The sequence below is a fragment of the Poeciliopsis prolifica genome, unplaced genomic scaffold (genome assembly GCF_027474105.1).
Source record: "Poeciliopsis prolifica strain line A6 unplaced genomic scaffold, Auburn_PproV2 SCAFFOLD082, whole genome shotgun sequence".
NCBI lineage: Eukaryota > Metazoa > Chordata > Actinopteri > Cyprinodontiformes > Poeciliidae > Poeciliopsis > Poeciliopsis prolifica.
Window position 1 is genome coordinate 1 of NW_026562457.1, and position 72,089 is coordinate 72,089.

Consider the following 72,089-nt stretch of genomic DNA (forward strand, 5'->3'; position numbering starts at 1 on the left):
CTGGACTTACTGGGAAAATCACCTCATCGCTCCGTAACAAGCACTCGTCTGCAGCCTCATGACATCACTTTCTGACTGCTGTCATTTTACTACACTTTCCTTACGGATCAACAAACCACCGACCAGAACCAGAATCTGCAGGTTCAGCACATTTTTTATGCCAAAACAAAAATGAGATCCTGTCATTTATTTAGCTTTTAATGTCTGAACAAAAAATTTAATAAATTATAATTTTTTACGGCGTCTATTTCTGGTTTAAAGTGAAGGAAGGAAGATGAATGCATGAATGGATGAGTCCAGATTCCTTCCCTCTCTCACCTTCTTCCTGAGGATGACCCGTTGGGTTTTTGGGTCCACGTCCAGAACCAACTCTGCGCCGCTGCCCAGCCGCTGCTTCCCAGCCGGTCTCCGCTCCGGGTTCCTGCTCCAACAGAACGACTCGGTTAGCTCAGCAGAAACAGTCGGCTGGACCTGTTCGCGCAGCGGGTCGGCCGGCGGGTCGGCCGGCGGGTCGTACGGGTCGTACGGGGAGGTGTGCGTGGCGACGATGTAGATGAAGTTCTCGTAGTACAGCTTGTTGTATTCCCTGAAGAAGTTCATGTTGGCCGTGACCTCGGACGACCCCGCCCCCTTCACGTTGAGGGGATGCACGCGGCAGCGTTGGCTCGTCGCAGGCGTAGTCCATCACCGACGCCGCCTTCACCTCGGACTGCAGGCGCAGGTCGGCCACGCCCTGCTGCCAGAACTGGATCGGAACCTGAAGGTCAAACATCCGGCCGTTAACAGCTCCATCTGACGGCTGCTACGAAAACACGTTCACTTCATAAACGCTGAGGATGAATCTCTCAAATCAGAAACTTTTAGCCAAACTACAACGGGATGTTTCCTTCTTATGTCGTTTAGCAGGAAACGACATTTTTTGATCATAGTGCCATTGATCCATGGCCTCCATTTTGTATTTGTTTATTTACGTTTGTCATGTATTTTATGTTTTTGAGACATGGAACTGATCCAAATACAAGGAAGAAAGAATTAGTTCAAAATAGAGCAGCTTGTCTTTCTGAGAATCGTTCCAGGTAAAAATATTACCAGGATGCAAAGCATCATGTCGGCCTTTGGTTAAAATGAGGTTATTTCAGAAATTAATGTTTTATAATCAAACTGTCATGCAGCCAAACTGTGCAGCATTTAAAACAAGGCGGTTTTCCTATTGAATAATGCAACAGGAATGCTGCACAGACGTTGCTAATTTAGAGGAATAAAAAACTACAACAAATTACAGAGTTTTTAAAAAGCCTATTTACTAAAGTGAATATTTATGCCTCGTCACAAATGTTTTAATGAAGTTTTTTGTCATAAAAGTTTTTTTCTGAGGATGTGGATCCCAGGAACAGTAGTCATTGTCACGGCAACAGCTCAAAACACAAAACAAACTGCAGAAGTTTAAAGAAATACTAACAGTTCACTTTATTCACAGGTATCATCAGTGGTGGGCACAGACTTTTAGCACACTTAGCTTCCCATAAATAAGTTTCAAAGTGGTAATTAAGCTGGGTGTTTGGTAAGCGAGACGGCGGCGGCGGCGTACCTCCGACATGTTGTCGATGCGTAGAGGTGGAGGCAGCTGATCCGTGTCCGTGAAGGAAATCAGGTAGGTGACTCCCTTCAGGCTGATCTCAGTCCGCAGGAAGAAGCACTTCCCCAGCGTGTCTCTGTTCACAGCAACACATCCTCAGTCAGGAGGAAGGAAGGACACCAGCACCACCAGCACCACAGCACCACCAGCAGCACCAGCAGCAGATCATCAGCAGCAGCAGCAGCATCAGCAGCAACAGCATCAGCAGCAGCAGCAGCAACACCAGCAGCACCACCAGCAGCAGCACCAGTTTATTTAAAAGCTTTGGTAGTTCTCTCCAGAATAAAACGACTGTTTCGGCAGGTCAATAAGCCATTTCTTATTCATCATTCAGCAACGGCTTTGCAAGTGATGTGAGCAAACGAGTGAACAGAATCTGCAGAAACCAAACTGCCGGTTTTACCTCATGTTGATGTGGAAGGACTTTGGCTTGTTGACCTCGAAGCCCCCGGACCAGGTGCATTGTGGGACGTCCATGAGCCGCACACACAGCAGCTGGTCGTAGTCGTTCCGGGGCCAGTGGAAAACCACGCTAGAGCCCGGCAGGGTGGAAATGTACCCCTCAGGGTTGGAGGCGCCCTGAAAAGCACCATTAGTTGTTGATGTGTAATTCATGAGAAAGCTCATTTTCACCACTTTTTAGGGCATGTTTGAGTTTTCTACGGCGGCTGACGGGTTCAAAACGTGCAGCAAATGCATGAATGATGCAAACAAAAAACAATGCAGCAGAAAAACTTTGTAAATGAAAAGCAACAGCAGAAAATAGAAGCAAGAGGGAAAATCGCTCCACAAAGTCCTCCAGACCACTAGAGGGAGTCTGGAGTCTGTAATATTGAAACTATAATGCATATTTTCTTCTGGCCATCTTGCTAAATTATGACATCCATTCTTTACTGAGCGTTTGCTCCCATATGATCGACTCCCTCTACTGGTCTGGAGGACTTCAGTTTGGAGCATTTTCTACTTGCTGTTGTTTTTATCACAGTTTTCCAGTTTGCTTCTATTTTCTGTGATTGCAGCATTTTTCTGTTGCATTTGTTTGTACCTGTTGGAAATAATAAACGTCATGCATCACTGACATCCTTCTTCACATTGGACAGAAGGACTCAGAGCTTGTTAGGAAAAGGAGAGATTTCAGGAAAATGTATCAAATCGAATGATTTACCCAGCATACCATCATTAAGCAACTTTAAGGATAAAAATCCCCATTTTCCATCACATTTTCCAGTTAAACTCCTCAACAATGAGAACTAATAATCTGTTCTCACCTTTCCTCTTGCAAACTCTCTCTGAGCGAAGGCCAGCTTGTGTGTGGAGTGGTTATCCAGCAGGTAGCGGGGGGCAAAGGTCACTATGTGGTGTCTCTGTAGTTTCCTTCCCTTTACGCACGTCTATTCCTGCAGGAACGATTGAGGAAACGGTCACTGCTGGGTTTAAGTAACACTTCTACAGTTCACTCACCAGTTGCAGCAGAATTCAGAGACCCAACATGCATAAAGAGTTGGAACGATTATTCGTGATGAATCCATTTTTTAAGTAATTGTTAACTAATTTAGCTTATTTAGTGGCGTATAAAACTCAACAAGGTCGTTTACTGACAGAACAGCACAGTAATAAAACCAAAACTGAACAAATGTATTTACTTATTTAGAAAGTGATTTAATTATTTTTATATTTTCCCAAATAATTTAAGAGAGTAAATCTAAAATCTGCTAAATGTGACAGTATTTCTGGTTAATCTTAAGACAAATGAATAGAATAATCAATTACTAAAATAATTATTTGTTGCTCCCTACATGCATGCTGCTGATTCGGAGTAACTGAATCATTAAATCCATTGATTATGTATCAGTCTGATTACATTACAGAAGGTGACCAGGTCCTGCTGCTTCATAGAGGACAAATCCTGAAACTGGTGACTTAAAGAGTCAACAGCCCCAAACAACATGGCGGTTTGTTTTCAGCACAAATGTCTGTTTAGCTCTGAGATGTGGCTTCATTGGTCTCTGATCTTAAATCTGACGCAGAGCATCTTGCCTATGTTGTAGATGAGTCCCGGTTTGTTCCCCGGCAGGGTGACGTTCAGCGCTCGGACTCCGCTGCCTCCGTCCAGGGAGAAGCGTTGGCACCAGCCGGGAACGCCGTCTGGGTGGATCCCTTTCCCGATCCGCATTGTGCACCTGGAGTAAAGACGGGCAGGAATGAAGCAGGAATGAGAGAAACCCCGGTTCCTCTGGCAGCAAAGAGCAGCGTTGGTTTGCTTACATGGACGGCTGCTCCTTGTCTGTGTAGCAGAACAGCAAAGGCTGAGGCTGCGGGCCAACTCATGCTTGAACTGCCCCGCCGCGTCGGTTTTGGTGTTGTCCTGACGGAAAATCAACGGCAGACCTGAGGAACCAAACAGGGAAATGATTAGTTCAGCAAAATCTTTCACATGCAAGATACAAGAACCGAACGTGGCACAGATGCTCACAGGGACTTTTTGAAAAAGAAGAAATTTTGATACTGAAAAATACAAGATGGCCACCATGGTTGTCAAGGAAAATTCGTTTCTCCACTAGATTTGCCAATATTTATGAAAGACAAATACTCTTTGTGTAAGATCAATTCTTGGACCCATAGAAATCACAATTTTTCATTATTTTGGATTTTTCAAGATGGCCGACTTGGTTGTCATGGAAAATGATTTTTTTACAAAAAATTACTATTTTAGTTCCAATTTGTTTTCTGGGTTGCAATAATATGAGTCTCTGCATCTATTGCTGGTAGTGAACACGGCTAACTACGTAGCTAGCAGCTAATCCACTAAACAAGAATCTTAGCTCTGCTAACGCTAAACCACAAACCACACAAAAAAATTACTGGAAGCAATTCTAAATCACTAAAAGCATAAAAATTACTTTAGCTAGTGCTAAATTGCTAATTATAAGAAATAACTACAGCTAATGCTAAACTACTCAACACATTTTAAAAAAACTAGCAGAAGTTAAAGCAGTGCTTCTCAATTATTTTCCGTTACGCCCCCCTAGCAAGAAAACTATTCGCGCCCCCCACTCCCCACCGTGACTATCCATCTCTGCATAACATTTTTTCATTAACATTAAAGAAAAAAAGAAAGACATGTGGTCAAACTTACAAAGAATAACTTTATTAAATTGTGTTTTAAGTCTGCAACAGAAAAGATTTTAAGTGCATCAATGCCTGAAATTAAAAATAAATAAATCCATGTCTACTGCTGCAGCAATATCAGCTCCTCTGCTATGGTGTGGGTTTTTTGCACTGCGCAATTTGTACGCCACCTTATATGATGCTAGCAGCGCTCGATGGTTTACTGAAGTAGCCTTCACAAAGCGGGATGACTGTTGGCAATATTCAGCACGTTTTCGCTGAAAAAACTCTAGCGGCTTATCGGCGTGATTGGGATGTAACGTATTTAAGTGACGCGCTAATTTATTTGGCTTCATGCTGTCCGCTGCGAGCATTTTTAGACACAGCAACACAGCGGTCTTTCCTCTTCTCCAACTGTAGTCACAGTGAAGCCAAGCGCTAAATACGCTTCGTCGTATTTCCTCTTCTTAGCTTTCGGTTGACTTTCTGTTGTCTCATTATCTTTGTCTCTCTCCGCTTTTCTTTTCATCCCTGTGAAAAACTTTTTCATGTTGGGGTTGTTGAATAACGGAGGCCATAGACAGAACGCAGTCGGAGCTTTTTGTTGACTTAACACTGCTAACCAAGGCAAACCTGTTGTCTTGTAAGTCGTAAAATGTTGCACTGTCGCAAACGTGACAGAAGTAACAATGAGAGCGCCACTGCCGCCTACTGTGCGCAATTACACTTTATACTAGTACGGCCAAAAAAAAAAGCCTGTTCCCCAGGATCACGCGCCCCCCCAGGTATCGCACCGCGCCCCCCAAAGGGGGCCCGCCCCACTATTTGAGAAGCACTGAGTTAAAGCATTAAACTTGAAGACAAAATGTTTTAGCAGACGGTACCGCTATACCTGCAGAAAAATTACTGGATGCTAATGCTAAACTGTTAGCCACATGACAAAAATTAGCAGAAGATAATGCTAAAGACAAAAATTATTTATCAAAGCTACTGCAAAACATGTAAAAAATTATCTGAAGCTAAAGCTGCATCTCTAAAAGCAAAAATGATTGGAACTAATGCTAACAATTGAGAGGATCATCACTCCGTCTCAGATATTTGGCTTTTTCCAGTCGATGTTGAAAACGTGATGTTGCAAAAAGTTCATGAAAGTAATGGAAATGGAAACATTTTATGAAAGTAAATGGAACGGCGGCCATGTTGCACATACTGGGAAACAAAAATTTTTTATGCTTATATCCACATTTGAAAGCTTTTTCCAGTGACGTTGTGCATTATTTAGGTCATCAGCAAACTAAAGCCTAAATCTGAGGTTTACCGACCGGTCTTGTTGATGAGCCAGTAGGGAGCAGAGACCAGGATCTTCAGCGCTCCTTTTGCTCTCAGGACGATGCGGATGGTGAGAGACTCAGCTGCTGCCTGTTGGTGTCGTACAGCCTCATGCCCACCATGTAGTTCTGAGTGCCAGGAGAATCACCAGCTCTTTGCAGTCGGGAAATTCTCCAGATGGACTCCTGCAAACACATCGGCCCAGCATGAAACCGGGCCGGTTGCTGGGGGCTAAAGACCAATCAGAGAGCGAGTTTCCCCACCCAGCTCTATGTTCTGGGACGTGTCCGCAGAGTGAAGCACCGCCTCATCTCTGGGCTTCAGAGAGCCTCTGATGTCGGTTCCTTTGATGTAGAAGTGGAGGTCACAGGGCAGCAGGTTGTTCAGCACCACGGTGGGCAGCAGGTAGATGGTATGACCCGGCTGCCGGTAGATCTGCTGAGCGCCGCCCGGAAACCTGCGGCTTCGCCGGCTGCTGCGCTGGAAAGTTCTCCTTCTTGATGACCACACAGAATCTGCAAAAAATCAGAATATTTTCATTAAAGCTAATAAATACCAGGAATGGTTCTGGGGTGGCGAGAAGAAAACAATGCATTTCAGGGTCTTTGCAGGTTCCACCAACTCAAATGTAAGGCTTTTAGAGACCAGTATGAATTAAATTCAAGAACTAAATCACTACAGAAATGTAGAAAAGAATCAAGTTTTTTTTCACAGAACACGATGTTGCATCGTTTAGGTTGCAACTGACCCTGGTGACATATTTAAACTTAAAGATGCAAAAACGCTCGCTAGCTAACTAGCAGGGGTGTTTTAGCAGCTAGTTAGCTATTAGCCGCTAATTTATTTTACTTTTTTTTTCCAGAGAAAACTGAAGAGAATGCAACGTTGAGTCTAAACAGAGGAGCAGCAGTTTATTTCAGGAAGCGAAACGTCATTCATTCTGTGGTTTTAACAAATGGAGCTGGAAGACGTTCTGCGCGGCAACATGGCCGCCGTGCTGCCGCCAGCTGAATGGTTGCCATGGAAAATGAAGGCTTTCTTAAACATGCACGAAAGAATCACAGCAGCACTCCAGGGAATAACATTATAAAATAACGTGAAGCTCCAAGAAGTTGATTCCACGTCACGCTGCCCCTTTAAGACATTTGAAGGACTTGATGATTTTACTTGTTAAGGCTGCGTGAACAACCAGCATTTACCTGAAGCTGCGTTCGACTGACTCATCAAAATCAGCTGACTGGCAGTCCCTCTTGCTGCTTTTGACCTCTCCGGGTTGCTCCACGCTGGTCCAGTGGATCGGAACCTTGCAGAAGAACAGACCCATGCCTTGAGGCCGGGCCTGCAGCCGCCAGGTGGTCAGGTGGAGGGGGATGGCTAACGACTGGCCGGGCAGGATGGGAGGCAGCACCACCGGCTCTGTACAAAAACACAGAACATTTAAAACCGTTCTGCATCCGATTCTCCCAGCAGGGTGTGAGGAAGGAGTCTCACTGTCGGGTGCAGAGGGACTATCCAGCCTGATCTCCATCTGAACATCCAGGCATTCTTCACCATCAGGGCCGAGCGCACGGTGATGACCTTTCGGGCGCTGCCCTCCATGGTGATGGCGAACACCACCCTGACGGGGCAGCTCTGAGAACTGTGGGAAACGACCACAGAGTGAAATCTGTAGAAAAATTTGCTATGCTTGAGTCAGGAAAACTAAAATAGGGATGTGATGTTCGATAAACTCTGAGGGTATCGCATTTCAGAGGTCAGTTATGCTAGCTTGACTATGAGAACCTAACATGTGGATGTGCTGCAGAACCCTTTACTTTTTTCAGGATGTTTTTGGTTAACGAACGTACATAAACATGAGGGTGGATGATGTTGGTCCTGCTGATCGGGCTGCCGACCTGCCGGCAGAGAGATGGAAAACAACATGGCAGAGCGGCTCTGTAACCGTCACAGACATTCTGCTACTTTGGGTTTGTTCTCACAGTGTTTGAGGAGTTTTTCTGTCGGAGCAGCGTATCGGAAGAAACCCCCACTTTCTCCACCGACACCGGCTCACTTGCTCCCAGCCACAGACTCTGACCAGCAGCTGGTGGAGCTTCAGCTCATGAGTGTGTCTGCAGGAGAGGGAGAGAGGAGGACGAGAGAAGAGGAAGAGGAGGACGAGGAAGGCAGAGAGGTCAGAGATCCAGGTAGAGTGTTGATTGGTGCCATTAAAAGGATGTGAGCTCAGAGTGGACTACTGCTCCGAGTCAGAGACAGATGGAGAGACGGACAGATGGAGATGGACGGACGAATGGACGGACGGACGTACCGGTGACGTAGCTTCTCTCGGGCCTCGAACTCGAAGGGAATCTCCTCGCCGGGCAGAACCTCCCTCCACTGACTGAGGTTGTGAGCGTCTTCAGTTCGTGAACTCTGGAGGTCAGAGATGGAGTCAGCGCTGCTGCTGTGGGACAGCGCCACCCTGTGGAGACAGAGGGAAGAGTGCATTCATTACTGGAAGGAGGGTGAGAGGATGGATGGACAGGTGATCGGTGCTACGATTGGTCCTGTGCTGTGATTGGTGCTGTGATTGGTCCTGCGCTGTGATTGGTGCTGTGATTGGTCCTGTGCTGTGATTGGTGCTGTGCTGTGATTGGTGCAGTGATTGGTGCAGTGATTGGTGCTGTGATTGGTGCTGTGATTGGTGCAGTGATTGGTGCTGTGATTGGTGCTGTGATTGGTGCAGTGATTGGTGCTGTGATTGGTGCTGTGATTGGTCCTGCGCTGTGATTGGTGCTGTGATTGGTGCTGTGATTGGTGCAGTGATTGGTGCTGTGATTGGTGCTGTGATTGGTTGCAGTGATTGGTGCTGTGATTGGTGCTGTGATTGGTGCAGTGATTGGTCCTGCGCTATGATTGGACGTACCTCGTGGGGGTTGTGGTCGACGTGGCGAACCACATGGTGCAGCCTGTGTGGTTTCGGAGGGCAAATGGGACAACGGCTGCCGCCTCTTTGATATCTTCACATCTTTGGAGAAAACAAAGAATCTGAGAGCTACATTTGCAGACCTATAACGAAATATAATTTATAAATTGTAAAGTGTCAAAGCAAAATAAGCCACAAATTCTGGATAATCCAGAAATAAGTTGTAATTAACGATTATTTTAGTAATTGATGATTATTCCAGTGATTCATCAGATTCAAAAATTTCACTTGCTGCAGATTTTTCATCCACTTCAGCTTATTTTATTAAACATTACAAATGATCATGTGAAAAGCTGACATATTTCTGCTGATCTCTTGATTATTTATTTTATTAATAATTAGATAGCAACAGCTGCTTAATTTGAGTTTTGCGTTACAGATTTTTGACCCTAAAGCTAAAACTCTGCTACTTATTTACAGACAGAGAAGGTTTTTCATCATAAATGGAAAACGTTTATATTTTGCACATTTTGGCTTAATTCCTGATTTGACTGTGTTGTTGTTTCAGCATATGGTCTTTATTAGGCTCTGTGTTCTCCAGCTGATGATTAATTGATTACTAAATGAGTTGGTTTCAATAACAGATTAATTAATTGGACTAACTGTCTCAGCCCTATAGTCATTAATCATTTATATTTTATCGGACCGTGAAAAGTGCTTCAGACATGAAGAGCGAAGATGCAGAGCAAAGTATAGAGGGGAAAAGGTGAACTGGGAGCGTTGACAGAGGAAAACATGGCCGCACACTCAGAATGTCCCGCAGATTCTTAAAACAACCTATTTTTTCTGCCAAGGAAACATCCGACCAGGAGGATCCGGTGATGTTTTCAATGAATTATCACATGAACAAACTTATTCACATGTGATTTTAATCACATTTCTATTTAATGAAAACACAAAATCTTACCTGGAAGTTTTGGTCGGGTTTATAGTGCAAACATCTTAGAACATTTGATACAAGACAAAACTAATTTGAAAATAACTTTTAGCAACATATAAGGGTCAATAATTCCTTATATTGATAAAAACAGATATAAGTGAAATAATCTGCCATTGGAACCAGTATTTTTTAATTAATATGAGGAATTATTGATTTGACAGCAGCTCCTATTTTTGCTGAAAGTTACTTGTAAGTTAGTTTTCTAAGATATCTGCACCAGAAACTCACAAAAACACTTCGTGAGATTTTGTGCAGACGAAGTAATATTTATCCAACGCTGTCCTAACTTTTCCTGATGCAGAAGAAGTGTTTCCTTTCTGCTGAATCCTTCAGGTGGTTAATGATTGCTAAGGGTGAAAGTGCTGAATCTGACTGGTACCTCTGGAGGAGAGTCTGCTGCTGGAGGCTCGTCAGGCTGGCTGTGCTCCTAGTTCTAAGGTGAGTCAGAGGCGCACCTGACCGCAGAGAGACACGGTTACAGGAAACAGAGAGACAGGAACAGGAAATAAAGACACAGAGGAACAGGAAATAGAGACAGATGGACACAGAGAAACAGAAACAGAGACACAGAGGACACAGGAAACAGAGACACAGAGGAAACAGGAAACAGAGACACAGAGGAAACAGGAAACGGAGAGAAAAATGGAGGAAACAGAGTCAGGAAACTGACAAAAGGGTTCACGCTCCATTAGCCCTGTCCTGCTTTCTGTGCTGCATGTTATTCATCCACATCAAGATGTTTGACACTGAAACTCAAACTTATATTGTATTATGTTGTTTTTCTGCCACATCATCTGGGGCCACTGATAGTCCTGAAAGTACTGCAATAAAATAGGAAAACGTTTCTCGTTCCAAGCTTGTTTTTGCTCAGCGGTTCCAGTGAGGAACTGCGTCTTTTAATTGATAAGCTCTGTTGTGTGTTTGACGGGAGCTCACTCTGTCCAAAGCCAGGCGGGTCGACCGAGGACTCCAAGCACTGGGGGGCGGAGACGGAGGAGCCGGCTCTTCTGCCTTACAGTAATCAGCCATCCAGGAAGTCTTGGTGGTTTGTACTGATCTGGACGGGTCACAGGAAGAGGAAGACGAGTTTAGTGCTGAAACGATTCATCAGATTAATTGTGTGGAATTGATCATTTCAATAATCGTCAATACAGACTCAAAAAAGGTAATTTGCTGAAAGGAAGCTCACTGAGCAGCAATTTAGTCAAAATTGAGAGTTATGTGTGCATACATCTTGAATTTAAGATAAAAGCTAAACATATTAGTCTGAAAGTATGTAAAACCCAAAACTCCTCAAATGAGTTTTATAGGTTCACCTGGTTTGAATTCTGTAAAAATGTCAGATTTCTATCCAATTATTAATTAGCTAATCCAATAAATGATCACCAGATCAGCCCCGACTCTGTGTTGATGTTCAACCCAGCAGAAAAGCCACATGTTGATGCAAGAAGGATTTTCAAGCTGCAAATTATCTTATTTAAAAAGAAAATGTCATATTTGCTTATTTTTCATCATTTATTTCTAAAATTGCTTAAAAAAAAAGCTTAAACAAAAACTGTTCCATTTTCTTTATACGATTAATCACCAGAACAATTGATTAATTGTCAGAGTGATCGATTAATCGATTCCTAAATGAATTGTCGGTCATCTCAGACTCACCCAGCAGAACCGAGGTGATGTTGACGTCCAGCCTCTGCTTCGCTCGGACGCCGATCTTGAGGCGTGGAGGGTGGAGTCGGCCAGCAGCCTGGTGCTGCCAGGACAGGACGCAGGGCCAGGGCTCGATGAACGGCTCCCAGCCTGCAACACACACACACACACACACACACACACACACACAACACACACACACACACACCACACACACACACACACCACACACACACACACACACACACAAACGCTGAACCTGAATCCCGTTCACTTCTGGTCCAAACACCGGGACAAAGGTCGGTGCTGGCTGGACTCGCTCTGCGCGGTTCCGGCCCGTCGGGTCACACAGCGTTCAGGAAGTTCCTCAGTCGCTTTTCACAGTTGGATCAGAGCTGCGGCAACAACCCTGCTTCTGCTTGAGCAGGAGATCGAAGCTGCAGCCTCATCGGAAATCAAACCCGACGCTTAGTGACCAATCGAAGCAAATTGTTCCTCCATTGTTTAATTGTAAATTTTCAATTCCACGGAAAATTTGGAGCGACATTATTATCCTAGCAAAGCTCCCGAAATGAAAAGAAAAAACATGAACTGATCGCATAATTGGCCATGTTTCCAGCCAACTTTTAAATGTCGCACAAAGAAAAACAGTGAATCAGTTTCCATCTCCTGGTTTGAAGCAGATCAACCACAGGCCTCATCGTTTCGTTGACTCATGGCTGTAATAAACAGGAAGGAGAGATTTCAAACGAACGTGGAGAAAGATGGAAAGACTTTTCTGGAGGTCTGAACTTTGACATCTTTTAAAGATGGGAACGTTTGCTACATTTCGGCTATAGAAGGAGATGGAAACGTGTCAGAAAAGATCAAATCCGCCTCAAGAGACGTAGGAATACAAGAGGCTCTAGAACCTCCAAAGGGAGGAAACTCCATGTTGGTGTCTGACCGTTACTTCCTGTTTCTCACAGTCATGTGTCGCGTCAACGTGTGATGACATCACGCTTTGTGTCGCTGCAGACCAGGAGGTGGAAAACTGCCTCATCCGCAAACGTTTAAAATGTTTGTTCAAAATCCGAATGACAATTTGATGGAAAGAAAGCTGAGTTAAAGAATACCACGATGTCCAGTTACAGAACGTTTTAAAGTAAAAAATGTAAATAAATAATAAAAAATCTCAACTTGAGGATCTAGAAAAATCATCAAACCTTGTGACATGTTTCTAAAGTTTTTAATTGTATTTTTCAATGTAAAACACCAGCTTCTAAAACTTTAGGAATCTGATAAATGTTCACTTAAATGCTTGACCGGGACAACGCTGAAGCCTGGTGCATCTTTCCATGTGAATATGGTGAATCTGCAGCGGGTTTACCTGACAGCTCTCTGTTGTAATAGTCTCCGGACAGCGTGAAGCTGGCGTTTCCTTCCTGGGTGGAGCCAATGCGCTGCAGCACATTTAGTCCTGCAGTAAACACAGCAGGTGGCATTTTCACCGTCACTGTTTCCACATGAAACCGTCAAGCTGAATGAAGCTTCACATGTATGAACAAAACCAAAGCTAATTGAACATATGAGAATCTAATAATTCATCAAAAACTAATCTGGCATGATATTTAACCTGTTAATGTTGAGTTTCAGGATTATTAAAGGTCGTTTTTAAACAAATGTGTGTTTGGTTTAATGTAGTTAACACATAAAAATCTCTGGTTTTGTAGTCAAACCTCACTGCAGGAATTATTTCACACTTATAGATTTATTCTGTTTCTGTCACACTAAAATGTCTCTGGTCAAACTAATGTCAATATTATACCAAGATAACTTCAGAAAACAAACATTTTTCAAATGATTTTTATGAAGGTTATTTTCTTCTTTTTAAATCGTCAATTTGGGTCACAAAAGAACCTAGAAGAACATGTGAAGCTCTGCAGGTCTCATTCGGCTCAGCTGGGGTCAGAGTTCATGATTAACCGGTGAGAGAGAGAGAGAGAGAGAGAGCAAAAGAGAGAGAGAGAGAGAGACAGAGAGAGAGAGAGCATGAGAGAGAGAGAGGAGAGGGGCTTACTGGAGAAGGTGAGCTCAGCCAGCGGGATGTCACAGTCCAGGCAGTCATCGATCAAGCAGATGCAGACGCTCTCAGCCTTCACCTCCACGCCGGACAGAGGCCAGGCGTGGCTGCTGGAGCCGGAGTCGGCCCGGCCTCTGGGAAGCCCCCCATGTTCTCCGAGTTCTCCCACAGCCAGGTGGCGGCCTGGTCCAGCTGGCCTGAGCCAAAGAACAAAAACTGAATTTGAAGTATTAAAGAGAGATTTCTGAGAAAAGACAATTCTTGTTTCTGCCATTTCTTTTTAAAAGGGAGTAATGGGGGAAGACGTGGCAAAAACTCAAACTCACCTTTGCAGCTGCTCAGGGCTTTTTTGCAGTCCTCTCTTCTGAAGCCAAGGTTTTGTAAGTGGCTCAGCTTGGTTTCTACAAACAGAAAATGTATTAGATACACAAATCAATATATTTATTTGAGCTAATTTGGATATTGCGATTTTGTCATGCTTACGCCGTCATGACATGATATAACGCCGTCATGAACAGGAAGTAAGTCTTCTTGAATATTTATGACTGTTGTCATAAAGTGCCATTTGGAAAACCGTGAGACTTATAATACAAAGTTGATGTTATTCAAAATGTCTTTATGACTTGAGATTAACCAAGAAAACATGATCTGACATAACTTTGTTATAAACGTATTAAAGTTTAAAGATTATGTAGCTTTTTGTTATTGAAGCTCAGGTTTAAGCAGCAGAGCAGCTCTACCTGCACATGACATAAAAAATAATAATATAATTAACTACAAAGTGGAAATAAGCTCTAAAACTTTCGGGTTCAGAGGGAACCGGCCTCTCATACCCATGAGGCTTTCCGTCTTTTCCTGAACGCCATCTTTGCGTGGCGGCGCTCCATTGGCTGAATCAGCCTGAGGAGGCGGAGCCTGGGCGGCAGAGATGGACTTGGCGATGGACAGGAAGAGCTGGATGTCGTTGTAGGAGAGACGGATGTCCAGTGCAGGAAACTGAATCTGCAGGTCAATCAGGTCAAAGGTCAGCCAAACATCTCAGAATCCGCCTTCAGCGTTAAAACGAAGTCCGACCGAACAGGAAGCAGCGGCGGCCCGACCTCCAGCAGCGGCGGGATGTCCTCCACGTTGAAAGCGTCCAGGAGCCCGGACTGCTGGGGTAGGTGGGGCTGCCGCACAGCTCCAGCTGCACGTTGACGGGGTCGATGATGGACAGCGCCGTCTCCTGCTCGCTGCCCAGCCGGCACGAGAACACTGCAGGGAAACGCCGCAGCTGAGACATCGCCTGCCATCATGCAGCAGCCCAGAGTAACACGTAGCAACCCATAACAACCCATAGCAATGGAGGAGAGGCAGCACCTCTATTCCGGCCAGGCTGCCAGAGAACGGTCGGTCCAGCAGGCGGGCTTGTACGTGAGGACGGTGGTTCCCTTCAGGATGATGGCGTTGGTGTCGAGGCAGGAAACGTCCTCCACCACCACAAACTCTGTGCCTGGACAGCAGAGAAACGTTTTAAAAGATGGGCTGAGATATTATTGCCGAACGGAACCACTGAGGGTCAGTGAGCCTCTTCACTCACCTGTGACGTTGATCTTCACCTCCAGGCAGCGGTCCTGACTGACCATCACCGTGGACCTCTTCGTCACCACGCCGCTCTTCACCGTCTTTGGCATGACGGACGCCGCGATGCCGCGGATGCTGCGGCGCAGCCGGCTGCGGCGCTGGCGGCTGCAGCGGCGCTGTAGCAATGCTGCTGGATCTCCATGGTGCTTTCAGGCTGCAGCTGCAGGAAGTGATGCACCAGCTGCAGCCAGTCGAAGATCAGGAAGACCCGCAGGTTGTTGAGGACAACCGTGAAGCTGGACGAGTCCCGCGTGGATCTGCACAGAACCAGAGCAACCGGGTAGTTACCAGTTACTCAGGCAAATGTAACTTTTTAGAAAAAATTACTTTTAGGAGTATTTTTAATACTTTTACTGGAGTAATTTTATCATAAAGTGGCTCAAGTAACACTTCTGGATTTTCTACCCACTGAATGAAAAACAAATACGTTTTAACCAAAACCAGACACACACCTGCAGCTTCTGCTTAAGTTTCTGAAGCTTTTTAGAGAACAAAACTGATCTGGAAATATTTTTCCAAAATGTCTGATTTTGTTATTTTTTGTTAATTATATGAATTATTGTCATTTTGGTCCTTAAAATAAAAAAATTGCACCTAACTTTATATTTAGGTCCGTCTAATTTTGTCATTCTTTAATATTAAATGATTGATTATTTGATCAGTTACTCAGTTCTTGAGTAAACTTTTTCCAAACACTGTCTCTCATTTTTAAATTTTAAAAACATTTCGAAGTAGAGCTACTCTTACTGGAGGTGTATAACTTTTGGATGAACGTGTTCAGATGAAATATTCTGTTTGCTGTGAGTCACCTGTAGTGCAGCTCCAGCTGCAGAGTCGCCCGGTTGGTTCCCGTTTTCGAAGGCTGCAGGATGCAGTCGAACACGTTGCACCTGCTGTTTTCGCTGCTTTTCGTGGTTTCGGTGTATCTGGTGTCGTTTGCCAGCAGAGAGTGAGACACCAGGTTCACTGACTTGGAGCCGTCGGACAAACTCTCAAACAGGACTTTGGATTTCACAAAGTCGAACCTGTGCAAGACAAACACACCAAAACCATTAAAACTACATATTTAATGTGTTTAAGCTTCTACAAGGGCTCATGCAGGCGTTTGTGTTCAAGATTTAGGTTAATTTGGGGAATTTCTGTATTTTTATCAATACCAAATATAGTTTGATCCTAATTTGGAGTTTTTTCAGCTGTAATAAAAATAAAATCCCAGAAATTCTTCAGGATGTTGACATGTGATGCATAGACAGTTGAACTGGTCCAACAATCACTGACAGGATTTCAAACCAATTCTTTTGAAATCCAGCATTTTCAGGCTCCCAGTTTCTTTGACTTTTCTGACCAGTTTTTAGTAAAATACGGGCGATGGGACTCCATTAAAATCTTTTACTGACTTCATTGCAGTCTATATTTAATTAATTGCATTTTAGATAAAGATATGTAAAATTGACAAAATAAGCAATATTTACATTACAAAAACCCTTTTTGCTGCTAACTAACTGAATAAGTGGACATACGAGCTCAATAGTAAAGATATTTATTATTTTTTTATCTATTATTTTGGTTCTTCAACCACTAGATGGGAGCAAAGAGTCATTTTAGTCATTCATCTTCCCAGAGTTTCAGGAAGATGATCATTCATGGAGCTTCTTTGGAAATATTGGACTGTGGATGCTGACATTAGTGTTAGCTGCTTTATGTTTAGCATTGAGATGCTATTTTAGGCTAGCATGGCTTCACTGACAGGCTAACTCCTTTTAGCACAACAACAGGCTTTTCCAGCCTCCAATCAGATTAATTAACCCGCAGAGAGAAGCAGCTTCGTCATCCATCACTGTTGTTGGCGGAAGTCGCTTGTGCGTAAACACAATATAAATGCACTACACAAAATATTTAGGACTTTAGCCTCAGATGGTGGATCACATTGAAATGGGTCGGTACTGAAAGAATTTTCAGGAAGCCACTGTTTTGTGCATCAATTAACTTATTATTTTTTAAATTCTTCTAAAATTCAACCTTAAATCCTGAGAAAACCAGATTTTTGACAGGGAGGAGGATATGCACCTAAGTGAGAACCGAGAACCACATGTGGATCAGAGCATGTGGTTCCTTGAGGTTCTGTAAGGAGGAAGTTCACCTGGCTAACGAGTTCCTGCTGTCAGCAGAGGTGGGACTGTCCAGTAGCTCCAGGCTGACGTCCGTCATGTCCACCAGGAAGGACAGGTTGGTGAAGACGGCTCCACTCAGCACCGTCTGAACAGCAGCATCAGAGACGATCAATGTCTGCATGCTAAAGGAAAGCAGAGATGTGTGCATGCATGCAGGGCTCCTCACGTAGCTGCTGGGGTGCTGCAGGTTGTACGGCCGCAGGAACTCCTCCACCGGTTCCCCCAGGTTGTTCTCCAGGATGCCCCGGATCAGCTGGTAGTGCTTCCTGTCCAGGGAGCAGTGAACCGACGACAAGCTGCCGTGTATGGACGTGTCGGGCACCGTGTGGTTCAGCTCCCTGGAGACACAAGGCTGAAATCACTCGACGCAGCACAAACCGAACAGAGCTCGAAAACAGACGCCGTCTCTTAAAAACCTCCACAAAGCGCCGTGTGGGAGAAATGTGTAACAATTCAAAGAGAGGAAAGTCCACATTGATTTAACCAAAGCCTGAAAAGTTGATGACTGACGACAATATGTAACATGCGGGGAACCTTATTATGTGTTTAGCAGGTAAAAGCCAAAGGATAACCAGGTTTTGTCATTGTAATTAAAAGACAGCTGCTAAAACGTCGCGGCCCCTGAGCAGCTCTAACGGGCCATGTTGGGCTCCGATGCGCAGCGTTCGGTCGTACTTGTCCAGGTTGCGCTCCACCTTCAGCGTGAGGCGGCAGCAGTCTTTCAGCAGGTTGTCTCCGGTCCGACGGACCGAGTAGGAAGGGAAGATCAGGTCTGAGGGTTCGGGCTTCCCGGTGCTGTCCCAGGGCAGGCGCTCCGCGGCAAAGATGTCCATCTCCTGCAGGTCCAGGGCCATGCAGTCCAGCAGACACACATGGTCTTCTGCAGCAGGAAGGGAGAGCAGGTTACAGCACACAAAGAGAAACCGTGACCGACTTTAACCACTGAGCCACGCTGACCGGAGCCGGTCGGGTCCTCGTCCTCAGGGATGGTTCTGCTGTTCGCCGCTTTGGGTCTGCTGAGGCCAAACCTTGACGATGAGGCGGCGCCGGAAGGAAAACTTCTCGGCTTGTCCTGAGCGTTACTCGTTCCTTCTGCTGCGCTCTTGACGCGCTCCTTTGTGACGGAGAAAGCAACAGATCACTGCATGCAGGACAAAAACACTGCACTGCTACAAAGTTTTATAGAAATAAAACTCGATTGTAATCAGCATTTTTATCCAAAGGTTTGAAAATCAGGGTCTGTCTGACAAACCCTCCAACTTACATCTGAACATGTGCAGTTAACAAAAACACAAACCAGCCCAGACTAAACGTTTTCTCAGTACAGTTATAGCCTGGCTGAACACCGGGTCGGTATCACCAATTTATGAGGATATATTCTGCTTGGCGATGCATCAGAAAATGCAACACGTGACAAAGCCAGTCTGTGATGCAGAGGTTTCTGATGATGGTCTCAGACGGGTGGAAACAGGAGGACAGGCTCACAGCAATCAGACAAAATTCACCTCACACACAGCAGAAGGAGGCAGCTGTACCTGGTAGCGGGACAGCTCCGTGTATGAACCTCCATGCAGTATGATATTCTTAAAAACACACACAAGGTGCATATGAACGGCTAAGACGAGCTAAGAAAACATTTAGCTATACAGTTAGCTAATTAGCTTGTTTCTCTCCTAACCAGAGAAGTGATGTGTCTCATTGATTCATTCAAATCGTTACAAAGGGAAAAACTTCAGAACCAAACATTTTGTTTTGGACCTTTAGACTTTAAGGTACAGAACTAAAAGGATTCTGGCACAAGTTAGCCAGCTTTCGGAAAAACCCCAAAAGGAAACCGTGAATCCTGAGTTCTGTCAGTTTTAACCTTAGACAGGAAGTGGACCAACAGATGCTTTTATTGTGAAGTTCTCCAATATTCTCTGAAAATCTCTGTAAGACTAAATGAAGAATTTCTTAGCAAACTATCTCAACTCCAACATCAGACAAAGCTGAGTCTGAGTTAGTGTTTTTAAAAAATGGATGAAAATAAAAAATGCAGTAATTAGTTGGTTACAAAAGTGAAGCCGAATTCATTCAGCATTTCACCAACTTTCCAGAAAATAAAGTTTTCATGAGTGAACCTGAGGAATGTCAGGAAACGGCTGAATGAATTCGGGTTCGTTAGCGGAACCGGCGGCGATGGAGCGGCGGTGGAGCGGCGGTGGAGCGGCTGACTCACCAGAGAGGGGAAAAGGCGTGCGCCATGGTGAGTTTCTCTACCTTGTCTCGGAGGGAAACGGTTCCGTGCGACCCGGCCGGCAGGAAGACGTTCTGCACCTTCAGCTGGCCCAGGTTGGCCACGATCACCCGGGGCGACTGCGAGCTTTCGGGGATGATGAGAACCGGAGCGCCGGCGTCGATGTCCAGCAGAACCCTGGACGCCCTCTGAGGCTGATCACGCACCTTCGGGGAGAGGACAGGGCCATTACCTCAGTTAGCATGGAAACGCGGTTGGACCTGTTCCCCGCTCTGGACACATCCAATGTCCAGAACAGAAGCTCACATTTCAATTATAACGTGAAACGACTGACAGTTTTTAATTTTCCTTTAATCTATACGAAGTTTTAGCTTTTCATACTTTGACCTTTTTGAATTCTGCACCTAAAAATCAACCACAGTATCGTTGTTTTTATTGATTAGGTAATAATACTCAGCAGCGGTGGTAGATTAGCTAATTTAAACACCTGCTGGGGATCTGTCAGAGTTGGTTTTAGTTTTAACTGAACTGAATTCCTCAGCACATCTAAATGTCAAAGTTTTCATAGTCAAGATAGCATAACTGAAAACTTCCTTAACTAGCAACTTCCCTTCCCTCTCTCTGGCTGTTTTTTCTTAATTGAAATTTTTTCCTGACTTTGTCATCGAAATCTCGTTGTGCTGACAGTTAGCATCCTTTTTCTTTTATGAGTCTCAGATACATTTAGTTTGGAACAAACTTCCAGAAAACTGTAAAACAGCGGAAACACTGACTTCCTTCAAATCTCAAGTAAAACGCACCTGTTTAGAGTTGCATTTGAAATGTAATATGTATGGATTTGATTTTGTGGATATGTATGTAATTTATTTTATTTTTTTTTTTCCTGTTGTGGGCAACGGGGCCCGGCGAATACCCGTGGTTAAACGGACGGCAGAGTCCGGCGGTAACAGGCGCTTAAATTCCGTGTCAAAGGGAAGAGGGAAGGAAGGGAAAAGGGAGGGAAGGGAGAGGGAAGGGGAAAAGGAAAAAAGGGGAAAAAAAAAAAAAAAAAAGGGAAGGGAAGAAGGAAAAGGAGAGAAAAAAAAAAAAACTTGGTATTTTATTCTATGTTGCATGCCTTTGTGTTTTGTGTTTATGATGTAAAGCACTTTGAAATGACTTGTAGCTGAATGTGCTATACAAATAAAATTTGATTGATTGATTGATTGATTTAGGATTTAGCGCGTAATGTTGACGACCTGAAATCAATGCTAGCCATCGTCAGCGACTGTCCAGCATGGAGACAGGGCTGGATTCTCGCTGGACGTCAAGCTGCTGCAGGTCTTAATGAATCTTGGCCCCAACTTTCATTAAGAAGTTGGGGCCAACTGTGGTTTTGGACTCACCGCCTTCATTCACTCTGTGTGACACAGCGCCCCCCAAAGGTGAGCTATTGTACTACACTGCCTCACCCTGGACTTTTTCCATACATTCGAACTGGCAATGAGGAAATTCAGCGCGATTTTGACTATAATTATGTTGATAAACTAATTTCTATTCATGATTCCTCATCTTTAGCATCTGTTTTACTCATCAGGATTACAGGTGAGCCTCCCCTGACCGCATGTCCCAGGTGCGCCTGGTGGTTTGGACTCACCGCCTGGCCCTCCATGGCCGCCCTCTGTCTGCCCAGGACGTCCTGCAGCTGGGTGAAATGCTGGATGAAAGCTACCACCTCGGCCTGGAAGCGCTGCGTGTGAACGTACTGAACAGACGCCATCTGCAGCGACACCACCTTGACGTCATACTCGCGCTGCAGGTCAGGATCCGGCTCGCCGAACCTGCAGAACGAAGGAGAAATTAGGTGGGAAACGGTTCCAGCAGAGGAAGTCGTAATGAGACCGTCTGTACCTGAGGATGTTGAAAACCAGCGCCTCCCCTCCCTGTGTGGTGAAGCGCTCTCTGTAGAGGTCGCCGTGCGGGGTCAGGTCACTCAGGGACAGACGTCCCAAGCTGCCGTGTATCCGCAAGTCCGTCTGCAGTCAGACATTAAAGCTGTCAGCGAATGTTTGGCAGCAGGAAGCGGATGTGAATGGTTCCTAAACGTACCGCGCGTATCCAGATGAGCGGATAATTTTGACACGCTCGCTCTGAGTTTGCTTCTTGTTCTTGAGGATGAGAGTCAAAGAATGAACCTGGAAAAAAGACAGACGGGTCAACAATGGCACCACTTCGCTTCAGTTCACGTAGGAGATGCTGCAAACAGATCAGTACATTTTCAATGTTCAATGATCTGTTTGAACATTTTATCAGAGCCGGAGACAACAGCGGCTGTGGTTGAGGCAGAGAAGATCGGCTTCACATGCGAGTATCGGCTGATCGCCCAAAATTAAGACAATTGTGCCGATAAATCAGTGCTTCCAAGTCATCTCCTGTTGGTGTTACCAGGTGCCAAAATGTGACCAACCTTGAGGTCCAGCTTGGTGTTGACCGCCGGCGCCACCGTGTCCTCTTGCACCTCTTCCTCCTCGACGCCGTCCGGCTCGTACAGCGGCTGCCCGGCCACCGGCTGGGTGGCGGCAGCCGCCGGCTTCACCGCGTGGTTGCTGGCCGTGGAGCCGATGCTGAAGAAGTCCAGGATGACGACCCAGGTCTGGAGCGTGATCAGGATGTCCAGGCAGTTGAAGTCCACGTCCACACTGCGGCCGACGCCGCCGTAGCGCGTCCTGAACTCCGGGTGGCCGGCCTCCACCAGCAGCACGTTGATGTGAACCAACGTGTCGTCGAAGTTGGAGTCGGGCTGCGGGGAGCCGGCGCGCGGCGTCGGAGAGGGAGGCGGGGTGCTGGGGAACTCCGGGTCCTTCTTGGACTTGCGCACGGCGGACGGCGTGGCGGGTGCCTCTGGTAGGGCTGGAAGACGTTCTGCGTCTCCTTGATGTAGGCGGGCAGCGAGCGCGGCATGTCCGGGGACAGAGCGTTGGAGCGTGACGGGCAGCTGCGGGACAGGTGGTCCTTGGAGATGAAGGTGGACGGCTTGGGGGCGCCGTGGGACTTCATCAGGTGCTTGTACTTGGAGTCGGTGTTGGGGTCCAGCAGGTCCTCCATCAGCAGCGCGCGCAGAGCCAGCTGCACCTCCAGCAGCTGCGGGTGGTCCTTGGTGAAGCGGCCCTCCAGGTCCTGGAAGCGCACGCTGACCAGACCCTGGGAGCCCTGCGTGAGGTCTGCGCTCAGCTGCACCTGCAGCTCCGCCACCAGCACGTGACCTTCAGCTGGGTGAAGGTCGGCGGCTGAAGGACGGGCCGGTGAGACGGCAGGGACAGCGGAGAGGACAGGGAGGAGTGAGAGAAGCTGATGGAGGGCGGGTCCCTGGCGAACAGACCCCCTGGGGGTCGGGGAAGGCGTGGGGCCTGGAGGAGGACGGGGTTGGCGGGGGCGGCGTCGGCGGCTGGCTGGGGGTCAGAGGTTGCTCCTCAATCAGGGACAGATTGTCCAGAGTCTGGAGAACTTGCTCATACACGGGTTTACACAGACACACCTACAATAAACACAACAACAGGGTGAGACTGTGACTGGGCAAGGACAGAAACCATCTGCCAAGCACAACCTGACGACTGTCGGCAACACATTCAGAAAGCAGAACCTGAACTCTCACACTGCAAAACACCAAGTAACTTTGGTCTACTGCAAATATCTGAGCACACTTGACATCAAACAAAACTAACTTGCAGGTAAGTTTTCAGTGAGATACAGGAGGTAGTTTTGAGTCAATAACTCTGCAGAATGTGACTTTAATATATGCATTTTTTACATATTTGTTAAAACTGTCTTCATGTTGAGACAGTTTGTAATGAGACACATAATCTGTGAAACATCCAGCTCCTCTGCTACTACTGCGGTCTGAAGAAACACTCCAAAAACAACCAGTCAGAGCCAGGAGGAGGGCTTAGCGCCGTCAATCATCTCATGTGCACAACTTACCTGAACAGGGTTGACAAATTTCCCCTGGACTCTCATCTGGCCGGTGCTCCTGAACGGCTCGTCTGTCGTCAGCAGGATGAACTCAGAATCCCCATCCGGCGTTTTCTCAAAGTGAAGTGAATAGTTGTGTCTTTCAGTATGTGGAAGGCTGTAGGACAGAAAGTTAAATGTCACATAAATGATGAAGGAAACAGATAAAGGTCTGTCCCCATTCATGAGAATATAATCCAAAGAATTATTAATCCAAGCAGGTAGTCATACACAGATGTAATCTATGTACGTTTTTAACCTGGATAAGTGGGGAGATTAGCAACAGTCATTGTTGAAGACATTCACTCTTTACAGAGGGCAGAACCTAAGCATAATCATGGAAAGTTGAGTGGAAGGAAGAAGTTTGGTAGAAAAAGATGTAGTGGTGATTATTTTACCAATCTGATGGTCTATATAAATATATTTGTTGACGACATCATATGGTTATTTCCTCAATATTTTAGCAAGAATTAGAATTGCTTATTTGTCTCGTTATGTCTTTCAATTAAAATGCCATTAATTAATTACAAAACCTGCAATTAAACATTTTAATAGAATCTCACCTCTAGATATGATGTAAACAATTTATCCTCTGATAATACTTTGTATAGAACAGGAAAGAGAAACGATACAAACAGAGTCTGGAGTGGGATGTAAAATGAAATTTATGCTTGTTTGTTTTTAAATATTAATCGTTAGCGGCTCTGAAAGGTTAATAAACTTTAACTTCTATCATTAATCGGTAACTTTCATCGATACTTATAATCTTCTCACCTTCTCCCCGGCTGAGCGACTCGAAGAAGTCGTGGCGTGTGAACTGGGATTCATCCTTGCTGACCAGAGAGTGGGATGGTGAAGACGAGTCGGCTTTCTCCTCTCTGGCGGTCTCTTCAGCACTAAGTGACTGGTGTTGACTGAGTACAGTCCGATGTCCTTCACCAACACCTCCAGCCTCGCTCCCTGAGAGTCTTCACCACTGACAAAGTTCTGGATGTAATGCTTCCCAGATGGCCGACCAACAGCTCGGGGTGTCCGGGTTTCCGAGGAATGGATACGACCGGCGACTCGATGCTGATGTTCAGGGTCAGCTTCACGAAGAAGGTGTCCAGGGCGGATTCAGGCTCCCCCATGGAGACGTCCTCCTCGTGGTCAACGAACACCCCCAGCTCTGGCCGATAGTTCGGGATCTCCGTGACGGCGTCTCGAACAGCGAAACCCTGCCGCTGTACTCCGCCGTCTTGGAGGCGAGAACCGTCGACACGGTCGTGGCGGCGTTTTTCAACACGGAGCGGAAACTGTCCTCCAGTTCGTTGGCTGACAGTTTGAGGTGACGCAGGAACCTGGCCGAGTGGTTGTAGTGCAGAGACGCCATGTGTAGCTTCAAAGAACACTCTCCCTCAGATTTCTCCTTCAACTGAAAGTTCAGAGCGTCTATTGGAGACTCTTGGCTGTCGGGCAGAAACGCTAAACCTTCGGGACTCGAGGAGCGGTCTTCTACACTCCCAATGCTGACCACAAACTGGTTTCGGCCTGCCTCTTGGGTTAAATCCACCAGCTGCAAGGACCCCAGGGAACCGCTGACGTCCAGACGGCTTCCCAGGGAAACGTTGACCTTGGTACCAGAGATGCTGGCGGTGGCGATCTTCAGGCCTTTCTTCTCGACTGCCAGGGCGGTGCTAGAGGAGACAGTCCGCAGGAGCAGCAGGTTGAGGCGGTGGATCTCCACGGTTAGCTCCTTGTTCTGGTCGTACGTTGCCTGATAGGCCCGGTCTTCTTCCTCACTGGACAGCGGGGTTGGACTCTCCTGGGTGGATGATGCAGTCTCCTCTTTGGGAAAGACTTTTGGAGGAACTTGAGCAGCTCCCCATGGTCTCAGGGTTGAGAATGATGTCCAGGTTGTTGACCTGAATGCTGGTGACCTGGAGGGAGTTGTTGAGGTTCATGGGGGACAGTCTGAGCTTACAAACTGATACTCGATCCTAATGAGGGCGTCCTGGTCTTTCAGGAAGGAACTAAATGGGGAGAGATCAGAGAATGACCCAGGATGGACTCCAGGATGCTCAGAGGTCTGCTCGTCACACAAAGTGGGAAGACGGCTGGCTTTCTCTGAGGCTACCGGTGGAACATCGAAGCTTAGATGCTTGTGAGACGCAACGAGCAGGTCGAAGTCGGAGCCGTACGTCTGCAGCGTGTCGACCAGGAGAAATCCGTGAACCGTCAGAGCGACTTCTACGTCGTAAGGTCGCTTGACAAAATGAGCGTTCGTGCCAAACACTTTGAAAACAGAAATATAGCGGCCGTTGCTCTCCACACCGAGCTGCATGTAGTTGATGTTGAACTCAGCCAGCAGCAGGCGGGATTCCACCAGGACTTCCGGGTGTGCTGCTCTAAGGTCATCACGCTCTGCGTCAGGTTCTTGGCAGAATCCTGCAGTTTCCACGAACTGTCCACTCTGTGGAAGATCTTGTCCCGGCGCAGCGTGGGAGCGTCAGGGGACGCTGCGCTCTGGTCTTTCCCCGAGTCGCTGTCGTCTTCAGCTGGCCTGTTGAGCCGCGCCAGACAAGTCCTGATGGCGGTCATCTTCTCGAGGTTGATGTGCACCTTTAGATCCGGCAGCGTTCCTGACAGCACCGCGCCGGGCAGCTGAGGGTCCGAAGTGTAGCGCAGCCGCTGCTCAAGCTGCAGCAGGACGTTAAACTTTTCCACTACGTGGGTTGGTCCCACTTCGCTGTCCTGAAGGTGCTTCCAGCTGTCCTTGTAGCGCCCGACCATAATCTGCAGGTCCTTGAATGAAAGGCAGTACTTCTCATAGAGCTTTTTGCTGTAGGCCTTCGAAGTCTCCGGAGAACTGAGGCTGGAAGTTCTGTGTTTTTAAACAGCAGTTTGAAAGGCATTTCAGTTGCAAGCGGAGACAAGGGCGGGGTGGCCAGAGGAGTTTGGTACTCATCGTCACTCTGGACTTCTTGCTCCGGTTGAGCGACGCTGACGACGCTGTCATCTTCAGAGAGGGGAACAAATATCAGCAGTTACAGGGTGCATTAAATCCCATCAGATGAAAAGAGGAGGTAACTGTTGGCTGCTTCACCTTGAGAGTTGGTCAGAAGGATCCTGCCTAAGTCCACCACCACGAGCATCGGGTCTTCTGACTGGAAGTCATCGGGGAAAACCACCTGAGGCGCGCAAATGTCCAGCTTCATTGTCCAGCGCTTGCTGTTTTCCTGCAAAAGCAAAACAATGACAGTAGATTTGAAGTTTATATCCGTTTCATGTGACTTTCCAGCAACTTCTTCTTACAATAAACTCTCCAACGAGCAGCTGATCCAGGGTTTGTCGGATCTCCGCCTTGGTTTGCTTCTTCAGCTTGTCGTACTGCCTCCTGGCGGCTTCGGCTACCCGGAGCTCCAGCTCAGACTGGTAGCCAAAGCCTGGAGCAAAAGATTTCATAAATATCAGTCCTGTCTGATCTTAACTTCATCCCAATGACTTGCATCTAATTTCAAACAAATAAAAACGGTTTTTATGCAGGCGTTGCTAATGAATCCTTCTCTAAACATTGAAACTTTTCACAAAAGTGGGCGGAGCCAAGAGACACTGAGGGGCGTGGCCCAGTGTGGGGATGACCTGCGTGGGAAAGGGAGGCTGTCGCCACAAGGAGCCTTGTTGCCAACTTTAGATTTTGTTGCTGTATTTAGCAACTTTTCAGGCTAAAGGAACTTTTTTTTTAAAAGTGACTTTCTGTGTTTTTGGAGATAAGTATGACACAGATTTATCTTGTCTTCATGTGTAAAACCATGAAACTTAAAGAAGGTGTATTTTCTTTTTCAGCTGACTCTGGGAATGTTTTGACACTCCATACTGACCTGAAGTGTGAACTCTTCCTTTATAGAAGAATTCAGTGACTTTTTTCATGGCCTGTGGACTGTAGATGATGTTTAATGGACTGGTGTTCACTTCCAGCCTCCTCTCAAATTTGGACCTCACAGGGTTGCGCTCGTATATCATCTCGAACACCGGAGAAGTCCACTCAGCATCGTTCTCTGATAACACAACATGTGTACAGATTGCTGTGAAAGCAAGTCCTTAACTTACTGACAGAGACGTCCAGAATATTATTGACACTGAATAAAATCAATCCTTACCAGCAGCAGCGCTGTGCTGACTCATGGACTGACTAAGGGCAACAACAACTTTGTCCTGCAACAAGTGGACATCGTTAGACCCACGGAGATAATGAAGCCAGCATCATTAAGGTGCATGTTGATGAAGAGATGCATGTGGATTACCATTTTGGGCGACACCAGGAAGGGGAACATGGTGCCCTGAGTGGTCAGGTCTCTGAGGAACAGACTGCCCAGTTTAACGGCCAGTAAGGACGACTCCGAGCGAGGAAGAGACTCCACGATCACCTTCACTCCTGAGTAAAGCACCACAAATACAGGGTAATTACACTGACATCTAACTACAATGTAACTACACTGTAATACAGCTATATTACTGTAATACAGGGTAATTACCCTTATTTCCATTATGGTAAAAGTTGATCAACTGGAGCAAGAAAGGAAAGTATTACAATCAGATCTGGCAATAGAGTATTTTTAAACTAATTTCATAATAAATGAGACTCATTGTCAGTGTTGGGGACTGCTAACATAAAAGTTAATTCTGCTAACGCTAAGCGCTATAGCATCTTGGTATTTAGCAGAAGCTAATGCTAAACCTTGTTGATAGCCACCAGTTTGTTACCACAGCTGCTGAGTTTTGTAAACGCCACAAAATACAAACTTTGCTTCTAAAGAGAAATCTCATATTTCTGAAGCACAAATAAAATTAGAACCATGTTTTAATGAATAAATGTTTATCTCAAAATAAATGTGCTTAGTTTCCTCCAGTCACATCAAAACCAGGTAAAGTTATTGGTGGAGTTCACCAGGTGGTTAATACTTTTGATTATTTGTTAACTTCCACTAGATTTAAAAAATAAATAAAACAGTTGCCAACTTTCAAGTTGTTCAGTGTAATGAGTAAATTATGTTAAAAAGTAACCAAATAATGATGATAGTTATTTTATTCTGAAGGAAAACAAACTCAAGCTCGTACCTGAGAACTCCAGCTGCAGGACGCCACTCTCGTGCATCGAGTTCGCTCTCCTTTCCTCGTGAAAAAGAGTGACTCCGCCCTTCGCCAAAAAGATCTCCAGTCGAGCAAACATGTAATCTCGTCTAGTGAAGGTGTTCAGAGTGTGGGAGTCCTCCAGTGGGTCGAACAAATCCCCTGTCTCTGCTGGAGAAGAATCAGAAGAATTAAACATTACAGCGTAGCATAAAACAGATCGCTGAACGCCGAGCCTCTTTCAGTCCGCAGCCTGATGCTAACCTAGAATATCCCAGGATGATGGACTTGGCAGGAGTTCTTCAGGTGTGTCCAGAACCTGCGTGTTTCCAGACCAGCCGCCCCAACCAGGGAACCAAGACTGCAGGTACTGAATCATTCTGTAGCTTCCACTTTTAGGAACGGATGTGGCAGGTGGAGCAGCTTGGGGGCTGCCGCTAGGCTCCCGAACGTTCTGCAAAAAACACCGAGTGGAAAAAATGAAATCTGTTCAAACAAAGTCTGGGAAGCTACATACAGATTAGAAAATGTTAGCTTCAGAGGGATGAACAGAAGTTGCATCATCTTTTTCTACCGCACTTTTTCTTCCACTCAACTTTCAATCAGCATAGTTGGATACAAAACTGAAAGTGCAGCTCCTTTAACTTTAATGACCTCATAAATACGTCACTGTGTGACTAAGAATCTATAAATGGAAATAATGTTATTGGAATTACTGAATTAACTTTTGGATAATATTCAAATTTACTGAAATGCACTTTGATGTTTGCAAACCCTCTGCGATCATCTAAACGTACATCTGCCATCTCTTCCTGCAACCGAACCCTGTCATGGACAACTTCTCTGAGAATCTGCAGCTCCTCCAGCGTCTGCTCCTCTTCAACGCGTTCAAGTTCAGCCTGAAGCACAAAACAGAAGAAAATAGTTTATAAATAACAAAACATTCAAAAACACAAACATTCACTGTGCTTTGGAATCCCAAAATAATTTTGGTAACTTTATTTGACAGAGTGAACATGAAGGAGTCTTGTTATAAATAACACTTTCAATGCAAAGTTGCATTAAAAGTGCCAACTTCGCATTAAAGTGTCTCTGGGGAACATGGAGTTCCCCAGGGATCCGTTCTCGAGACGCTTTTACATCCTCCAGGTAATAAAGTATCAATAAGTTTATTTTTGTTGCACATTTCAGTAAAAGGCAGTTCAAAGAGCTTTACATCATAAACAGACAAAAATAAAACGTTATAAAAACAACATAGAGTCACGATTTCAGAAACCAGAGAAGATGTTACATTTTGTCGAATGTCTTTAGAAAATACTGAAAGGAGAAAAATGTTCACTTAATGACTATAAATAACATTTTTTTAATTCACCAAACTTCACACATGTTTAACTAAAACCAGTAAGACGTTTTTAGCCATTTTACTAATTAGTGCGACATCAAAATTCACTGATTTTATTGATGAAATTTACCAACTGGTCACATTTAAGGAATCATTTAATACCAAATATGCTTTAAATATGATCCGCGATAAAAATGTAAATACAAATTCTTTAACTTCTGTTGGTAAAATTAAGCAAATATCTTTTAATGCCAACATAATATTATGTTTCTGTTTATTGCAGACTGTGTGTCATGTTCGCTGCATTATGTGTGGCTCTACCTCGTCCTCTGGGCTCAGGGAGGCTTTCAGCCTTCGGAAGTAGAGGCCGGTGTAGGTCTGCGCGTCCCGGGCGCGCTGCAGCGCAAACGCCCAGCTGCCTCGCCGCCGCTGCTCCCTGATGTCACTCAGGTTGGCCTGAATGGCAAACAGCCACCAAACCCGTCCGCTGGGGAGAAACGAGGAAATCCAGTCAGAAACCAGTAAAATGACAAAGGAAATTAGAACCAGAAAAAATAAAAACTGATTGATGCAACAGTGTCAAGAAAAAGAAGGAAAAAAATCCATCATCCCGTCGCAGCTGATCCAGAACCTGCTGCTGGAGTTCTGACTAAAACCAGGAAGATGGAGACACCTCTTGGTCCCACACAGCCCGGTTCCACCGGTCCCACACCGCCCGGTCCCACATAGCCCGGTTCCACTGTGTGGGACCCACACCGCCCGGTCCACACAGCCCGGTCTCACAGCCCGGTCTCACACAGCCCTGTCCCCACAGCCCGGTCCACCGGTCTCACACAGCCCGGTCCCACACAGCCCGGTCCCACCGGTCCCACACAGCCCGGTCCCACACAGCCTGGTCTCACATAGCCCGGTCCCACCGGTCCCACACAGCCCTGTCCCACACAGCCCGGTCCCACCGGTCCCACACAGCCCGGTCTCACATAGCCCGGTCCCACACAGCCCGGTCCCACACAGCCCGGTCCCACACCGCCCGGTCCCACACAGCCCTGTCCCACACAGCCCGGTCCCACCGGTCCCACACAGCCCGGTCCCACACCGCCCGGCAAAATGTGCCATACACAAAAACCTGATTGGTGATTGATTGGTTGATTAAAGACAGCACTTACTTCCCAGAAATCGGGACTTTGGGTCTCCATATTCTGTACAGCATCCCTCTCTCTCTGCGCTCCACTTCTTTAAGGAAAGCCATTATCTGGTGGTACTGAACCTGTGGGAAAATATCAGAAAAACGCAATAAAAACGCTTTCAGAGAGCAAAACATTCCGATATGCTCCAGAAAGAAATGGGACGTTTTTTCTGCTGGACCTGGGAGAGACGTAAAGACATGGGCTCCAGCTGGACCTGGCCCTCGATCCGAGGGATGTTTCGGGTCCTCAGCGGCTCCCTGGAGGTGTTTCTCCTGAGCAGCACGGAGGCACGGACCGGCTCAAAGATGTACTGGTGCTGGCGACTCTGCATGCACTGAGTCATCGCATCCTGCCAGGATGGAAAACAGAGAATCTCATCACTGCTGCATTTCAACAAAAAGAGCACAATGTCTGTTTCACACTGTAAGAAGGAAGTCTTTCATCCACATGAAGATACTCAAACGTCTTTGTGTCTGTTGTTTATCTTGGACCTTTAATCTGCAGCAGAAACTCAGGATGCAGTAAAAATGTGTAGCATTGAAGGTGGAGAGGGTGGGAGACACCATGACCTTTGCACCGTTTCAAAGAGCCAGAAGGCGTATAAATCAATAAAACTAAATGTGTAACCAACCTGGATCTCGCTTGCAGGCAGCTTTCCCAGCATTTCACACTTTGTGTCCCAGTAAACGCTGAAGTCTTCAATCTCCAGCTGCTTCTGTTTGAAAGGCTTATGGATCTGAGACCAAAACAAAACCGTATTAACACCAAGGACTTCGATTAGGTCTCACGTCAGCGTTAGCTTCCATGTAGCGCGTCAGCGTCGTTATGTTCATTGTTTGGAGCTATAGAGTTAGCCGCCACCACTGCTCTTCACCCATCTCTAAACTTTTTGTGAGTTTTTTTAATCTAAAAGGATTAAAAAAGTTTTTATTAATCTTCTTGTAGAGATTAATAAAAACTTAATCTTTACAGGAACTTTACTCTGTAGTTAAAAACTGATAAAAGAAGAAGCTAATCGCAAGTTCATTTGTTTTCAGGGACATAATTGTTTGTTCATTGGAAGGGCTTGTCTGTCCTAAGGATAAACGCTTACCAGCTCTTTGGAAGGATTGTGAGCCGACACCCTGTTGATGCAAACTCCAAAAGAAAAAGCCTTTCCCGGGATGGAAAAGTCATCCTCAAACCTCAAGTGAACATTTTGGATCTTCAGCTGAACACCGAAGGCAGAAAGAAAACTAGCATTATTCATCAGTGATACTAGTTTATAGTACATGATATGATAAGTGATATAATATATTCCACATGCATCACATGCGGCAGAATGACTCACTTCAATGTTTTCAACAATCCTGGTGACGACCGAGGCGGTGACAGAGTACCAGTAGGACTCTCCTCTCTGATCACATTCACTCTGCAGGAGCCACACAGGCATGACAACAGGAAATGTCAACAATAACCAACACTGAACTACATATAAAGTTTGCAGTTTTCCTCAAGAAGAGACAGAAACCTACAAAAAAAGGAAGAACCAAAAATTTAACTCACTTTGAACTTATCTTCGAGAGTTTTGAGGAGGTACTTTTTGCGTTGCCTCGCTTCCTCATTTTCCTTCTCCACGTCAAACTCCTGCGGCTGAGTGGGTCCGATGATAAGGTTGAGCTGGGACATGGAGATGACCCAGGGGTCGCTGTAAGGCCGGTAGAACGGGATCTGCAGAGTGATCTTCCCAATAAATCCTGGAAAAGCACAACATGCTTAATACATCTTAGCACAAAATGATGAGTTTAAATGTGTAAAAGAAAAACAATGGACGAGTTCTCATTTTTTAACTTTAACATCAGAAAATCATGGCAGCTAAACTTCTATTATTGTGTCATCAAAAAATGTGGCGTTCCCCAAGGTTCTGTTCTCAGGACTCTTTTACATGATTTGATAAAGCATGTCTTTATATTTCTCTGTGTGGATGCATGCACAGAATATTGACTGAATAAATCAAAACTGCTTACAGTTTAGAGCAGAAAAGAAAGAACTCTCCGTATTTGGGCCTGTTAGATCAGCATGTTAAAATCCCAGACTAGCTATGGACTCAGAAATAAAGTCGCATTAGCCTACTGCCGAGTCAAATACCAGAATTAAGATTTTCCTGTCAAAATAAGACAGAAAATTGGATGAAAGATTTTATTTTGGTGGGTTAAAGTGTCAGTTAAAAACAGAAGATGCTGCTGCCAGAGTCCTGACCAACGACAAGTAAATAGATCATATTATTACTGATTGATGATGATCAACAGGAATGTGATCATCCCAGTCAATCAATCAACCAAGTATGTTTGTACAGCACATTTCAGCAACAAGGTGTTTCAAAATAACAACATAAAATATAAAATAACAACAGAAAAATAAATGTGATAAAATAAAAGCAAACTGCAGGGGGTCCTGATCTTGTATTCAGCAGGTCTCTCCAGAACCTTGCTGTCTCTGGTCTTGACTCTGAGATGCTTCTCCTCAATAAATCTTCATCTCGTTCCTTAAAGACTCTTTATTTCTAGTTTCATAGTTCCTTGGTGATCCAGGGTTTGTTATTTGGTCTTTTTTTCCCCTCACCTGTTTTGACTTCAAATGGCAGGTCAAACTCTCGGAGGGCATCTTTCCTCAGTGGCAGGTTTTCCAGTTCCACTGCACCTGAGGATATAAATGAAAGAGAAATAAAGGCCAAAACTGAAAAGACTCGCATCCTTTTCAGGCAAAAGCTGCGAGTCTCAATAATAAACATTTATTACCTTTAAGAAGCTCAATGGAGAGCTGATCTGTGTTCAGATTGCTGACATATTTTCCCAGGTAAGTGTTTAGCACCCAGGCTACGAGCCCTCCAACATCCTGATGGCTCAGGGATGATGAAGAAGAAGATGAAGGTGATGATGCAGGAGCTGGAGTATTTCTAGTGGGATGATGGTGGCGGTCGCTCGCCTCACAGAGGAGGCATCTGCTGTCTAACAAACACAACAGCAGAAATCTCACAGCAACGGGAATGTTTAACTACTGCCGCCCGTGACTCATATTTAAATTAAATATTTCTTCAGCTACAAAGAAACAACACTTATTATTAGCTCCAAACTTTCTAACTGCATTCAAACGTGATGGCCTATTCAAAGTTCTGCAAAATAACTCCATCTTTTCCACATTTGTTAACAATACAATCAAATTATTTGAGCTTATAGATGGACTTAGAACTGGATTTCAAACTGATGTTTACAGATGCTCTCCATCCCATCTGATCGATCTTAAGCTATTTATCAAATAATAACCAGCATGATATGTGCAGAGCTGCTGGAGGCAGAGGAAGTCTTAACAATGGCAGTTTAGATACATGCCAGGCTTTTCACGTTGCTATTTGTAAAAATAAAACGTTCCAGAGTTCATCGTTCTAGACTACATTGCATTAGGAAACTGAAACACATTAAAGTTTGCAGTTGTAACCAGATTGAAAGTGAAAAAGCTCAAGGTGTGAAAAGTTTTGCAAAACGACGAACATCCAGTGTAACATGTCAGCAACTTCTGATCATCAGCAGCCATAATGAAAATACTGACATGAGGTAAATAAACTCTTCAATCGAGGCTCATTTCTAACAGCAACACAAATCCCGAGACTTTCCTCTGGAAAATGACCGTCGCCATGACAACTACTCCCCTGATTTAGTTTCAAGGTGATCAAAATCTTGACTTACCGAGAAGGACGGCTCTAGTCCTATGGAGCCATAGCGTCCATGTCTGGGACGCGCAAGTGAGGGTTGTTTGTGTTGTCTTATCAGAAGCCCTCGGGTCGGGACTGAAGAGACAGTTAGCTGTTATTCAGCTGCATAGCGCCAACTTCCACCAACAGCACAACGTACATTAGCACTGCAGGGACCAACAGGCGGTGGCAGGAACCGAAACAGAAAATAAAACAGCCAGAAAACAGCCCACCCTGGCTGTGCTCCTGGAAAGGACAGAAGGTTGTGGATCCAGTTAGCTAGCGACTTGGCTAAAGTTAGCATGCATGTTTGGGTCTGTAAGGCCAAAACTGTCCGCTTTTAATGAGTCAAAGTCTCAGGAATTATCAGCGAAATGGCTTCTCCTCAGGTTCTCAGAAAGAAAAACTGCCGACAGCACTGTTATAAACTTCAGACAGGTCTGTCACACCAACGAAACTATCAACATCTCCGAACACCGTTCAACTATCAACGCTGGCTTCCGGTCACGTGATGAAAACAAGACGGCCCACTTGTGCTGCTTTCAAGGACACCAGGGAAACAAGAACTGCTGGATAAATGGTTCTGATGTCGTAACAAGTTAACATGAAAAACACAAAAAATATTTATTAACGAAAAAAATACAATTAAAATTAAATAAATAAATAATAATTTAAATTTGTTTTTAATCGAAGGTGTTTTTTGAGGTGATAACTGTGAAGATTCAACTGAAAGCTAATTTGCATAATTAAACATAAAGAAAAGTTCAGATTCATGTGTTTATAAATGCGCAGGCATTTATTCGTTGATTTAAAAATTTGTAGGTATTTGTTTATTTATTTAGCTTTTCTTAAAGTAAAACAACAAACTAAACATCCTCCAAAAAAAAACAATTGCATTTTTTCCACGACTCCTGTGAAAAAACGAGGGAAATGTGACTTTTTACTTGTGTTCTTACTTATTTAAAACATGCGTCACCTATAAAGGGCAGTGAGAAGCTAAACTCAAACAAAATTTGATTTAGATTTCTCTTTTATCTTTGTTAATCATATAAACCAATAAGAAGGTTGGTGGATTGATCATTTGTTTCTACATTTCTGTGTAATTTTGTATTTTTATTTCACATTTTGTACTCATATTTGTGTTATTCAACTGTTTATGTATCATTCACCTATCCAGTTCAGGGGTTTAGTGGCGTGGACATTTGTCGACATTTATCACTGCTGTCCATCCCTCTTTGGTTTCAGTCTCTGTCCTTTCCTGTCACAAAGCTGAAATAATCTAAAACTGGTTTCTGCACAGTAAGTTTCCAATCACTGGTTATCACTAAACAGACCTCCATTGAGATGTTTGATTTACATTCATCCAATTTATCCCCATTTACACAATTTGTTCACCTTTGATACACAGAAAAATACAACTTTGGATGTGTTTATTTTCTTTTATTTTGTCTTTTCTTTGTTTTTTACAAAATAAAACCAGTATGACAAACACTTAAAATCAATTCCTTATTCACAGGAGTGCCATCAAATGTACATTTGTACAATATAAGAAAAAGAAGAGGAAGAAAAGTACAAGTGAGGTCACAGTGATAACGTTCTTCGGACCAAAACGGTCCCGGAAAAATATTCTGCAGAAAGTAAGACTGTGCTGTAAAGGGAGCAGCTAAGGCCTTCAGCTTTAATACAACGTTGTTGATTTCACAAAGAAAGCAACAGCTCTATTGTATCTGTGACCCTAAAAGCCATCCGATTGTTTCTGTTTCGGTTTGTGAGTGGATGTTTCTCAGGGCTTCATAAAAATGATGTGGGAAAGTTTTTCAGAGAGTGAGGCAGAGGCGGATATTTAAAAAAGAGCCTGATGTAGAGGAGACAAGACTCCTAAAGAACATTAACTTAATGAAAACAATGGCTGAAGCAAAATCTGGTCTAAATCCTTCTGTAAAATCTACTATAGTAAAAATAACAACTCACTCTTAAGTTGCAGCATTTTTAAAAAAGTTGTTTAGTTTTTTGCCATAAAGAAAAAGAACAAAAAGCACATAGACAGGATATAATTCTCAACCTTAAATGAAAGAAAAGGAAATATTTAAAGGATATATGTAAAATGTTGGTGGTCACCTAAATAATTGAGCTCAGTATAATGAGCATAATTCAGTGTAATATGATCAAATCCCCACTTTATTTGTTTAAAAACTGGTTTCTGAGCTGCAGTGCACAGCGATCCGCTGCATCTCTGAAGCAACAACAAAAATTATTCTGTTCACCAAAACCAATCCCAACTGGGATCATGACACTGGACTGACTCTTTACTCAACTGGGAAATGGACAAAACAAGTAAGTAAATTAGTGCTTTAGAATTAATGTGAACTAATTAATGTAGGAGAAGCTAAGTGTGCTAAATGTTTTCAAAGTTAGCAAAAATGCCAAAGAGATAAATGAAAAATTAGTGAAATGTCTCCTGATAATTTTAGTGAAATATTTTACATAATAAAAACCAGAACATATGTTTTGAAAATAGTTTTGGAGAAGGTCAGACGCCTCTTGTAGGTCGCTCTGTATCCACTTGAATGTGTCACAGTCTCTGAGAAAAAACGTAAACACTAATAAAGAAATTATAATCAAATGGACATTTCTGTCGTGTTTTTACTGTGTTTTCATAAATACCATCTGAACATGTGGAGCTTGATTACAGCAAATCTGGAATCAAACAAAGGAAGAATCAGGTTTTCTGCTATAAGTAAATATGGATAAACCAGCAAACACACACACACACACACACACACACACACACACACACACACACACACACACACACACACACACACACACACACACCCACGCATGCACGCACACAGACAAGAGATTACTTTCTCTCCACATGCAGAAGCCAAATGTCAGTGAGGTTGTTTCTGTTTTTATGTCTGTGAGGATCCAGATATATAAAGACGACGAGCTTCAGGTTAGAATAACATTAGTTTGACAATAATTTTAAAAATAAGAAGAAAAACAATTAAAATAAATGTAAATATCAAATCTGTGTCCATTCCATCCAGGCTAGTGATTATTTTCTTCAACACATGTGAAAAACTAAAGGAGTGCAGAAACAAAACAATGACAAAAAGATTAAAAATCTGCATTTCTATGATAGATTTTGAAGAACTACAACTAACAGACAAACAAAAAGTAAAAAGTGGAACCATACTTTGCAAAAACACAGATTGAAAGAACTAGATTTCACAACAAAAACACGGCCTATGAAGACACATCAGTGTGTGACAGGAAGCAGCTATTGCACCAGGAACAGAGGAAACAGTTCAGTACAGTGAGTTTGTGCGCAGCTGTATAACACAGGGACTTTGTTTCTGACACACAAAAATACTTTTTCAGAAAAGTCTGCCCATTTTTAAAGAACAAAGATAAAAACATCTGAAATCTGCCTGGAGATTTTCAAAATAAGAGCTCTGGAAGAACGTTTGCTCAGGTAGAACTTGCTGCGTCCTTAACATATAGATCATCTTCGAACAGAGACATGCACCCAGAAATCATTATACAAGGAAAACAATTAGATTTAAAAAACTGATGACTTCAGGTCAGACGTTGTTCCGTTTCCAATCTGCTAGAAAATAAGTGGATTGGGTCGTTGCAGCGGGAAAAAACACAGAACCACAAAAGAAATCAAACATTCTTAAAATTTACAAAGGCATTTACAACAAGAACATGGATCACACACAACCTCACACATGAGCAAATAAATGTGATTGTACAGAGGAACGTTTCAGTCAAAATACAAAAGAGAGCGTCTTTTATCTTCACAGGAAGGTTGGAGCAGCTCCCACTCAACAGGCTGCTGATTGAAAGTTTGGATCAAATATTTCTTTCCTTCAAAAGGATGGAAGAAGGGAAGCTTGATTCTTTCTTTTGGAAATTATCCTGAGATTGTTTTTCTTTGCTTCGCTTATCAAACTTTCAGCTAATAGAACAGAAACATGTGGTTGTGACTTATCTGCATTTTTATGCCAGTTTTCAAAGTTCACTCCTGATGAAGTGACTTTTGCATTCTGAGAGATTCGATGCTTCTCATTGTGTGTTTGCAGGAAATCAGGATTTGTTTTCAGAGACTTCAGAGTTTGGAGCGAGAGCAGCAAACTTTCTGAGTATAAATATAAGAATTTCTGCTCCAGAACAGAAAATGCATGCTTTTGTTTTTTTTTTGACAGGATTATTCTTCCATACATTTTGTGCAAATTGCACAGGAGGAAGAGCTTTGACATTCTAAATATCTGAGAGAAAACAGAGATTTGATGACATGTTACATGAACCAGGAAAATCATTTCAGTTCTTTGAGGTATAAATGCAAAACTCAGTCATTTTAATGTAGTTTGTTCCCTTTTCACTTAAATTTTAACAAAAGCTTATTTTCTGATGAATGTAGGCATCAGCTGCATGTTTCCTGTTTGGAAAGAGAGTTTTGTGTTCATGTTATCACAACATCAGGGAGATTTAAAAGAATATTTTTGTTATCAGTTTGGCTGAAATGACCAAGGATGGCAGGTTTTTCTGAGATGGTGTATTAATGCTATAGCAGATTAAAAAAGGAGTGAATGTCTGCTAAAAACATGACATTTGCAAATAAATATCAGAAATTTTCACCAAAAAAAACAACAAGTTTTTAAAAAATACTGAGCTCCAAAAGTAAAACATTAATGAGAAAAAGAAGATCTTGTCAAAAGTTTCTAGAAGAAATTTGGAAATGTGAAGCTAGGATGGAGGCCGGCTCCTGCAGAACCACAGTCTGCATGTGTGGACTCATTTCAACCCATCAGACTGAATAACCGGTTCCCAGGACCACTTTTTATTTTTTACACCATTTTCACCAAAAGAGAAAAGCACAAAAACTAGAACATGACAGATTTTCTTCTTCTTCTGCCCTGAATGACCAAACTTCATGTCAAACGACTGCAGGTTTCCTGCTGACTTTCTCAGGTGGTTAGAGGTCGAGCTTTTCTGTGGAACCAGCTCCCAGTTTCTATGAAGGAGGCAGTGGCTCTTCTCGACATGGGTTATATGGCTCTGTGTCCTGGGTGCCATCAGAGGGGTGGCAAGAAAACTAAAAATCTGCGCGTACTCTCCACTGCTGCCCTGTGTTGCTCAGGATCAAGAACTGCAGCCAATCAATGGTTTCCTTAGACCAGGAGTCTGCAACTTCACAATTCAAAAATTCATTTAGTGCTGCAAAAAGACATACATGTAACGATTTAAATGTAAAATCACGAGAAGAAAAATGTTTTAATGAGTAAAAAGCTTCTGGAGTTCTCAAAACCTGAGCGGTTCAGCAAATCTGTGTGGCTCTTTCTTTAAAATCATTTAAAAGTCATGATAATTTCACTCTGTTGTTTTAAAAAATTAAGTATTTCTGTATTTGTAACAGGAATGCCAAGTGTAACTTGTTCAACATTCCTAATTTTGACGCAGTTTCATGGAGGATTTCTCAGAAAATTATCACTTGATCTCATATTATTATGACTTTATTTATTTGTTTAATTAAAAAAAACATAAATAAATAAAAATCAATGGTAAAAAAGTGCCAGAAGAAAAACATAAATCGAGAACGACAGCCATAAATATAGAAAGTAAGATATTATCTTCATAAATGAAACCAAACAGTTGTGTGTTAATGAGGGTTGCAGACGCCTTGCCTTAAATTATCAACCTAAATCAGTTTTTTTTAGCATCAGGTGAACGGGAATGGATATAAATACGACTTTTAACTCAAATTAACGGAGGACTGAAGTGAACGTCTCTGTTGTGAGCTGTGTGTAATTAGGAATCAGCAGAGTGAATAAAACTAATTCAGTAAGTTGAACCAGGAAGAGTTTTGGTTAGAAGAAGATAAAAAAAGGAAATAAGCAGCAAAAAGTACTGAAGTTTAACCAGCCTGTCTAAGACGTGTTTTTGTATAAAACTGTTTTTGTTTTCCTGTGGCTCATGCAGGCAGGTGCATCTAAGAGTTTAAATTATTGATATGTTCCTGCAGGATTTAAGATTAAAGGGTAGTACCATGTTTTCCAGCCACATAGTGCATTTATTTATTGAATAAACCAACTATGTTAACTTCGATTGTTATTAAAATGCTATATATCAAATATAACTTAAAAGAAATTTGACTTCTCAGTTTAATGCCATGAAATTGGGCGTGTGTCTCTTTAAAAACTCCTTTCTGAAGCTCCGCCTCCAGGAAGTCATCCCAACATGGCTCCTCTATTAAGCCTTTTAACAGTGTTGCTCTGAGAAGCAGCTCCTGTAAGGAGCTCAGCTGTTCCATCAGGTGTTTGCTAATTGCTGCTGGCTAGTCTGAAGGAGCAGAAAGGGGAGGAGCTACACCTCAAAGGCGGGGCTAGTTCTACCCACGCACAGCTGAATGGTGGCCATGGATATTAAAGGATTAAATCAACACTCCAGGTTTGATTTTGATGAGGGAATAACATTATCACATGATGTAAGAGTAAAAAAGAGAGAGATTTTACATAGTACTGCCCCTTTAAATATTAAAATAAATATCATCCAAAAGCTGAAAACTGCCCTCATCCACAATGCCAAACCAACAGTCGGGGAATCTGATTGGTAGAAAAAGAGCCGGAGGAGTGAGAGACAGATGTCAGTCAGTCCAGATGTTCCCTTCAGCTGATTGTCTGTGATGTCTAAGGCCTCGAAGTCCGTCTGCCACCAAAAGCACCACAGGTCCGATGAAAATGACCTTCAGTCGACTGAACTGCCAGGTCATGTTGGACGATTTCTCAGTGGTGGAGGTGTTGAGTGGAAACAGAGCGCATCATCTCAAACGGCCGCAGCTTGACTGCAACTCGAAGCCCCTGAATGCACCGTTACCTGAACGCAGCACCTGCCACGACAACGAGCCGACGTTTCTGCGCTGCTGAGCGACGGACCCGAACGGGTGGAGTCTGTAGGGAGGTTCGGTGAGGTCACAGTTTGGATGGATGCTGTTGGCTCTCCTCAGAAGTTCTGGAGGACGCTGGCCTCCTGCGGTGAGCAAAGCCCGAGTGGACGGGTCCGTGGAATCACACCTCCACTGAGGTAATCTGGTTCATCTGCGCCCTCATAGACTGGATGCTGTTCAGGATCTTCTTTTGGTGGCCGGCCAGCGTCACACCTATCCTGACGATGTCCCTGAGGCAGGAAGAGCGATATGAGGGTTCGGGCTGAAGCCATTAATCCTATTAATCCATTCATGACACTTAAAAATAGATTCATTGTGAACACAATCAAAAAGGTAAACTGCTGAAAGAACAAGACCCGCACACACCCATTAAGCCAAAACTGTACAAATAAACACATTTTGCATTTAGAATATACATAAAAATTTCGGCTGCGAATTTGTCCAAAACATGAAGTGGCAGTTTCAGTTTCACCGGGTTTAAGTTCTGCATTCAATAAAAATCTGCAGAAAGTGTCAAATTTTAAATACAATTAAACATCAGAATAATTTATAGAGTAATCAATAACTACAATAATCGTTTTGTGCGTAAAGCACGGCCATTTTACAAACTAAAGTTATAAAATGTACAGAAGCATACTAACCCCTTCACAATAAGAGTCTCAACCGTCTTGCAGCTAATTGAAGCCAATTAAAGCAGCCAACTGCATCTCCTCTATTTGCGAAACACACTGGGTGGGGAGTTATAACTTAATTAAATAATGAATATTTTTAGCCCGTTTTTAGAAAAACTGCACTAATATCGATCATCTCATTTCAATATTTTAATTTTATTATATTCCTGAACTCTGGGCTGCATGTCCTTCCACTTCTCTTTATTCTGTAAAATAAAGTCCAGTAGTTCCAGAAAATCCTTTGTTTCTAATAAATGTAGTCGTATTTGTGCAGCATTTTAAAATTAACTGCAGTTATTTCCTGTCCCACCTTTAATATTTTAACCCTCTTTCCTGTGGATTTAACGGGAACGTCCTTCTACACGTAAATTTGATCTGAATACATGTTTGTTGTATACTGTATGTGTTTCAGCGTCAATGAATCCATCTGAATCGTGTGATGTAAGAGAGGAAACCAGCGTACTCCATGGTCATCTGAGAAACCACGTCGAAGCTGCCGAAGCCTTCGTTGGCAAAGTTCTCCTTGTACTGGCCCATCTTGACGGCCTCCAGCCACTCGTCCACCGTGCTGAAGGAGGTGAAGTCCGGGGTGCTGCGGTCCAGCAGAGGCAAGTGAACACTGGTGCAAAAACCCAGAACAGAAGAGAGATTAGAGATCAGAGATCAGTGATCAGTGATCAGTGATCAGTGATCAGAGATCAGTGATCAGTGATTAGTGATTAGTGATCAGTGATCAGTGATCAGTGATCAGAGATCAGAGATCAGTGATCAGTGATCAGTGATTAGTGATCAGGCCTGTCAGGGCGTGAAGAGTCTGTCTGCTACCATGATGACAGCGGCGTTGTGGTCTTGAGGGTGTTGGGGTTGCGGATCATCTTGTCCAGTGTGCTGACGATCTGCGTGAATTTGGGCCGGTTGTTGCGATCTTTCTGCCAGCAGTCGAGCATCAGCTGATGCAGCGCGCTCGGACAGTCCATCGGCGCCGGCAGCCTGTAGTCCTGCTCTATGGCATTGATCACCTGCAAAAGCCCAAACATGGGTGGAAATTCACACCACTCTGCTCAAACACATCACAAATCTTCTGGACCTCTCAGGTCTCCTGGTTCTGGTTCTGCTTGGCATCCAGAACATGAAGCTGTTTCAGCTGTTTTAAATCGAGACTCAATCTAAATCCCATCTGTTTTGAGTCACTTCTGACTAATAATAACTGAAACATTGACCAACATATTTTCTGTATTGATGATGTAACGTAATGCCAAATGATGTTTTTATGTTTTCATGATGTAAAGCACTTTGAACTGTTAAATCTGACCAACACTTTCTGTATTGATCTCCAGCTGGGATTTACTCACATCTTGGTTGCTCATGTCCCAGTACGGCCGCTCGCCGTATGACATCACCTCCCACATGACGATGCCGTAGCTCCAGCAGTCACTGGAGGAGGTGAACTTCCTGTACTGAATGGCCTCGGGAGCCGTCCACCGAATGGGGATCTTCCCTCCCTATTAGGGACGAAGGACGTAGGAAATTTGCCACCAATTGAAAATGAATTCATCACAGGCGCTGTGGCTGTTCGGTGAGGACTCACCAAAGAGCTGGTGTATGTCGGGTCAGACGTGTCGTCCTCCAGGAAGCGCGACAGGCCAAAGTCGGACACTTTGCACACCAGGTTGCTGTTCACCAGGATGTTCCTGGCAGCCAGGTCTCGATGGACGTAGTTCATCTCACAGAGGTATTTCATTCCTGCTGCGATGCCGCGCAGCATCCCCACCAGCTGGATCACCGTGAACTGCCCATCGTTTTGCTTTTGGAAAGAGAACAATTACATACATTTACTCTGAATGTGTCATCGCTGTGAAGTCAGATTGATTACCTTATAAAAGCACCACAGTTGCCTAAAGGCAAGTGTCTCATGGTGCATTCACACCAGTTACATTTGGTCCATTTGAATCCAACTACAATCCATTTGTCTCTGCAGTTCAGTGTGAATGTGTGCTTGGACCAATCGAACATAGTCTACCAGACTGTCTGGCGTGAAAACACCTTAAGATGCTGATGGTAAATTTATGGGCTGCAGAGACGACAAACCACAGAGTATAAATGTTTCTAAAGTTGTGTCAGCATCTATTTTCCACACAGACTGTTCATGCAGGAAGCATAAAGCTTCATGCATGAAATGTGTCGCTGAGTCTTACAGGTCAGCATGAACGCAGGGCGAGTTAACGCTGCTCATGGTGGTATCGTGTGTCCGATGTGGCAGCGTTACCCTCAGAAAGGAGTCCAGGGATCCGTTCTCCATGAACTCTGTGATGATCATCACTGGGCTGCTCTTGGTCACCACCCCCTCCAGATGGATGATGTTCGGATGGTCAAACTGGCCCATGATGGACGCCTCACTCAGGAAGTCCCGCCTCTGGCGCTCAGTGTAGCCCGCCTTTAGCGTCTTGATGGCCACCAGCATCTCCCTCTTCCCAGGCTGCCGCAGGTTTCCACTGCACACCTCCCCAAACTCCCCTATCAGAGAGACGAGTTGGCAGTTTGAAAAAGGACAAAGAGGTATTTCACTAAGATCTCAGACTGTGAAGAAAGATTCCAGTTCATCCTCAAACATTGTGTTTCTGATTCTTACCTGCACCAATGACCTGCTCTATCTTGACACAGGAAATGTCGATCTCTTTGGCAAACTCTCTCACAGCTTCATTGGGATCTTCATATGTGAAAGGATCAATGTAGATCTTCACTCCTGGGGAAACTGTCATGGAGAGAAACGGAGAAGCTAGAGACGGCTTGTAATCGCTACAGCTGTTGGACGGGACAGAAGACAGAAGGAGCTGCTCACTGTGGCCGCTGGTGTAATGCTGCAGTTTGTCAGAGTACTCTGATTCTGGTCGGTCTGAACTTCTCCTGACGAGGAAAAACAAAGATCTGTAGGGTAAAGAGCTTCTACAAATAAAATCAATGTGTTTAAATGGCACGGAGAGAAAATTAGATGCATTTAGAGTATAGCTCACTGGTTCTTACTGTAATAACAACTGTTGCCTGAGTTTATTTACCTGTACCATCAAATATTGCCTCACCTGCGACAAACGATAATGACAACAGTCATGGCGATGATGAAGACGACTCCTGCTGCAGACGAACCGATGATGAGAGGCAGCTTGTCCTGGATGCTGGAGTTATACTCTTCTACACAACAAAAACAGACAAAAGGTAAACCTGGAGCTGACTGAAATGCAGCGTCTGTTGGCCAGCCAGACTGTCTGCTTCCACCGTCCGCCGCCTGCGACCACAGAAAGACTCTCATCCTCCATCATGTTGCAAAGATTCTCACAATCTGACCTCCAGATTCTGGCTTGAATTAAATGCCCGACCCTGATGGGTCAGCGCCTCAGGCCAGAAATGAATTAGAGGATTTCAGTGTTTGATTGATTAGAAGTCCAACAAGAGGAAAACCAATTAAACCCACAATCTGTGGCTATTACAGGGTTTCAGGAGCTCTTACCCGTAGTAATGGTTTGGAAGTACATTTTGCCGCTGAAGCTTCCAAATCCAGCGACAGTTCGCGCTCGGACCTGGAAGACGTAGATGGTTCCAGGCTTCAGGGCCCGAATGACGGCTGTGTTGGTCTGACTCCTCGTCAGAGTCGAGTTCCATTCGGCCAAGTTCTGAAACAGACAAAACGGTTCAACCCGCCACTGCTCCCCGTTCAGAAGCTGAAACTCCGTGTTGCAGGGAAAGACGTTTGTACCTTCTCGTAATACTGGAGCTCATAGTCCAGGATGACGCCGTTCGGCTGGTCGGGCTGAGACCAGGACAGGGTGATGCTGGAGGGAGTGCTGCTAACTTGGTGGATGATGGACACTGCAGACGGTGCTGAGAAAAAGATGATAAGTTAGATAGAAAATGTGACAAAGCCACAGAAAGACCCTCTGTGTGCTCAGCGTCCATGTTTAGCTACAATTAGCTCTGCCAGTTAAGGATAAATGAGCTGATTAGTGGAACAACTGCACTCGACTTTTTATGCATATGATGGAGTCGTATATGTCAAAGGTGAATGGAATCATTCGTCTGCATGGAGAAGCACCAGCATCTCAACCCCATTTGTGACAGAAGATCAAGTTCCTGACAGGAAATGCAGTTTTTCTTCTCTCCCGGTGGATCTTGATGGATGAAACAGATTTGAAAGACGTTCACTAACCAGCCTGGTTGGTGGTGATGTTGGCGGACGTGAACTGCGGCGAATACGGACTCTGGTCAGACACTCCGTTCACAGCTTGGATCTCAAAGGTGTACTGGGTGTGAGCCAGCAGGTCGCTGATGCGGACGGCGGTGTCCGTCAGGCCCAGCTGCCGCGGGACAAACTGGACGTTGTCTCCGCAGCGGGTGCAGCCGCCCCGCCGGCTGTCGCAGCTCTTGCAGATGATGTTGTAGACGACGTCCTCTCGGCCGCCGCTCTCCAGCGGCGGGCTCCACTCCAGCCTCACCGACGTTTCATTCACCATGGAGATGACCCGCTGCGGCGCTGAAGGAACCGCTGGAGGGAAGCAGAGCAGCAAACCGGCTGAACGTCCTCACATGATGGTCTACAAGACGTCTGCAACTGTTGGCTCAGTCCAGTTATGTCTCATAATTAACCAGCTCTGATCATTAGAATCATCATTCCTATTTTTAGAAAGTATTTGGTAAAAAGTGAAGCTCTGAGTAACTGGTCAGATGATCAGTCAGTTAATATTTTAAAATATTAATCATGAGACGGACCCAAAGTTAAATGGAAATGTTGGTATTTTAAGGTGACAATAATTCATAGAAGTAACAAAGACTTTTATTTTCAAAAAAAAGTTTTTAAACTGCAGCTGTTGCCTGTTTTTGGTTGTTTTCATTCAGAAAATCCAGAAACTTCCCTCAAGTAAAAGTAAAGATACTTCAGAATAAAAGTAGCAAAAATACTCGTTTTGAAAAGCGTTGCCGAAGTAACTGAGTAAATGTAACTCATTCACCATCATCATCATCATCAGTGTAACGTAGCGTGCTGAGCGCTGCTCTGTGACTCCCGCTGTGTTTACGTACTGGTGCAGGGCATCCTGGGCGGGTCGGGGTCGGCGCGGTAGTAGCCGTTCCGGCAGATGCAGCTGGTCGCGCCGTCGCTGATGGTTCGGCTGTTTATGGGACACTGCAGGCATTTCTCATCTCCCTGAGCAGCTTTGAAGAAACCCGACACACAAGCTGGAGAAGGAACAGGAAGGAAAATCCGTCCAGACACACATCAGCGCTTGACATGTTCTGAAAACTATATTTCTGTTTGTTTCTCCAGAAAGCGTAAGGCCTGCTCATGTCTGCGTCTGACAAAGGTCAGCTCATCAGCATGACAGTTACAGAGACCCCGACAGATGCTGTCGCTTTCCATAACCTCAGCATGTTGGAATATGAGACGAAAGGAGCAGAAGGAAGCGGCAGAAAAATGTTTGTTTTAATTATAATCAAACTGTAAATCCTGTAAACTTCACACTCAGCGGCAGCAAACAGATCCTACACTGACAAACTGCAGAAACATTAATGCATGATGGGAAAATCCCTGTTACGAAATAAATATCACATTGTTAATTATTGCCAAGGAATCAGTTTTTGACAATGACTGATTTTACCGCCATCAGTCTGACATCTCGAACACGGTGAATTCAGCAAGTTTCTATGGAAAATCATTTTCCTAATTTTCTCACTTTTGACCTGATGATTTTGGTGCTTTGGGTCGGTCAGGCGGTACCATTGCCCTAGCGACAAACATCACAGCTGTAATTGGTGGAGTCACATTCGTGTTGTTCAAAATGTTTATAATGCATAATGTCCCGATTCAGCAGAAAAAATAAAGAAAAGTTATGTAAGATTCAGGGCATAATCTTAAAGGGACAGTATCATGTAAAATCAACTTATATGTTATCATGTTTCTCCTTCATCAAAAACAAAACTAGATTTTGATTCTTTCATGCAAGTTTGAGAAATCCTTTCATCTCCATGTGTGGACGCGGTCCCGCCTCCGGGGCGCAGCTCCTCCCCACTCCGCTCCTTCAGACTAGTCAGCAGCAGTTAGCAAACACCTGCTGGAGCTGCTGCTTAGTTCAAACATGATGTCAAAGGGTTAACAGAGGAAACAGCAGGAGTTCTTAAAGAGACAGGGTTCTAATTTCAAGGAGTTAAGAAGTTAAACTTACATCACATTTGATATTTGAAACAACTAAAGGTAATATAGTTACTTGATTATGCCATAAAATGGCGCTCTGTGCCTGGAGAACCCCTGGCACTGCCCCTTTAAGGAAATGCCCTCTGACCTTACCTTGGCACAGTGTGCCGTTCTCCAGCGCCTCGTGCCCGGCCTTGCACATGCAGCGGCCGATGGGGACCATCCACTCCCCGTCCCCGTTGCAGTACAGCTTGATGGGGACGTCCACCTCCTCCCCGTTGGGGACGCACACTCCCCGGGCCGCCACCAGGGAGGTGCTCTCCGCTCCGGACAGAGTCTCCGGGAACACCGCGCCGTTCTGGATCACCCGCGGACATTTCCTGTAGAACACCTTGACGGCGATGATGGACATGCAGGCGCCGTAGTCCTGGAACGCCAGGTAGAATCCCTGACGAGAAACGGGCCCGAAGCTTCGCACCTCGCTGTTGATCTTCATGATGCGTCCTCCCAGCTCCACCTGGGAGAAGCTCTCGTCGGCCGCGATGGTGTCCACCTTCACCCACGGGTTCTCCATCCAGGCCGGGAACGCCTTGCTGGCCACGTCGGAGTCCGACTCGTAGTAGTAAAGGTTGAAGGTCTCCTTGCAGGAGCCGGGGACGTTGGGGATGGAGCTGCAGTCCCGCACTGAGAACTTCATCTGGACGTGGATGCGCTGCGCGCCGCGGCGCGCAATGAACCGGGTCCGGATCCAGTTGTTCTGGCTGCTGTCAAACACATTGCAGACCTGGTAGGTTCGGATGGTGTTCATGTGTTCGTCATAGCCGCTCACTTCCTCCCACTGACACGGAAACACAAACAGACCGATAAATGTTATTGATCATTCAGATCCACTTTGTGTCCCTGTTTGTCTCACCCCTTGTGATGGGAAGATGGTCCAGCCCAGTTCTGCTGTTGCTGTGGTTGAATCCATCAGAACCTCTGCAGAAAACACAAAAGGAGAAGAAGATTGTGAAGAAATCAACTTCTTTTGTTCCTTCAACTGTTTATTGGATGGATAAAAAACTAAAATATGAACAACTGGACCTTTAATATGGATCACATAATTAAGAAGCAAAATGTGGTTCTGTCTGCACGCAGATGAACGTTTGTAAAAAAACGTGAAAACACTGCAGTAGGTCCGCCAGGCCAATTGGTGGCGCTCTAACAGCAACAGAACAACATAAATATGGCCCCATGTTTGTGTGGGTCAGAGAGAGAGACTACATAATTTACACATTAAGCAGTACATAGTAAGCCCAACAGAATAAACCTTCATAGAGGCAAATAAGGTGATGAACAAAGACATCTGAAATGACGTACACAACTGACGTTTCACACATTCACACCGCCAGGGATGCTCTTTACTTCCTGTAGTGTCACCCCATCAAGGGCCATAGTGTCCTGCTTTCACGTCCTGCTTTCACTGAAAGTGAAAGCAGGACGATAACTAATTTACAATAAATTAGTTATCGCAATAAACGATAATATTTTTTTCTAGTAATATGATGGTAAAGGCATAATGATGAAAAACACATTTTGAAAGATCAATAAACTTTAAATCCTACTGAATATGTAACTCTGGAACTAGAAGACATTTTAAATACCCAAATAGAAAAACAACAGAAAGAAAAATAAAATGAATTATAAAGTTTCTAAAAAAAAAACAAACTGTCCAAATAAAGAAGAGTTTTATCGCCCAGTTATTGGTAGAAAAATAGAAAGAAAATGGAAAAAAAAAAAGAAATTATTGAGCTCGTTTGAATTTATAGTGCAATTAATTGATTTATTGCTTATTAGGCTGTTTTGCTAAATGCTGTGAGCAGCAGAGCAGCTCCTCTGACCAAACCACACAGGATGAAGTGATTGTGATTTTTAGTCTCTGCTGGAGCTTTGAAAACACGATGCTGAAGTTTGAGTCTCACTAACTGCTGGGTTCCTGCTGCACACAACATTTCTCATGATTATTTCCTGTTAAAGGTTAAAATGTTGATTATCTTGTTGTCTCCAATTTACAGTTTTGTTTTTTTGGTTCGGCAAAATGAAAGAAGCTCAAACTGAAACAATTTGAGTTTCTTTGGGAAATGACTGGCAGGGTTTGGCTGATCGGAGCGATGCTAAAATGTGAGCAGTTGCAACCAAATGGCCCATTTTTCCGGGTGATCGCTTCATGTTAGCGTCAGCAGTGCTTAATGAGGAGCAGGGAGCGAGTGGAGAGCCAGGTGTCAGAGCCACAGTTAGGCAGGAACAAAGAGGCCACCAGCGCTGACCTGCAGCACATTTCAAATTAATCTATTCGCCCTCACAGTTCAAAACTCCCACCAACTGCTTCAAGCTTACTGTGTTTTTAATGTTAGTAGCTTCCATTACGGTGCCTTTATCAATGACTCATTGGAGAAAATTGCATTGAAATCACATGTAGCAACACTTTTTAATGTGGCGTTAATTCACGTTTTCTATTTTTGAAAGAAAAAGTCACTTCAGAGGCACTGCGGCTGCAGCTTCTGCTCCAGGAGGGTCTGCAGCTTGGAGGGTCTGCAGCTTGGAGGGTCTGCAGCTTGGAGGGTCTGCAGCTTGGAGGGTCTGCAACTCCAGGAGGGTCTGCAACTCCAGGAGGGTCTGCAGCTTGTCTGCAGCTTCTGCTCCAACACTGAAGCTGAGATTTTAGATGCACCAAAGTTTTCCTCTCCTCTCTGCTACAGCTTCCTGCAGCAAGCAGTGCTGCAGCACAGTGGCTGCAGCACAGCCTGGTGTGCAGACACAAATCATCACGTTTTCACGACGTCACCAACTTACGTTGAGTTTCTAAACTCTCCGTATTGAAGATCCAAGTTTGTGAACCCAGGATTTATTCTGGAGGTTTGGTACAAACAACAAGATGGCAAATATTGACCAATTGTTCTACTGATATTAATCATCAATAATTGGACACCTAAAATAAAAGGATATTTTTTTTTTACAGAATTTGAACTGTCTGAAGCTAAAACTGAAATTTGAGGATTTCTGTACATTTTAAAATGTTTTATTCGTACATTATTTAAAATGTTTGTTTTGTTGTTCCATTTTAGCTTAATTACTTCTATAAGTCTGATGTTTTTTCAGCAAGTAGGCTTCATACTGTACTTAGCGATTATACAATTACTAAATTAGTTGACAAATATTTCATTAATTGATTAATTTGATTAATCAAATTAATACTATTAATCATTTCAGCCCTAATTAAACAGTAATTTAAAGATTTTTCTGTTGTCCATAATCCCATTTATGGGAAATAAAATGATAAATTAAGACACTACACTGCAAAATGGAATTTAACTGAAAATAGTAAGTTGACTTAAAAGAAAAATCACTTCTAGTATTTTACTTTGAATTGGTGGGTGGAAAGTTTCTCCAACTCTACTGGAGCTGGATTCATTTAGAAAAAATAAGTTTTTATAATTTTGTTGGAAAATTCTTTGACTAAATGATGCATCAAAGTAGAAATACTTTGAGATTTTTCTTTTTCTTTTCATGTTACTTTCTAGTTTTCTCCTCTCTGCAGTTCAGAGGGTTTGAGTCGGTTAAAGAGAGTCGTGAAGCCATTGCTAAACCCCAGGCACTAATAAAACTAAATTCAGCTGACTTGACACTAATTGTACGTGACTCGCTCTAACTGTTTGTGGCAGAATGAAATCGGAATAAACTCCTGATGAAAAATGTAAAAACACTCATTGGGATCTGAAGCTTTGGACAAATATTCTCGTTGTGTGAATGTTTGGAAATGTTCTCCAAGCTGCACATGACATGCAGTAACAAATCCGTTATAATCAGAGGGAAGGAGAATTAAACACACGAGTGAATGTGTGTTAATAATGAAGGAGGCTGCTGCTGTTCCACATTTAAAATGCATGTGGTTCTCAGCACAGCAGGAGCTTCTAGTGGAAGATGGAGAAACGAGGTGCATAAGTGTCTGAAGTTCTCCTTTCTGCTGCATATTTATGAGAGCTGGTTCTCATTCCCAGCAGTACAGACAGAAGAAACAGCTGGAAATCACTTGAAATACCAGGAATCCATGCTAAACTTTTATATAAACTGTTATATCAACTTGACAAAACCTAGTTTGCTCCACAAAGACTTGGATTTGTAAAATATGTTTGCTTATACTATAAACATTAGAAATGCATGACTTTATAGTTTCTTTTTTCCTGCAGACTGTAGTTAATTAGCTTTGATTCTTCCAACTGGCTCCATCTGTTCCTGCAGTTCTGCTGCCTGGATGTAGAGGGCGCTCTTGTGCTTCTGTCCCTGCATCATTCAGTAAAAGTAGGCCAAAGAGGGAGAGAGTGGGCCAACTAAGCCCAGCACACATAATCCTACTAGGCTGCATCACATAATATATGTCATGATAGATCAAACCAACAAAGACACATCATAAAACTCCCTGCAAACCGTCACACTGTTAGCTCCCAACGCCACGCGGCTCATTGGAAAAAACTCATCATGACGACAAACATGCTAAGAAACCAAGCAGTGATGTCAGCTTTTATCTCTTCAGCAATAAAACTCAGGATTGATTGTTTCATATCATGGCCTCAATGAGCAAAGATCTGCACACATTTTACTGCTGGGAGATAAAATCCTCCACATGTTGCTGAGTAGCTGCAGCCGAGATGCAGAAATATGATTTAGAGAAAACAAAGGAAGCAAAGCAAAAGGAAGGAAATGACCAAAATACAAAGATAGAAAAACCCAAACAATCCAGGATCACGACATTAATAAAAAAATATGTTGGCAGAAATGAATAAATCAAATCATAAACTTCCCTCAAGTAACTTCCAACTAATAAAGATAATAAATCTTATTTTATATCCTGCAGCATCTTTGGAGCAGGAATAGCAAATCCCAGCACTTCACAATAAGCATTTATATTAGGATCAGGAAATTTATGTGTTAATTTTAATTGAATAATTGCATTGATTTAATAAGCTAAAAATTTGGACAAAAACTAACAAGTTTTTCTTTTGCATAAAAAATTTAGAGTATTTCCATTTGCTTTCTGCAGCTGAATGAATAAACAGACAAGAGCTGGAGAATAATGAAGATATTTAAAGTTTTTAATCTGTTCTTCAGGTTTTTGGAGCAAAATTCTTCCTTTCTAAACATGGATGCTAACATTAGCATTAGCTGCTCCATGTTTAGCACTGAGATGCTATTTAAAACAGCTTAACTGATAGGCTAACTCCTGTTAGCACAACTTGATGCAACAATCATTTTTCCAGCATCCAAACAGATGGAGGCGCTAGCGGGCCGCAGGAAGCCACTTCGTTCCTCGCTGCTGTTAGCGGATGTAGCCTGTGTGTCACGTTAACAGGCGAACCAGAAACGCTCATACAAAGGTTCCGCCTCAGAAGAAATGCGATTGATTATGTAACGAGAATTTTTAATGCAATCAAGCCTGAATCAGCTCACTCAGTCATAGAAATCCTCTGGAATATCTCAAGCTAATGTTGCATGAATCACTAATTGTCTGGACATTTTGCAGAGCTGTTGGGAAAATCTCACACACCAGTGGGTTCTGGAGATTGTCCACTAGAGATTGAGTGAGAAGAAATAACATGGACTAAAGCTACTGATCCGTTGGGAAAGAAAATATGCTTGAGTGAATAAATGCTACAGTGAAACTGATGCATCAGTGGACGATGAGGTCATTCCTATCAGGACATCTTTATCCAAACCAAAACACTGACAGAAGATTTGAACACAATATCTGGACATTTATGTTTTTTTGTGAATCTTGGGTTATTGGCTTTTCTTTAAATTTTTTTTCTCATGTTCCAAAAACATAAGAAAACCAATATAATGATGCTGAAATGAGTTTGTGTTTCACTCCTTTTTACCTCCACATGGATTATTCATCAGCACACAGAAATAATAAAACCTCCAGGATGAGAACAGCCTCTCTGTTGTGTCCTGATTCTGCATGTTTGCACAAAACGTGTCCCAAGAAGCCATTTAAGTTGATTTCATGCACTCCTCCTGGCACACAACGAACAGAAATGTTACAATAAATCTCATCAGTCTGGAGCACAAGACCAGGATCCACAGCAGCAGACATGGCCGCCCCAGAGGGCTGCAGAGAAACGCATGGTGAGGTGCAGCAGGCACGACAAGCAACCGCTCAAAGTCAGCAGCGGCGTTTCCACCGAGCCAATAATTACTCAGTTTAACAATCTAATATTTGCTTACTGCTTACATACTAATTTTGTTTTGACTGTTGAGGTATTTCTGTGGCTGAGTCAAAGTTGTTTTTATTTTTCCAATGTAAAAATAAAAACTTTTTTCCCATCGCTAGAGCAGGAGTTCAACAGCAGGGGGCGCCAACAGAATATTTCTGTATTTGAACGATTATTTTTTTAAACGACGGGAAAATTTGAAGCCCGTCGGTCATTTGACAGATTATAATTCACACCTTGACAGATGTAGTTCATCGCAGATGCAACTGGAATCAGTTAATAAAAAATCCTTTCTGATGATCATTTCATGGACACTGAGATTCTGGAAAAATCACCTGAATGAATGTATAATAACCAAACGTGACAGAAGATAAGTGATAAATGACTCTTTCTGGTCATAACACATTTAGCAAATCTCATAAAATGTATGATTATTATAAAATAAGGGTCTTTTTATCGTGTCCACCAGGGGGCGCACTGACGGTAACCACCAGCTAACATCCAACACAATTTTCTATATATTATCTTTTAGCTACATTATGCCAACTATTCATTAAGTCATTGAAATTAATATGAATAGATATGTTACACTTTGTTGCTGTAAATTTAAGAATAATCCGGAAATATTTCGTCAGCGCAAATAAGCTGAAGGTACGGATCGTAACTTAACACCTGAATTAATGTATTCACAAGTGATTTCCGATTGTGAAGTTGTTTTTCCGACATTAGCGTAATATTGACAGGGATTTGAGCACATTGCAAAGGAGACGCAGTCAGTGTGCAGGAACAGCAGCGCTGCGCATCAACATCATGGCTTCAGGATTCAGACTGACTCCCATCCAGGGGGAGGATGGAAGAAATGCTGGTTGGCACCAAGCTGCAGAAAAACTCAGAAGTGACACATTTTGCGACCTGAACCAGCATTCAGATGGAGAAGAAGAAACATGAGCAGCTCACAAACCAGACAGACTGGAGATGAACAGCTGCAGACTCAGTTTCACCTGAAGAGTCTGCATGAGGCTGACGTCATAAACATGTCGCAACATGTCATGAACACTTTTAATGGACTTTTTATGCACGTTTTAATGCAGCTTTGCATTAAAAGTGCCATTATTTACAGAATGACATTTATGACAACAGTTCTTGACAGGACACTTTTAATAAAGTCTTTCAATGCGTAGAAGAAGAGCGTCTGGGGCTCAGCACTGCCCCCTGTCAGTGAGGCATGGTCCCACAAGCCACATGGTCCCATTAGTTATTGTAATGAACAATAGTATTGTTTCAGACCATTTTCAACTAATATAGTAATAATGCAAGAAAACATTCTCAAAAATCAATAAACTTTAAATTGAAATGAACATTTTATACTGGAACTGGAAGATATTTTGAATTTGAACATTTAATTTTGGATATTTTGAACATCCAAAATAAATAAGCAAAACAACAAATAAAAAGAATCATGGAGATTTTTAGCAAAATTATCCTTCAGAAGAGATTAAAAGGATCAGACTGAACACTTTAATTATCCAGTTTTTGGTAGAAAGAGAAAAAGAGAAATGGAAATTATGGATCTCATTTTAATTTGTCTTGCGATTAATTGATTTATTGCAACCAACGCCCTTAAAACGCCTTTCCTTTTTTAATAAACACCTGACAGGTTATGGACTACCTTTATAATTAAAAATGCATGAAATTAGCTTTTTAAAAAGCAAATAGTCTGACGATGAGCAGAGCTAACAGGACTTTATATCACTGATGAATTTGTCCTCAATTTAAACTGATTAAACCAACTTCACAGTTTGAAACATTGGATAAGTGTGTGTGTGTGTGTGTGTGTGTGTGTGTGTGTGTGTGTGTGTGTGTGTGTGTGTGTTTAAGAATCTGTTCAAACAGAAGCAGTTCTCTGACGCCTTGTGCTGCAGACAGAAGCATATTTTCAGTCACCTACAAAACCATAAATATTTGGTCTAATTATGGATTTATGACAGTTCATCCCTGAATCTACCAAACACAATCCTTCCCTGAAAACCAACAATTTTTACCAAACAGATTCATGTTCCAGAGACCCAACTGAACAGTTTATCCAAAACTAAACAATAATTTAAGGCTTTATTGGAAACATACGTTTTATTTCTAATCATTTAATTATAAGAGGCTTCCAGCAGCTGTTTGATACGAATTTCATGATCTCCCTCTTCACAGATACTGATTAGTTTCACTGTGTTGTTTGTAGGAAAGTCTTTAATTAATTTCATTATATTTTCTTTTACTTTATGTACAGTCCTGAATGAATGTAGCTCTAATTGCTTTGTGCTGGTTCTGATTTGGACCAAACTGATACAGAGTTACTTTCTGAGCTGCTGGGTCCAGTTTTCACAGGATCGCTGCAGGAAGGCCCCGAATCTCCCAAAATCCTACAAAATCAGGCTGCAGGCTCACATGGACAGCATCAATAATATTAACAACAGCAGCAGTAATAACAATAAATGCATTGAATGTTTTCCCGCTGCAGGTTTCCTCCTGATGTCAGCAGCAGATAGAGGAGCGCAGGTCTGTGCAGGCAGACAGGCTTACCTTCCACAGCCCACACCGCCGGCAGCATCCACAGAAAACACAGCACGTCCATAATCACTGAGATCCCGCGCAGAGAGAGCGAGCAGCAACAACAGCACGAACACGGAGGAAAGGAAGGAAGGCAGGAAGCGATGCATCCGTCCAGCAGCCGCAGCAGCAGCGGAGCCCCGGATTCATTCAGAAACACGGAGCTTCATCCTCCTCATCATCAGCAGCGACACAAGGGATCATGGCTGGGATCGCTGCTGCCGCCGCGGCTGCGGCGATCCGTCTGGGAGCGACCAAGTGCAGGGAGGGGGGGAGACATGAACAATGGATGGATGGATGGATGGATGAAGGGATAGATAGATAGATAGATAGATAGATAGATAGATAGATAGATAGATAGATAGATAGATAGATAGATAGATAGATAGATAGATAGATAGATAGATAGATAGATAGATAGATAGATAGATAGATAGATAGATAGACTTTTTTATTGTAATTTTTATGACTATTTTCTGAATTTGTGACAATTTATAAAATATTGTCCAAAGAGAAAATAAACATATTACAAATTATAAGTTAAACTGAGCATATTATTATATTTGATCACATTTCAGCATCAAGGCAGAGCAAAGACTTTTACTTTGAAAGCATAAAAAAATCAGATTGTGAACAGTTGTGAAAATCAAAAACAAATATTACATTTTGTTAAGTTAAAATGATCAATACACATCAGATGTATTGATTGAAATTCCATTGATTATTAATCGAAGGAAACTTTGGGATTTTAGCCCTGATTTAAAGGAACTCAGAGTTTCGGCTGTTTTGCAGTTTTCTGGAAGTTTGTTCCAGATTTGTGGTGCATAAACTGAATGCTGCTTCTCCGTGTTTGGTTCTGGTTCTGGATGCAGAGCAGAACCAGAACCAGAACCAGAACTTGAGAGGTTCTGGTATATTTACAGATAGCAGCTGTACTTTTAAATATCAAATCTTATTCATTGACAACAAGATGCTGTGGATCAAAAGTCACAGCAACAGTGATGATCATTTTTGTTTAATATCATTTATGATCATGTTTATAAAATGTTTGGACTTTGTGCAAAACTTATTAATTTAATTTAACTTTTCTCAGCTAAACTAGGAATATAAATTCAGTTCAAAGTCAACATTCATAAAGAATGTAAAAGTATAAATACATAGATGAATATTACATTATATATGCTACATACGTTAGCATGCATACGGTTCAGTGGGTCTGTGGGCATAAATTGGGTTCGGGAGCCAATCAAAGATAATTTTACAATAAACTTGTGTGTGAAATTATATCATTTAGAGAATCTGTTGCGTCTATGTTTCCAGTTTTAATCTTAATTGTTCACCAGGAATCTGCTCAGATTCTCAGCTTCTCTGCAGCTAAATCTGCAGAGACTCTACAGCTGATTTACATGAACCGTTTCATAACTGGAAACTGGAGTGAGCAGAAGAGCATGAGTCAGAAGGAAGAGTCAGGAGGAGTAATGCTGACATTGGAGAGAGAGAAAGAAGAGAGATGGAGGAAGAGAGAAAGGAGAGAGAGGGAGAGAGAGGGAGAGAGAGGGAGCGCTGTGGGAGGAAATAGAGCAGAAGAATATGAGTTTGACAAAAAGGAATCCAGCCTGCCTCCAGATGAGCGAGGGCTGCAAAACAAGAGATTAAAGGAGCCCAGGGCTTGTTCCCATGGAAACCTTTGCCCATGGAGATGGCAGAGAGAAAGCAGCAGATTGTAGGTCAGACGCGCCATCAGCGGTCCAATCAGATGTAAATCTGTCCTGACTTGAGGGTCATAGAATCAGCAGCAAAGCTGGTTGCTCTCAGTTGCTGCTTTCACTGTTGAGGTTTTACTTCCTGGTTAAAAAAGAAAAGAGCTTCTGGATCCAGAGGCGGCTCTGCTCAACAAAGAAAATATCAATATGCACAATTACAAATAAATCTGAAGCTTTTACCTTTGGTCTCTAAAGACTGCATGAATAATTGCTGAAAATTGTAACATTTTTCATGCAAACTGCTTATTTAATGACATGTCCTTCATTGTTCATGTCTGTTTGGTGTCTCATTCAGCAACAAGCTAATTTTTATATTAGTTGCCCTGAATTATTTAAAGTACTCATGTTTTCTTGCACACTTGGTTCTGCTTGTGGTCTTGTTTCATTTTTAATACGACATGATAGTTTCTCTGCAACAGAAAACAAAACGGAGAAAACGTGAGTCAGACAGCATGACTGATTCTGTTCTGCAACATCTGCAAAATCTGCAACATCCAGAACTGCGTGTGTGTGTGTGTGTGTGTGTGTGTCTGAGCATGTGTGTGTGTGTGTGTGTGTGTGTGTGTGTGTGTGTGTGTGTGTGTGTGTGTGTGCGTGTGTGTGTGTGTGTGTGTGTGTGTGTGTGTCTGAGCATGCGTGTGTGTGTGTGTCTGAGCATGTGTGTGTGTGTGTGTGTGTGTGTGTGTGTGTGTGTGTGTGTGTGTGTGTGTGTGTGTGTGTGTCTGATCATTTTTGATCATTTTATCTCAGCATCTAAAGATCTTCAGGAACTAATAAAACCCACAATAATAAAAACTCTCATGAAAGAAAATGCTTTCAGAATCAACACCAGTTTCCTGAAAACCTTAAATCTAGATTTGTTCCCACTTTGCCCAGTAAACAGCTCCTGCACCAGAACCACAGGGAATTGCAATCATCCTCTTTCAGATGACTTGGGTTTATTTTAGCGCAGCCATAACAGTCACTGGCCACCAGGTGGCAGCATTCACCTTGAAATTAAACAAATGAAGCGGGGTCAGGGCTCAGTGTGTCAGTGTTCTGCAGAGGCCTGGTCCAGGTGTGCTGAACCAGGATGGGAACTAAAACATGCAGAAGCCCCTGGACACTGAAGTTGGAAACCCTGTTCCACAGAAAATTAACTCAAGGTGGCCTAAAACTGCAATATTATGAAAAATTAACCTTTTTCTTTTTTAAATTTTATATCATGTTATCATAATGTTATTCCCTCATCAAAAACAAACCTGGAGTGTTGCTTTGATTCTTTCATGCATCCTTTGAACTCCATGCAACCATTTAACTGCAAAACGTCTGGGTGGAACTAGGCCCGCCTTTGAGGTGTAGCTCCTCCCTCTTTCAGCTCCTTCAGACTAGCCAGCAGCAATTAGCAAACACCTGGTGGAATTGCTGAGCTCATTATAGGAGCCACTGCTCAGAGCTACGCTGATAAAAACACTGACAGGTTAACAGAGGAGCCATGTTGGGAGGACTTCCTGGAGGCGGAGCTTCGGAAACAGCAGGAGTTTTTAAAGAGACGGAGGCCCAATTTCAAGCAGTTAAATTACGAAGTAAAATTTCTTGAACTCAATTTTGGTGAGTAGCATTTTTACAAAAAGAAGGGAACATAGTTACTTGACTGTCCTATAAAATGGCTCAATGTGAGAATAATGCAAATCCATGCCACAACTTTTAGATTTTTTTTTTCGAAACATGAGGATGGTAATTATAAAAAAATTAATACCAGGAAGCATGTTTCATTTTTAATAACTTTTACTGATCAGAATTTGTTTCATTAAGTAAAAGTGGACATGACTGACTGCAGGTTCAAACATTATTAAATGTCAAAGAAGTTTTGGGATTTGTTGATGTTTTTACTGCCATCTATGATTCGTTTTTTATTGTTTGAATCAGATTTTGCAGCAGCAATAAACAATTATTTTTGACACATTTTATGTATCTTTAGCAGATCTTCTAGTAAGTTTGGCAGTTGTTGTGTAGAAAGTCTAGTTTTAACCCTTTTGAGATGTAAAAAGTGAGGAGATGTGAATTCTCTTAATGCTCGCCATCAGAGCTCTTGACTGGCATTTTAGATGAGCTGGAAGCTCTGCAAAAAGCTTCTTGGACATCCTGATAATAAATTAGTCTGGCCTGGAAGTAACACATGCATAATCAATGGGATTAGCTTTAATTATTTGGAATCCTTTAAGTAGCAAAAAGCAGTTCTTCACGCTCACGGATCCTGGCTCTGGAGCTTAGAGGCCCAGGCAGCTGCTGCTCTTTGCCATCTGATTCTGCATAGTGCGAGTCTCTGACATTTATTGCCATAAACTCTCCGTCGCCCTCCCCGTTTCAAAGGACAACTATTTCTTGTCAAGGACACCTGCTGAAAATAACCCTGACTGTGTAACTATTGTTTTTTCTATATGTGATCAACACACAAGCCTGTAAATACGGCCATGAAAAGTGTTTTAATTTAAGAATCAGTCATAATTTTCATTACTGTAAGTGTAAAATTACAGTGACCATTTTAATAGTATCAGCAGTCTGTAAACCCAGGCAAACACAGTATGACAACAGTGTGAAGTTAAATCAGACACACTTTGTTTTACAAATTCCACAACAATGAGAGAAATAATTGTTCAGATTTATTTATTTATGACTTCAAAAGCAACGTTTATGTTCCCTCAGTATTTGGTGGCGTTTCCGTTGACCTGGTTGACTCGGGTCAGATTTTCACTGTAGTTTGGTGGAGTTCTGGTCCATTCTTGGGTCAGGACTGGGTCAGATCTACCCACAGATCAGAACCAAACATCGTCCATCTTTACCGCCCTGCTGATGCCTGTGCATGTTGCTCCAATATTTCCACATGATATTATTTCATTACCAGTTCCTCCACAGCATGATGCTGCCACTCCCGTACTTCACAGTCAGGATGTGCAAAGATTGTTCATTTTCTGTCTCTTGTTCTTGTCACTTTGCCTGATGTTTCTCTGTTTGGTTGACGCCTTCTTGCTGACTGTACTGTAAGAGTTCATCCAGTCGCACTTTGCCACAAACTACATTTAACTTTGCTTTCATCCCGTGGATTGACCCATTGATTCAGAACTCATTTGTACGGCTTTTTGCTTCAGTGCGTCTCTTTCCTGTAAAAATCATAATTTCATATTTCAGAATAATGTAACACATCCACCATAAGGCTGCATGCTCACAGTGTTTATCTATTTTTAGGTTTCTTCTGTTATTTTCCATTTATAGATGGCCTCTCTTCTTCATTGTCACTCCTCCCGCCCTCCACTATCATAGGATAATGAAAGTTGGGCCAGAACCTTTTTTAGATGCCATATGAGCCAACATAGCAGACAGAGCAACATATTCCTGCCAGAGCTTGTCCTGGTTCTGAAGGCAGCGGTGTGGCCGAGTCCAGAACCGACCAGCAGTCATGGATGACGTCTATAAAGCAGCGGTGAGTTCTGATGATTGGTGGTCTGATCTGCTGATTTGATCTCCTTCATGGGGGAAACAGTTATGTTTCAGTCAATGTTCATTCAGAGTTTTGTTGGAAACTCCAATCAATCTGAAATTAGTCGTTACAATTAAACCTGCTTCCAATCAGCTACGCTAAGGTCAAACATCTCAATCAATGACGTTTTTTTACTGCATCAACCATTTTCTAGCTGCTCAAAATCTACATTTTATTGCGAACGCAACCAGAAATAGACGTCTCCAGAGCGGATAGAGGCCTGTTTCTGGTTTCTGACTGACATCAGAACAATGAACAGCTGGTGAGGAACAGATCGCCTCTTAAGCTCCACAAACCTCACAAGAATAGCAGCGGCTGAAGCAGCGTGTCGCCTTACAGTGCAGCTAAACTGAGAATATTGTCACCAGGAGAACTGAGGTCCTGCTTCACCACCGAGGTGTGATGAACCGTCACACCGAAGGACAATAACTGTTTTTCATCTGCAGGTAGAGAATCTGACAGAGGAGCAGAAAAATGGTGAGGAAACTGCAACTGCTAGAATAAAACCCACTTAAAATACAGATTTTATTGATTGTGATGTTTGTCTGTATTAATGTGTTTGATACTAATAATATCTCTACACACAGAGACTAAAAAGCATCACATGTATTGAGTCTTCTGACAGTAATCTGAACGCGTAAAGAGTCGGCTCTAAGGTCGGCCATGTTTGGTGTGAACCTCACCTCCGCCATCAGAGCCAACATTTTGGCCCCGCCCACTCAGGGCAGGAAGCCTGTGTTTTAATTGGCGCCATCCGTCTGACTTTAACCAGACTCAGCAGAAAACCTGGAACTTTGTGCTGATCTGTCGGCTCTTCAGAGCTCTGCGTCATTAAGGTGAAAAAGTACATTAGATATTAGCGCCCCCTGTAGCATTTCAATATCCAGGTTTGTGCTCTGCTTTCACTTGGAGTTAGGAAATTTGTACAAATATTATTTTAGGGCCAACCAGTGGTGAGCAATGGCAGCTAAAATGTTAGCTGTGCTAACCCTAAAGCACTAATCGTAAACATTAGTCCACTAATGCTAACGAGCTAATGCTAACGAGCTATACCAACATGGTTCTGAGCAGAAGCTAATGGTGAAGCACTAAATTCAATCATGTTGATACTTTATTCAACTGATCATTTGCAAAAGTCAAGAAAATTGGCACTTCAGAATTTACCTGGAAAATTAATTTAGGGGAACCTAAATGAAAAAATGCATTGCAAAGGATAGCAAGATGCTAAAATGCTAACAAAAAATTAGCTCCACTATTAGCACATTTGATAAATATACCTGAATGTCCAACTGGTCAAATCCCTCTAGAAGGACCTGGACCCGTCTGGTCTGGGAACATTAATTATATGTAACATTAATATAATGTAAACCCGGAGCTGGTTAGCATCTCTGGGTTTATCAGGGATTTTCTCCTAAATCTGGAGCCTCTCTGACCCAGTCTTGGATTGGTGCAAGTTGGTGGAGAGATAAATCCATTTGGACCACAGAGACAAGATTTACTGTTCTTTAATGACAACAAATGTTTCACACATTTAACCCTTTCTCTATTTTGAAGCTTTTTCTTTGTAAAAACATTTGAAAGGTCAGTCCTACATGGTTTGCAATTTGTTTGCAGTGAATTTGTCGTTGTCAATGCATTTCTTTCCTTTATTTCTCTTCCCACTTCTTGTTCCCATGTCTCATCAGAAACTTCCTGGTATTTAAACATTTAATGCTGTGCTTCTTCTAGAATTCAAGGCTGCCTTTGACATCTTCATTCAGGATGCTGAAGATGGCTGCATCAGCACAAAAGAGCTGGGGAAGGTGATGAGGATGCTGGGACAGAATCCAACTCCTGAAGAGTTACAGGAGATGATCGATGAGGTGGATGAGGATGGTGGGTCAACATTTTGTTGCCTGTCCTTTGACCTCACTTTAAGTAGAAACTCCTCTTCTGTCTTATTGGATGATTTAAAAGTAGAAATGCTTAGGGACACTACCAAGATGTAAGTAGTTTTATAACATTGTGTTCACAGGGAGCGGCACGGTAGACTTTGATGAGTTCTTGGTTATGATGGTGCGATGCATGAAAGGAGAGCAAAGGGAAATCAGAAGAGGAGTTGGCTGAACTTTTCCGCATGTTTGACAAGTAGGTTTTATTTAAATGGTCATTCTCTCCAAGAGGTAGAGGCAAAGAAACACTGACTTGGTCATACAGATTGGAAGGTCGACTCGTCCTTGAATGGACTTTAAAGCAGAGTTTTGCCTCTTGTGAAGGAACGGGGACGGCTACATTGACTTAGAAGAGCTGAAGAGCATGCTGGAGTCCACCGGAGAACCCATCACAGAAGACGACATCGAGGAGCTGATGAAAGACGGAGACAAAAACAATGACGGGAAGATTGATTATGATGGTATTGAGCTTTTTTTCCTCAACTCTTAAGTAATGAAAAAGAAAATTAATGATAACTGAACTGTATTTAATGTAAGTCTGTGTCACTCAAAGCAACAGGTCTCATTGGGATGGAAAGCATTTCTGATTGGACCTTTTCCTATTCATAGATTTTTCTGTGCATCTCAAAATATTTGCAGAATTCTTTCATAGCACATAATTTAAATATTCAAAGGACAGAAATTCCTGAGTGCAGTACTAGTTGACATGCTGGAGTTTGCAAAGACGTGATCCAGGAAAGACATTTAGTTCCCTTGGTGCTGATTGGCTGAAGACAGTTGATGTTAGCATCTGGGTTAGAGCTAAGACGGTTTCCAATGTGTGTATTAATGGATATTAAGGTTTAATTGGTTCATTAAGTGATAAAACAGAAAGTTATACATCTTAGAGGGGATCTCAGATATTTGCAGACTGTAGCTTTTCTTGGAGAGTTGTATTCTCGAAGAGCGTTGCATAAACTGGCATATATTTATGGCTGATAAAATATGAACAGATTGTGTGTTTTTGTCTTTGGCAGAGTTCCTGGAGTTCATGAAAGGCGTTGAGTAAAATGCTCTGGTGGCATTTTCCTTCACAACGCTTCACTTCAAGTTGCAACGTCATCAAAGTCCATTCCTGAAGACATGTTTACACTTTTTCTTTACAAACATTGTCTTCTGACAGCAGTATGAAAACAAGTGCATATGAAAAGACTTTTCAATAAAATCATTGCTATAATTGCTTGGTTTATTATATTAATATAATGTCAAAAATAACACGACAGTAGGTTTTTTCAGGCTTGGCAGAATCGAGGTAATGAGTCTAATCCCAATTATTATGAAGGGCCTTACAAAAGGTTTCCTTCCCATAACCTATTCATTTAAACCAGGTGTGTAAAATAATGAAATATCTAAATAAATATAATAACAAAGTGATAATCTAGATTCAAGAGAAGAGGTTCAGTTTATAAAGTCCAAAACAGTCCAGCAAGCTCCAGAGCCGTCCTGTTGAGATGACGTCTCTCCTCCCCCCAAGGAGCTTTCACAGCAGCTGCAGAAGTTGATATAAATGAATCTGGATGGCAGTGAGATGGAGACGTCCAGACAGCTGCTTCATGTCAAGAAGGTCAGCAAAGAAGAGACTTCTGTCCAGGCATAAGACCGAGGACAGATTGAGAATCTACAGGAAGTACAAAGATAAACATAGAAAAAAGGTAATGCTGATCGTTTGAGACATCTAGAAAATCATTTGTCCAAGACAGAGAAGGTGAGAACCAACAAGGACCAACTGACAGGTATGGTCATTAACGTGATCAAATATGTAGAACTGATTAAGTTTCCGGCAAAACGATGTTCCACATTTAGACATGATACTGAGATAAAACATCTCCCACAGTTATTAGCACCGCTAATGAAGAATGTTAAATATTTAAACAAGATCTCCACACACACTTATATTCATCCAGCTGCTAACAGACTGTAGAAAACCCATTTTACCAACAGAACTGCAGTTAGTCTCCTCCCACATCATTTCATAGAGATGGAGCGAATGGAGGGATCGTTGACCATTCTCTCTAGATCAGAGGAATCCAGTTCTTCAGGGCCAGTGAAAGTTTGGAAGTGCTTATCCCGACACAGCTGATTTCAACAGCTAAATTACCAAACCAACATGTCTTAAAATTCTCCACAGGTCTGGGAACGAGCTAATCATTTGGTGCAGGTCTGTTGACCTAGGATGACATCTGGAATACGTAGGTCACCGGCCCTTGAGGCCTGACTTTGGACGCCACTAGACAGTCCTGATCTTCTTCAGGACCAGCTGGAGAATGGGCCTGGTGTAGAAACCTTTGTCAGCTCTGCCCAAAGGTTTCTACATGGCTCAGGTCCAGCGGCCAATAGAGAAAGACTGACTTTGGGTCTGGTGAGCCATTGCTGTGAGGGTTAATGTGACTCCAATAGGAGTCATGAACCTATTGGAAAATGAAAACTTGTTTTCAGTTTATTGACAGAGGCCATCAGGTTTCTATTTGAACTGACCTGGTATTTAGAGGAGTTGAGGCAAAGGAAAGCACATCAGTCAGATTTAACTTCTGACTTTGTTCATGTTTACCTATTTGTTGTGTTCTCTTTGAGGCGCTGTGTTAGTTTTGCACCAAATGTAATAGGATGGAAATTGTTCTGAAATTTCAGTTTTGTGTCATAAGTCCAGAAAATTTTCACCCTCAAAAGTTGTGGAGATTTTTAAGAGTTTCTTTGATAAAATGTCTTAGTAGATAGTATTTAATTCATGAACAATGACCTTAACTGAAGATTGGGAGGCCTATAGGGTTTCAGCTGCACTGGGTTCCTCTGTGACCTGGATGAATCATTGATGAGTTATTGAAGTAATTTGGGTTGGTTGACCCCTGCTGAGATGATTCACTACCATCCCAGGTAGTGAATGTGTCCATTTGAATCCCAAAGCTTTAGGAATATCTTTATATATTACATTGCTTCTCCTCCATTCCTCATCTTCCTCTGACTGGGGTGGTGATTTGTAGCTTTTTGGCGTGTTTCAGGCTCTTTCTGTTGAAGTGATTTCTTGATTCTACATCTAATAGCAACATTCAGTGAAATTAACTCAACTTTCCAGAAACCACGGTCATCCAGAGTCAATTTATGATTAATTAAGCTGATATAGGACCAGCTTGGTTTGGAAAGCTTTTTTTTATTAATAAATTAAATCATTATTTTAAAATTGCATTATTTGTCTGATAGAACATTTTTATCATCCTAAAAAAATGTGTCAAAAATACAAAAACAAGAAAACTGTAAGATAATTTTAAAGAAATTAAAAAACTACGGTTAAGAATTTTTAAATTAAATATCGAACAATTGCGTTCATCTATTTAATATTTTTTGTTTGTGTCAAATTTGATAAGCTGTTTAGAAAAAAAACCCTGAATCTGAAACCCGGAAGTCAACCGCAGCGCGAGCCGGAAGTTCTTCATTTTACCTCAACACCGAAAATTCTTTAGCTTAATGTACCTGTGATGTCGACAGCCGGGCCAAAACAACCGCATTGCCCTTCTGTCGTGTTCTGCGGGACGCTGTTTGGCCCTCAGTCCGCGTTTAAGCGATGGTTCGGCCGGTTCCAGTGAACTGCAGCGCAGCCGCAGAGCGGAGCTGACGGGTTTTACTGGAGGAGAAGCTAAGCTGCTAACAGCTCAGGAGCAGCTAGCTTCATGTTGTTTATCCACCGCGGGCTCCTGCTGTCTAAGGCTCATCCAGATCATCCCAAAACACTCGAGGTAAAGTAAAACTGTCACCTGCGGCCAGGAGACGTTTGCGTGTGGATGATGCGTTTTACTGTCTGGAGTTAGTTTTGATCTGTCAGCTAACAGAATGAAATGTTGTCGTTAGCAGCGTCAATAAACAGCCACAGCCCATCACATGTGTTCAGCTCAGAGGTTGATCACAGCTAAATATACCTTTATCCAGACATATTAAGTTAAATGACCACTAATGTACATTGATATCGATTATCATCTAAATCTGTTTGACCTGACATCGGGTTTTATTTCCCTACGGAAGAAATGCATGTTGCAACATTTAGCTTCACCCTGGCAGCTGTTTTTATATTTTTAGAAAATAAAACAATAGAAATGTTCTTTATTGTCCTACAATGGGAAAATTCATGTGTACCAGCAGCTGTGAGTCAAAGGAAAGTGGGAGCATGCAGATAGATTCACGCGAAGGTGAAACATAAAGATAAGAACAATTGATTTTACAATAGAGATAATTGGAAAACATAGAATAGATAATACTGATTAGTTTAGGAATGTGGTGATATAACTGTGATAGCTGTTATCTGATAACTTCTTGGCACACAGTGAAAACATGACAACATCACTGACATCACTGTTCCAGTCCTGCTCTGCATTCATCGACACGTTCTCCTTATGTTGAAATACAAACCGCAACCAGATGGAAATAAACATTGGTTCCCGCCGGACTTTGTTTTTGTTCATTTCTGGTAGACCCATAAATCAGACGCACAAGCAACATCCAGTGGCTTTCAAAGTGTGGCTTTCTCTCAGCACACTGGGCTTAATTTGTACTTTAAAGATTATCTAAAGGAATGCTGGAAATTATTAAAATACAATTAATTACAGACTCTGACATTAACTAGCTTTAATTTTAATGGAGTCCCAGCAATAGTTATAAAACATCCAACATTGGTTGATATGTTGTGCACAGTGATTAAAATTAGATTATTGTGGATTTTGCAACTGAGGAAGGTAATCAAAAGAACAAAATTGTGCAGTATGTGTGGAAAAAACCAACACCTTCCAATGGTGTTGGGTTGACCCCGGTAAAATATATTCCTACTCAATTCATTATAAAACAGCTTTACTTGGTATTGAAATAGTCTGGTGCATACAGCGGCTGTGGGAAGAGTTTAAAAAATGTGACCAATATAAATACAGTCAAGTCTGTTTTCCTCTTACAATGTGTTTTTTATTTTTTGAAGATTGAGATTAACTGAATATGTAACGTATTCTGGACACAAAACATCACGTTTTGTTTTACCACTTTCAAGTTTTTCAGTAATTTTGTCCAGTTCTACTATTAATTGATCTGTTGCGACTAATAATTTAATTAATAGTAAGAACAATTGTGCTAAAAAAGGTATTTCAGTAAAGTATGGAAACAGAATGAAGAGGTGGTTTGTAGCTTTGGAGCTGCTAATCCTGATGAAAAGTAGTTTTACTCTTCCTGCTTTGTGCTTTTGTCTCTCATCAGCTCGTCTGTTGGAGCAGAGGAACGCGTGGAAGTTGGTGGGATCCTAACGTCTCTCGTCTCTATCGACCTTGGATATGACATCACAACAACAACCAATCCCGAATGCCGGTATTCCCGCTCACCTGGCCCCGAACTCCTCGGCTCACTCCCAGCTGCGGGTGGACTTCAGTCAGAGCCGGGCGAACAGTGGGCCGCTGGAGCACCGAGCGTTGCTCGGCAGGCGGGGCTGCCGCAGTGTGGCGGCGACCAGCGACCAGACGGCCAACAGAAACATTTCTGCTCGCTCCACAAACTCCGGCTCATCCAGACGAGACGGGGGCTTCGAGCCGTGGCCTGAGGAGGCCGTAGACAACTCCCATGGGCTGTACTCCCTCCATCGCATGTTTGACATAGTCGGAGCCCAGCTAACTCACAGGGACGTCAGGGTGCTGCTTCCTGTTTGTCGACGTGATCGACGAGTACGAGCGCGGTGGCATCAGGAGCGGCAGCAGAGACTTCCTGCTGGCGTTGGAACGCCAGGGCCGGTGTGACGAGACAAACTTTCGACACGTTCTCCAGCTTCTGAGGATAATCACCCGCCACGACCTCCTGCCTTACGTCACCCTCAGGAAGCGGCAGACTGGTGAGTTCGGTTTCTGTTCAACAGCAGCTGCGTTTCCATCAACCATAGAACTGCACAACTTGAATTATAAAAATACATTTGCTCCCTAGAAACACGGCATATTGGAAAAAAACTGACATATTTTAATAAAAGATACGTCAGTTTTTTTTTTTTTTTCAAAAGAAAAAACAATTTTGCAGAATATAGGAAAAGATTTACACACATTATGAGTGTAAACACAGCTTTCACACGTAAACTGTAACCTGCTGGTAAATCAGAGGAATAAAAGTGTTTTATACTCTGAAGAGAAACTTTGATTCTCATAAAAACTCTGAAAGAAATGAAACGGATCAATCAAAATCAGTTCAGATCCACTTAGGTTCTGCAGCCAACTTACTCCAGTACCAAACTGGTCCAAGTTTTCCTGATGAATCCAGTAATTCATGTCGATAAACTTTTTCCCTGCTCTTATGAACCCAACAGGAAGCGGGTCAAACATTTGCCTCTGGGTCATCCAAAGGTCGCCGTGCTCTGCTTGGCCCTCATGGACAAACATGAACACATACTCATGATATTTTTAGTCCAACTGAACTAGAGATGCAGTTTTCACTTCAGCCTCACAGGGGCGATAATGTGCTGATTTATACAGAGGAGGAGAAGAAAAGATCTGATGGAGTAGCAGGCTGGTTGTTCTGATGGAACCATTTAGAAAACGTTTTAATCATTCAGCCTGCAGTGAAACTTATTAGATGGGAAAATACTTTTTCTGATTTCTTTGTCAGCACTGAGGAAAATCATCTAAAGTCCAAATCCAGCGACCCGGAGCCTCCGGTCAGCCCAAACTCCGCGCATCCTCCGCTGATGCATTCGGGTACAACCAACATATCAAAACTACTCTGAGTGACTCAAACATGCACCGGTTTCAAGTGCTTGTATTGTTGTACCTTTCCATTTGTTGGCTCTGCCTGTGTTTTATTCATGGAAAACAATTAAACCAGTTAGTTCAATTAATTCAATATTTTAAGTTGTAGAATAAAATTAAATCAAATTAATGTCAGAAATGTAAAATTATTTTCTGTTTTACTGCCGACTGAAGTTAAAAATGACAATATATTTTATCTCCTGAAAACTCCGAACTGTGACTTTAAGCCTGAATACAGAATTTTCCAAAAATATGATTTTGCTGCTGTGCTGATATTTAGCTGTATTTTTGCACTGAGAATCTATTCGACTGAATTGATTAAAAGCACTTTATAAACCTATGAAAGTTTGAATAAATTGAGAGAAGACGCA

General features: G+C 43.0%; 2 protein-coding genes and 2 pseudogenes across 4 annotated transcripts in view; 2 read left to right on the forward strand and 2 right to left on the reverse strand.

Annotated features, from left to right (window-relative positions):
* Positions 1 to 318: 318 nt before the first annotated feature.
* LOC129352909 (intermembrane lipid transfer protein VPS13D-like) lies at positions 319 to 36,412 on the reverse strand (annotated as a pseudogene).
* A 5,442-nt stretch (positions 36,413 to 41,854) lies between these two features.
* Positions 41,855 to 57,944, reverse strand: LOC129352956 (ephrin type-B receptor 2-like). 3 transcript variants are annotated; one of them, XM_055022169.1, is made up of 16 exons: positions 57,696 to 57,944; positions 49,787 to 49,851; positions 49,027 to 49,711; positions 47,766 to 47,921; positions 46,897 to 47,232; positions 46,447 to 46,571; positions 46,201 to 46,363; positions 45,776 to 45,884; positions 45,538 to 45,602; positions 45,328 to 45,450; positions 44,965 to 45,212; positions 44,287 to 44,502; positions 44,051 to 44,200; positions 43,524 to 43,717; positions 43,162 to 43,317; positions 41,855 to 42,257 (listed from the first exon to the last, which is right to left on the reverse strand). In XM_055022169.1, exons 1-16 carry the CDS (start codon positions 57,745 to 57,747, stop codon positions 42,149 to 42,151), a joined length of 2,952 nt encoding a protein of 983 aa, XP_054878144.1. In that variant the 5' UTR covers positions 57,748 to 57,944; the 3' UTR covers positions 41,855 to 42,148. The 3 variants fall into 3 exon arrangements, with proteins under 3 accessions (XP_054878144.1, XP_054878143.1, XP_054878142.1); XM_055022168.1 differs by having other exon boundaries at positions 45,328 to 45,599; XM_055022167.1 differs by having other exon boundaries at positions 45,328 to 45,602.
* A 4,866-nt stretch (positions 57,945 to 62,810) lies between these two features.
* LOC129352962 (troponin C, slow skeletal and cardiac muscles-like) lies at positions 62,811 to 66,149 on the forward strand (annotated as a pseudogene).
* A 2,262-nt stretch (positions 66,150 to 68,411) lies between these two features.
* Positions 68,412 to 72,089, forward strand: part of LOC129352959 (death effector domain-containing protein-like) — a 6,778-nt gene continuing 3,100 nt past the window's right edge. Inside the window, 3 exon segments of the mRNA XM_055022171.1 lie at positions 68,412 to 68,700; positions 70,196 to 70,625; positions 70,627 to 70,817. Coding sequence (XP_054878146.1) covers positions 70,270 to 70,625; positions 70,627 to 70,817 — 547 coding nt within the window. The 5' untranslated portion in view covers positions 68,412 to 68,700; positions 70,196 to 70,269.

Excerpts from the sequence above, each read along its gene's own strand:
- LOC129352956 (XM_055022167.1), bottom strand. The coding sequence starts at position 57,747 with ATGGACGTGCTGTGTTTTCTGTGGATGCTGCCGGCGGTGTGGGCTGTG. Across the intron at positions 46,364-46,446 it reads AGCTCCAGTATTACGAGAAG|AACTTGGCCGAATGGAACTC; the intron begins GTACAAACGTCT and ends TGTCTGTTTCAG. Across the intron at positions 44,503-44,964 it reads CCCTGGACTCCTTTCTGAGG|CAAAACGATGGGCAGTTCAC; the intron begins GTAACGCTGCCA and ends TCTTTCCAAAAG.